Below are 72,089 nucleotides of genomic sequence, written 5' to 3'. Positions count from 1 at the left end.
ACTGTGAAAAGAACCAAGATGCCCTTCAATGGATGAATGGATAAAGGAGATATAGTCCATATATACAATGGAGTATTATGCCTCCATCAGAAGGGATGAATACCCAACTCGTCAATGTGGATGAGACTGGAAGAGATTATGCTGAGTGAAGTAAGTCAAGCAGAGAGAGTCAGTTATATGGTTTCACTTACTTGTGGAGCATAAGGAATAACACGGAGGACATTGGGAGACGGAGAGGAGAAGTGAGTTGGGGGAAATGGGAGGGGAAGATACTGAAAAACAAACTGAGGGTTTTGGAGGGGAGAGGGTGGGGGGTTGGGTGAGCCTGGTGGTGGGTTTTTGGAGGGCATGTATTGCATGGAGCACTGGGTGTGGTAAATAAACAATGAATTCTGGAACACTGAAAAGAAAATAAAATGGAAAAAAAAAGTATGAGGTGTCCGTTCTTGTCCTCAAAGGATAGCATGCATGGATAATATATAATAAGCATTTATCAGTGTGCTAATAGTGTTTGAAATTCTATTAGGTGACATGATGAGGAAGCTCAAGATGGATGGAGTTGTTACATATTTGGTGTCTTGACTGTGCCTGCCAGAGCCTTTAAAGTCAGTTTAGTGGTCTATTAATGTGTCCATTATGAACCCAGTTTCTTACCTTAGTCATTTAAAATCTCATCTGTCTAATAACTTAGTATATGTTATTAGCCCAAATTCAAACATTTTATACCAACTATAATTCTTAGTTGTTAAACCGGTTTTGACTTATTGGTGCCACATTAAAACCTTAATAGGTAGAATAATTGGCTCTCATAACAATTTGGAGTACAAGAAGTTCTGAGCGAGCACTGTTTCCAGATACCCAAAAAGCTATGAATGAGTCCCCTTTGCCCTCTGAAAAGCTATGAACGAGTCCCCTCTGCCCTCTATTGCATCTCCCCACCCCTGCTGATTCCGGTTTCTCCCAGTTTCCCAAGCCAGTCCTAATTGGATCCAAACAGGAGCCATTAATCCTGGCATGGCTGAGGGGAAACACCTTCCAGGATTTCACTGGGGAATCTTTCCCCAGGAACAGCCAGTCAGTGGTGCAAAATGTTGGGCTTTAGATGTTTTTCCTTCAGAGGGATAAGCCTGAGGCCATCCTCAGGGAGAAAATTGATTCACCAAGCCTCCTTACTACTCAGCCCCATAGCATTCCAAACTCTTCTTCACGTCTTAACAATGTGCATGAAAATCTATCCCCCTACCAATCTGTGTACCTTTCTCATTTCTTAGTAACACCTAAGTCCACCCCCCATATAGCAAAGTCAGCTTTCCCCCCCACAAAATGGTCTTGTAGACACAGGTCTTCATGAATTGTAATCCTGCTGACAAGAGTCAGCCAGTCCAGTGTGTGTCCAAGTGCTCCAGAATCAGATACCTACATTTCTGGACTCTTGAGTCTGTTTATCCTCATTGCCTACCTGCAAAATCTCTGGTGCAACCTGTACGTCTTTGAGTGCCTCTCCCCTCTCTAATTGAGAGAAAGCCTTCTGGGGTGCAATAAAGCTGCTTTAGGAAGGCAAGAAACAGATGGAAAATAAATGGGTTCAGGTGCTTCAGGGACCCAAGTGCTGCTGCAGAAGGCAGAAACAGAACATCTGAACACAAGAGTATTTGATTTTTGTCTTTTAAATTTTGCAGTGGGACAGAGAAAGTATCAAGGTGAAGAATCAGAGGTTCTCTCCTTGGTGCACATGACGCATGGACCGGACCCCGGTTAAAGCCAGTTGCTCTTTAGAATTTGGAGAAAATTTACTAGTGGCTCTAACCTGTGTGCAATATGGAAGGTGGGCCCTAAATCTAATTCCTGGTGAAGTAGTCTTTCTACTTTGAGAACTGGCTCATGGAGAGAAGGGTGCCTTTGAAAGACTGATGAGTTTGGAATCAGAATTGGGTTCCCAATCTGAGTTCAACACGTGCTGTCTGCTGTTCCTAGATAAGTCACTTAACATCCCAGAGCCTGGGTTTTCGAAACTCTAAAACTGGGATAATAAAACTTGCAGTGGAGAGGTTTTGGTAGTCTATAGATGTGTGTGTAAAATCTGGGTAACTGTTACTGTTACGAGATGAACACACAGGGAAGGTGTGTGGTTCCCGGCTCCACACTCTCAGTCCCATGATTGACATCCTCTACAATCTCACCCCTTCACCATCCCCTTTTCAGAATTCTTACCATATTTCTATGTAAGAATTGCTTTAGATACCACCCCTTGCCCTTGCTGCCTTATTCTCCTTTATGTCCTTGCAACTGTGATCCACAAGGCCAGTGTAATTTAGAGCACAAGGAAAATCCAACCAGCGGTAAGGTGTAAGGTGAGCTCATAAATTTGGGGATGAATTTTGCCAAGGAGTCGAGAGAGCCTTCATGAATGGTGTTCTTGCCAAAACATGCTGCTTTCCAGGAAATGATTAATGATCAGTGGTGCTTACTGAGTGCTCACTTTGGGCCAGGTACTATTCCAAGTGCTTGTCTTGAATTTACTAATTTCCTCCGCCTCCCCAAATGTTGTGAGGAAGATCCCATTTTTACTCTCATTTTACAGTTGAGGAAATTGAGACCCAAAGAGATTGAGTGACATGTCCAGGGTGACAAGAGACACACTGGCCCGCTGCTCAAGGCCGACCATCTCTAGAGCTCACGTACTTAGCCACTAGGAAGCGCTGTCTCTTGAAACAAAGAGAGGACATTTGTCCTGGTTGGCTGAACTTTCTGGCTAAATATAAATCTAGCCTCATGCAGAGCAACAGGTCCAATACAGTTTTACTGATATGCTTTCTGCACTATAACTTATATACAATGGCTTGGGGCAAACGGGAACATATCCGCTGAGGTTTATTGCCTGGCAGTCTAAGATTTATAACCTACATATGGTGGTGGTGTGTTTTTAACATCCCCCTCATGGATATTTTCTTAGTGAGATAGTAAGTTTCTCAAAGGTTTGTGTACAGCTTTTTTATTTCTCTTGCGTAGCCTTCATTCACAATGCGTTGGGACTCAGTAAGTGGTTTTGATTGACTGCCTGCATTTCAGCAACTCTGCATGGTGATCACAGTGATTACATTTGCAAAATGTAAAAGGGCTAGTGCTGTGGTTCAGCTAGTTAAGGATTTTATTCCAGGTCCTGGGACTTACCTCCTTAGCCTGTGTTTTAAGACAGCAAACCATTAGACATTCAATGTACATTGCTTAAGAGTTCACCATCAGAGAAGACCAGTGCTAGGTACTGTGGGGTACAAAAGCAAGCAGGGCACGGTTGCTACCCTCCAGGAACCCATAGTGTAGTGCAGATTAAGTTAAACAATATGCCACTAGAGGAATGATATCTTCCTGGAAGAATCTGGAATAGCTTTTTGGAAAAAGTAGGATGTAACTGAACTTTGCAAAAAACAATAGGATTGAGAGGAATATATGGAACAAAGAAGTTCAGGGAATGTTCCTTTACAGATGAATAAGGATAGAAATTTCAGCCTGAGAGGAAGCACTCATCTTAAGAGAAATTTTGTCCTCCGGAACTTAAAGGAGGTTAGTGAGATCTTCTGGAAAAGTTCTGTAGGATTTCAGAAAGGAAGAACTGAGCATCTCATGATTTGCTTGGAATGGGGTTTGGGAAAACTGTATTCTTAAATGCTCTCTGTGTAAAACAGAATGTTGAATTTTTTTTTAAGATTTTATTTATTTATTTGACAGAAATCACAAGTAGGCAGAGAGGCAGGCAGAATGAGAGGAGGAAGCAGACTCCCCACTGAGCAGAGAGCTCCATGTGGGGCTCGATGTGGGGCTCAATGTGGGGCTCGATCCCAGTACCCTGGGATCATGACCTGAGCTGAAGGCAGAGGCTTTAACCCACTGAGCCACCCAGGCACCCCTGTTGAATGCTTTTAAAAATGGATTGTTTGATCCTCACATCAGCTACAGTTGGGGAAACTGAATCTTAGCAAAAAGGAACTTCATCATGCAGGTTTTCAATGGCGGAGCTGACTTTCAAACAAACCCAGCTCTGTCTCCCTCCCAATCTATACACATTATAAAATATACCTCATTCTGTCATATTATCTGAGCCTTTTGGTGGGGCTCTTATTTTTTCTTCTCTGTAGACACTGCATTTAGAGGAAAATATTAAAACATGCCTAAGAAGCCCAAGTTTACTTTTATTCAATGTGCATCAAAGTTTCACACTTACTGCCTGTTTTTCTTTTCTTTTTCACCCCGAAGTTTTTTTTCTTTTTTTTTTAAACTAGAACTTTTCAACCTTCTGTGATCTCTTTATAATTCCCTTTAGAATGCATAATTGTGCTCGATCAATTTGTTAGAGGCTTTTGAAGTGTTAAAAAAAACTACATTAAAATTATTTTCTTTCAGGTTTTATGTTAATGAACATAGGTGCTATTCAGAGCAAAGTCAGGGTGTCAGGGGAACTTTAGTTAAAGTTATTCATACATAAACTAAAAAAGGAAACATCTTTAGTGGAGGAAAAATACATTTAATGAGTAAGTACGGCACACAATTCCTCCTTTCAAAAATGTCAGCTCGTGTTGAACCTCCATTCTAGATATCTTACAATTACTTTGTCAACAGAAGGTAGAGTAGTGATGGATGACGCATTGGTTCTTGAAACCAAACTTTCTGCGAGTTACTTAGGCTGAAACTAAGTGCTTTTACATTCCAGTCTTATTGATGATAGTGGTTTTATATTTATCACCCTGTCATTTCAGTTGACTGTATCAGCCTCTTCCCTGTAAGAATATGGACACTAATGGAGGTGTGTCCTTAGTGCTCTGAAGGGTCACAGACTCATCCTGCTAACACAGTCAGGGCACAAGCTGCTTCCTGTGGAAACTTGGAGGCAGCTTTACTCATTTCAAAAAGGGATCTGCAAAGAGTGCCTTAAAAGGCCTTTGGAAATTATGTTCTCCCCGGCTCTCTTTGGACCATGACCCACCCTCGTGGTGCTGTACACAGAGGCTCCCGGCTCTCGCTAATGGAGCGTTACTGTTTTGCAGCTTCCCCTATAATAGGAAGAATTCTACCAGGACCTTGGCAAGTCCAGGACCTGATTGCAACACTTTATTTATAAGAAATTCTGTCAAGAATCAATAATAGTCTTGGGTCTCAACTTCTTTCTTTAATAATACTTTGATATGATTTGTCACAAGCGAGCCCAGAGTATCCACCAGATTTTATTACTTCGCTTGCAGCACAGTGTCTTATCTTTGAGTCATGAGATCAGCCATGGGGAGACCTTTAAAAAGCTATATTCTTTACTGTTTGGTTATTACAGAAAGTCTATATTACTCAATAATACCTTTTATAGGGTGTGCTGTCACATCTTCACACAGATGTTTAACCCCAATGTAGATATACTGGATGCCTGGAGGCCATTTTAGTGACATGGACATTGTTTTTCATGATTGGATGCCTGATGTATCAGTAGCAGCGAAAACAGAAAACAAACAGAACTACACACACACACACACACACACACACACATCCCACACAAAACCCCCACAAAACAAGAACGCAACCACTGTACCAACAACAAAATGTTGACTTCTTTTTCTAGCCTGACATTTCTGATGGCGTCTCCAACTAAATGTCCATTTTGACAGAGATTTTGTTTAGAGTCCAGAGTGTTAGGTTTTTATGACCTGAAAGCAGCAGAAATTTGGAGAAGTCAATTTAGATTCCTTTCTTACGTGTGATCAGCTTCTTGGGTTTCGCTGTACATCTCAATAAACACGATCCTTCGACATCAGTAGCATACTGTACAGCAGGGGCTCTAAATACGTTTTCTACTGCTCAGCCATGGAATTCATATTGTTCCAGCTAATGCCTGTTGGTAAATGCTCGTATCGTTACATGCTGTATTTACAAAACTGTATATTGTCAGCCGAGGATTTCATTTCTCCAATCTGTTTTTCTTCTTTGGAGGAAAATAGCAGAAAATGTTCTAATACCCACTGTAGACAAAACACACGCAGACGCACACACTCAAATGCACTCACCCACAGACACACACACAAACCAAGATTTCAAAATTGTAATCATTTTGAATTTTGAAATTAGAGGAAATGAGGGGGAAACACTCCTTGGAAAGTTATCATTGTAGATCCTTCATGTGTCTGCAAATTGGTACTAATTTTCAATGTAGATTTAAGAAAATTGGTGGTATGTGAGCAAACATTTTATTTAAAAAAGTTTTCTATTTTGTTCCTGCGGCTGCCACAGTTGTTGCTGTGGGGGATTGGCCCCAGGAGGTCCCTGGCTTCCCTGGCAGCTGGGATTCTGGCTGACACTCTGCCTGGGCTCAGCATGACCACTGCCTGGAAGGCATCCTCTCTTTGTCTCCTTGCTTTGTCCTAGAGTAAGCAGAGGCAGCAAAGCCAGGAGGCCACCGTGATTTGGGCTGTGGGCTGTGACAGGCTGCTCTGAAAACCTCGTCCTTCCTCTCTCTAGACAAGGCAGTGCCTTTCAGTGCACTCAGGATGCCTCCCGCCTCCTGCTCCTATTTTCTCCTCCAACTCTTCTTACACTGTAGCTGAGGGTTGAGAGGTGATGGGTCTCTGTTTCTGGCACTGCCTTCTTCCTCAGCTTCCCCAATATGGATCATGGCTAAGAATGTGCAGTAACCTACCTCGAACTTGACTCAGGAACCCCTGGTATATGTGGGGTCCAAGGGCAAGGGAAAGGAATTTATATTTGCCAAATATCTACAGTGTGCCCAAATCTAAGCTACGCCCTCCACATATGTGAGCTCATTTGGCTCATTATCACTACAAAGAAGGTTTCTTGCCTTCTGTGATGCAGACGAGGAGCTCTGCATTCAAAGATTAGGGGGCTGGCTGTCCTTATACAAACGAGTGTGGAAACTGGCCTACAGAATGAGGGAGGGCTGACTCCGGAATTCATACTTGCCCTACTGAAAGCCATGCCACCAAGTTGCCAAACCATGCTGCTAGTTTCTTCTGTTTTACCATGACCCCCGTTCCCTTGGAGATTCTCACAAGCCTACTTTTCAGCCCATTCGCCCCGTCATCCATGCTCTCACTCTCCTCTCTTCCTATCCAAAAAGCCTACCCTGGCCCTCCTTCTCTTTGAACCCTTCTCCAATGAGCCTGTTCGGGTTTTTTGGATATTTTTTCTAAACGTTTCATTTTGTGATAATGATAGTTTCACATACCACTTTAAGAAATAAAATGGAGACAGACCCAGTTTTGCTCAGTTGTAACATTTTACATCACCATAATATCACAAACAGGATATTGATCTTGATGCATTCCACCAACCTCATTGAGATCTTACCAGTTTTCTGTGCACTCCTTTGTATATGTGTGCTGAATTCTATGCAGTTGTATCCCATGTGCAGATTTGTGGGATTATCAGCACAATTGAGATATGGGACAGCTCTGTCAGGATCCCTTGTACTACCTGTACAGGGTCACAGCCACCTCCCTGCCTATTCTTACCAACCCTTGGCCATCGCTAATGTGTTTTCTGCTCTGATTCTGTCACTTCAAGAATGTTCTACAAATGAAAGCATATGGTGTGTTAACATTTTGAGAGTAAACCTGTTTGGTTTTGAAACGTCCAGTCTGGACTAGAGTCCATTTTGTGTGAAATGATTCACTCATTTGTTTATTCAGAAATCTTTGTAGGCTGCCTACAGCATACTGGGAACTGTCTGGTACAATGATGAACCAAACGGACACACATCTCTGTGCCATATATTTGGGTCCTTAGTCATAGTGACATATATTGTTCATGAGGTATTTCCTGTCTAAACTCTTATCCTATCAAGTCACAAGCTCCTGTGAGCTGAGAACTCATCACACAGCTTTGCCGTTTTCACACATAAGGACTTAGAGAAGCAAACCGTTACTGAGCATACAGAATATACACTTAATGGGGAAGGCAGGCTGCAGAGATCATCTGGTGCATTCTCCTGTGAAAAGACCTTTCAGAGAAGTGGCATCATCGTTCTCTGAACACATGAGAAGGGCCTTGCACTTAATAGTGACATAGCAAACAGCATCAACGTATCAGTCCCTTTCCTGATCCCTTCAGTCTTCAATACCTTTCACGTAGGGACCTCACACTGCCCACCTACATGCTCCCACTCAGGTAGAGCTTGGTCTCTCCTCTTCAATTTGTTGTTGGCCTGTTCCTCAGGTGCTCACCATGTTGGGTCACATCTATATATCAGAAAAAAAAAAAAAAACATGCAACTCATGCAAATGGTATATGCAAATTGTATATTTCACGTATATGTCACCTTTTTTTTTTTTAAAGATTTTATTTATTTATTTCACAGAGAGAGATCACAAGTAGGCAGAGAGGCAGGCAGAGAGAGAGATAGAGGAGGAAGCGGGTTCTCTGCGGAGCAGAGAGCCCGATGCGGGACTCGATCCCAGGACCCTGAGATCATGACCTGAGCCGAAGGCAGAGGCTTAACCCACTGAGCCACCCAGGCGCCCCTATATGTCACCTTTGACTATGGCCTGGTCACCACACCTTCCTTATGGACCACTTTGCAGTTACTCTCTGCTTGTGCAGAGGGCAAAGAACAAGTCTCCCCTTCTTCTGAACCATGAACAGACTGTGATGACCTTCAGGAACTTGTGATCATCTCAATCCAGTACAGAGGAGAGAATAATAAACTCAAAACATTTGGTAAATGTTGAGTGGCCTCCACAAATAGCTCACTGGCAAATTTAGGCCTATGGAAAAACAAACTCCCAATATGGAATGTGATTGTTATTGTAGTCCCATAGATTCCTATTGAGTAGTCCCATAGATTCCAATTGAGTAATAAACCAAGAGGAGTGGATTCTGTTGTGGGGCTTCCCAGCCAAAATTCAGAATTGAATTGAAAGTGAATACAGAATTGAATTTCCCAGATGAACTGCTTAAATTGAGCTATTTTCCTTCTGCCCAATTACAAGTCTATTGTCAATTTTATTAGCAATTGTTGACAAAGAATGGAAAGTTAAAACCTCATTGGAGAATGTGGTATTCAGTGTCTTGTAAGAGAACTCCTAGAAACCCCAGGATACACAGTGAATCGGTTCCAAAAAATTACCATTGTCCTCATGGGATATATAAGAGGAGAATGCATTTTTTACTTCAGCACCTCCAAGAATATTGACTTGACACTATAATCCATGTGCTGATGCTCAAATGATAGAATGAATCCTTGTAGCAAATGATACATTGGAAAGATGAGACCTGAAGTACTCCATGAATTTGAAAAGATTCCTTTATTCCATACATCATCTGTTGGGAGGATTGAGTTGTTGGCACTGGATGAAGCAGACAAGCTTACTGGCAAAGTAAAACATGTGGACTTTTATGCCTGGCTCTTGATGAATTAGCTGACCTTGCTGGTGCTGCCCAGTGTGCATCTTTCTTAGATTTTGTGTTTTAAGAATCACAGTTTCATTGGGGGTGAAGTGATCTAGATTTGGCAATAAAACATTTTCATGACCACTAGTGCACAAAGGAAATTTTAGGATAACAAAATGGACTTACCCCATGATTCATTTTGGCATAATTTCAGAGGAAGCCCAATCCTGAAGTAGCCACCATCTTCTGTGTAACACTTTTCACTACCTGTCCATCATTCAGGGAAGAGAGTACAGAACCATCAGCAACTAAGACTGCTCCATAGTGGAAATCCACTTGGACTCCTCAGGTTGTTTGGATCTGCTGTCTTTGGTTGAGGCTGGGAAGGAACAAGCCCTTTCTCTCATGATGGGAGGTGGGGAGATATGCTGTTTTGTTTATCAACACAATTAATGATTTGGGTAGAAATTCTTGCTTTTTGCAATTTACATGGAGTGCAAAGAAGAATTGGTGCACAATTAACAAATTATTTGGCTCCCAAAGGTTCTGGAAAGATTTAGAGAAATAAAAATTTCCAGAACAATAAGCGAAAGTAAAAAATAGTTTTTTTTTAAGAAAATTCTTTCTTTTACTATTTAGAAGACAATAATTGTAGCATTCCAGATCATTATTAGAGAAGATTTAGTGGGGAAGGTAAAACATTTTTATTCATCAAGCTATCATAATTTTGTCTTAGAAGGAATTTAATATTTCTGCCAGGCCCTAGAGGGAGGATACTGAAAGAACAATGGAATGCTTATAAAAGTTAGATCTAGAATTTACTGAGGTTTTTACCAACTTAACAGAAACTGTCTTTTAAGAATGGAGCAAAGCTAATGTAACATATTAATGTGACAAGATGAATGGAATTGTCTGAACAGATGACCTTATGTAGATTATGTGGAAAGATGATGATGACGATGGTGGTGGTGGTGGTGGCTACAATCACAATCATTGTCCTACTAATAGAGAATATGTGCCATGAGGGGGAAAATTAACCTAGGAGAGTGGTATTGCATGCCCTAAAATGGAATAGCAGCAGATTTGTTACTAGAGGTATGATTTGAATTGCCTATTTGCTGGTTTTCACTCTAAACAGTTGTAGGTGAGTCAGAATTTACTGTCAGATTTCTGGTGGCCACACTGTTCATGTTTTGTGATACACCGTAGACACGTCTAGATTCTTTGTCAAGTAATTTGTTACAACTAACCTTATTGAATTTTCTCTCTTTTTAAAGTTATTGTGCATTTTTGTATACAAGTACTGTGCTAAGCACTTCATACATATTTCATTCTTCTAATATCCATATGATGGCAGTGTTATTACCATTCCTGTTTTTTTAAGTGTTGAAACAGAATAATAATAAGAGCTTAAGTTCCTACCATAAATAGGACTGGCCACCTACATCTCACTTAAGCCACAGTTGTGGTAGGTTTTTCTTAATATACAGCTAAGCTTAATCCTATCTGATATACGGACCTATTAGGATTCTAAGGAAAGAGAGAATTAAGGCAAGTTTATGTGCTAGGCAAATGACATATAATAACTCCTGTAATTCTTAGACCTGGAGAAGGTATTATACACCCATGTCACAGTTACAATAAAAAGAGTCTCAAAGAAGTTGGCTTACTTTAATGATGAGGACTTGGGAATCCAGAAAGGTTGTCTAGCATCATGTGGGTAGCAAATATAGTTCAAGCACAGGTCTTTCTGGTCCCAAATCCCCTGTTTGTAATTATATCATATTGCCTAGAATATAAAAACAAAATTCAAAAGCTTCCTGTATTCAATATCACATGCTAACTCAAGTTGGTTAGGAAAGGAATAGAGAGCAAACAAATAAATCTGTAGCTGCCTAGAGAAAGTGATGTGCCATGCACTATGGGTTAAATGAAGAATAAAGGAATGAGAATTTCCTTTATACTAGCTCTGCTGCTGGCAGCTATTTCTGACCTGAAACAATAGCTACAATGATAACAGAATTCTCTCTCTCTCTCTCTCTCTCTCTCTCTGTCTTAATCAAAACCACCCAAACAAAAAATACCCATTGAGAAGATTTGGAGATGCTAGGCACAAAATAAATTGGGATATGGTAGGAACTGCCAATTTGGGGATTAAGGGAAATCTCATAATGAATATTGAGATCACCCCTATACTAGCTCTCCTCCCATGCCCAACTCCAAAATGTTGGCAGTAGAGGGGGCGGGAGGTTGGGGGATCCTTCTCGAGCAAAATCAAACCAGTGCAGACCTATGGATAACAATAGTTGGATGGCCCAGTGAAAAAGCTAGCTGGTCATTCTTCTGTGCTACGAAGGTGTTCATTAGTTCACAGATGCACTAATATATGGTTTTGTATGAGGTCTTTAATGCCTAACTATGAACAGTGAGCTAAGAATTATTAGACGCTTTAATAAAGAGAAACAAACAAAGGACAGACCTGACAGGAAATCTGAACCATGGAAAGAATGAATATCTTTAGAGAGATAGAGAAGATATTTCACCAATAAATCAACAACAGAATGCTATGAAAAAATGAAACAATCTGAAAAAATAAAGTGTTTTTAAAATTAATATATGACAGCCAAAATTTTAATCGAAGTATTAGAAGATGCAGGCAAAAAATACCCCCAGAAAGAACAAAAATAGTAAGAGATGAGCAGATAAGATGTTTTGGAACACTTCAGGAACCAGAAATGGGGCCTCACGTATAATTAATAGGCATTCTAGAAGGAGAGAACAGAGAATATAATGGCAAAAAAGTTATTTTTTAAAGAATGCAAGAAAATGTCAAAAAATTGAAGATTATTTCAAAATGAAAAGGCCCTCTGCATAAGTAGCAAACTGATTAAACAAAAGACCGTGCCAAAGTGAACTGTAATGAAATTTTGGAATTTGAGCCACAAAGAGATGGCATTGAACTTCTGGCCTGCAGTATTTCAAGACAGAAGAATAGAGCGATAGCTTTAGAGTTCTGAGGGGAGAAAGAGTCTAAATTCACCTTCTCTCTGGCAGCTACTGGAGGATGTGGTGTCCTAAGACATTGTTGTAAAAACCCAGACCTAACTGTGGAGAAAGGATAAAGTAATTCTTAGAATGACTTGATAGGAAGTACAGGAAGTGACCACTATGTAGCAGGCTGGCAAGTTGCCAGTCCAGACTGAAACCAGAAGATATAGAACTTTAGGAGGCTTGATGAGAAAACAGATATATTATTTGTTATATTTGACTGGGTGAGAAACTGTATTAGGAGGCGCACTTTGGGGGCTGGAGTCCATAATTAGATTAAAAAGAAGCCAAGCATTATAAGCAAACAATGAATCATGGAAGACTACATCAAAAACTAATGATGTACTGTATGGTGACTAACATAACATAATCAAATAAAAAAAAAGGTGAGCAAAAGAAGAAATGATGAAAGTATTAATTTTAGAAAATGAGAAGTCATACAACAAAATATATTAAGCAGAATCCACCACTTGGCCCACAGAAGAAATACAAATACATAATAACAACAGTAAAAATTATAGATATGGTTTTAACTCCAAATCGGTAAAACTCTATTACAAGGATCAGGGAAAGGGAGAAAGAGGGCGTGTGTGTGTATGCATGTGTGTGTGTGTGTGTGTGTGTGTGTGTGCCCGTGCGTGCGTGTGTGTGTAAAAGAGCTGAAATCTTCACCTACTATTTTAAGTGGCCAAAAGATTATGTTTTAAGTTGATAAATCACAATATAGCTACATAGCAGTAGACATAGTTCAAAGCATTGACAAAGTAGTTGTCCTTGGATGGTATATGAGTGGGGAAGTGAACAGAGAGACTTATATATATATTTTTAATATATAGTGTTTTTAGTAGTGGTTAAATTCTCTATGAACGTTACACTCATATTGCTTTGATTTTTAAAAAGTTTGTAAAAGTTTCCCATCATTGCTCCTTGACCACTACTCAATTCATTAGTTTCCCTCTTCAGCTTGTGATGCTTCCCCCTCTCTGTAGCAAAGTGATCCCTTCAATAATGTGGAATTGGGCTAAAATCAGTATTGTGCTCCCTCAGAGTTCTTAGAAAGTTAAGGATTTATTCCCCCTGTGATTCTGCTTTTTCACTTCTGAGCACAGCAAAGACATGTTACATAACTTGGAGTTTCAACAAACACCTGGAAATCAGTCTGTATGTATTGCTCAGATGAGACCAGACTTGAAGAGATTGGTAGTGACAAGTGTTGTCACTTCTCTGTCTGGCGGCAGGCAAGTGGTGCGCTGTATATACAAGGTCTGATACCATGCTTTCAAGATGAAAAAAAAAGAAATGAAAAGGCAGGTGAAAAATAACATTTCTGGAAGAGCTATCTGGGAAAATAATGGCAAATTACACATGATTTAGCTTTGCTCTTAGCTTTTATAAAGACCGAAGAACTATGAACTGAGCACTTGAGCCCTAATTAAGTCTCCTCTTGATCTCTGTACTGCACACCCAATTCTCAGGCTGCGTTTTAAAAAGGCATCATAACATCGTCTAGTTCATCTGCTCTTTTCCCTGCCTTGCTTTTTTTTTTTTTTTTAATTTCTCCCTTTTTTGTTCCCCTTAAGAAAAAGGAGGTCAATATGGGTCATTAAGAATTAAAAAATAATTATACAATGAAAAAAATAGTTCAGGTGAATTTTAATTAGAGCCTTATTTGATGGGATTTGAACCCAGCACACTAGAAATACATAGCAGTAACTTTAGCCATTAAATTGTGTGGCCTTTGTTTAAACTCAGTGGGAATTTAGAGGGATTATTTTGGCTGCTTGAAGACACCATGTTTTTTCCATTAATGCCAGGGAAATATATTGAGCGACTAAAATATTACTAATAAAAATAAATGTGAAAGTTGTAAATTTCAAACAATGTAAGACTCATAGTTCATACCTGAATTTCCAAATGTGTAAGTGACATTTCATTAAGCTTAAAGCTGAAGACTCACTGTATTATGTCTGACCTCTTTAAAAAAAAAAAAAAGGAACCTAAATATTTCCACAATTTGTCATCCTTTGGAATCTAACAATAATAAGGCAGAGAATGTGGAAGGGTCTCTTCTAAGCCAAGAGAAAGCCCTTCTCTGGTCCTGTGCTCAGATGTGAGGCATTGCCTTGCCCTCCCAGTATTACTTAATCATTCCACTGCTTTCCAGTGGGTTATTTTTCATCCATAAAATGGGAACAGTAGAACAGACCAATTTGGATGGGAGATTATGAGGTAGATTAATTAAAACCAACATCTACCTTAAACCTTTCTGGGCAGGATAATACATGTTGAGGTGAGTCAGAATTCCCAAAGGGATCTGAGCTCTTTTTTTGTCAGAAGGAATTGATTCCTCATTGAACCACCAGGATGCAGGGCCTTGAGATGTACCCCTGTGGTTTCCTCAGAGCTAAGCCAGCCACTGGAGGGAGCCAATATGACTCTCACCGGTTAGTTCAATATGCCAAACTGGGAGGGAAAGATAATTTGAAAATGGCATGTAAGGATGACAGAATTTGAACAAAATCCCTTTTATTTATTTATGCCAAAATCTGTGTGAATGTAAAATGCCATCTCGATCATGCTTTATTTATGGTGTGGCTTTTTCTTTGGGGGAAAAAAAAGAAAGAAGAAGCACATTGGCTTGATGTTCTCCTCAGACTGTACCTTGTGGCCTCTGACGAGTGAGTGGTGTGGGGAGCTTGGACCATGGAGCAAGCTGTGGTCCACGCCAGGCCTGGTGTGGGCACACGCTCCCTGACTCTGCTGGCCTGGTCTGATCTGGGCACGTCTGAAAAGGCACTGCTTGTCATTGAGTGCAGCTAGAAATCATTGCCTGGGCCTCTCCATGAATAGAGGGATGTGCAGTATGTAAAATTCCTAAAGACAATCTTATTTATAGCTGTTGCAAACAATGTTTATACAAAGTTTATTAAATATGTCACCCACATTGATTTATCCCAACCAATCTCTTCAATCACTAATATTTATGTGATGGGTTCAGTTGCAACAATTATTTTATGTGCTGTAGAGTATGTTATAACTAGGGATTCACCCTGGCAATTATATGAAAGATAAAATGCTTCCTGAAGACCTCAGGGCAGACCAGGAAGTATATTATTGGACACAAGGTGGTTTTAACTGAATGCCACAGCACTAAATTTAGAGTAAGAAATGTGGAACATCTTAGGCTTAAAAATTAAAGCTAGTTGTGTGTCCTTCCTGAAGTTTCCTTATTACTGGGAAGGTAGCAAAGCTCCTTTGCACATTTCCTTTCCTGCATCCAGATGTTGGGCCTAGAGACGCTTTCTTGCTCATCATTTTGAATTTCTGTCAGCTCTTGCTCCTCAGCAGCATTTATTTAGTGCCCAGAGTGGGCAGAAGAGTCTACTTGGCATTTGTAAACACCTACAAAGGAAACTAGGCACATGTTACTTGCTTGGAAGGAATTGGCATCTGATGTGAGGGGCCGAGGCAGTGTTAACAAAAAAAACCAGAATTTTCTAAAGAGCCCAAGGTAACTATTGAAACTATAAGATGACAAACTCAACAAAACAAACCAAAGCAAAACAAAAGTTGTTTCAAACCACAACTGAACGCAACTTTTGTTTCCTAAGAAAAACGAAAAAATCCTTTGTTTGGCAAAATGACAGATCCTTTGGTTCAGAGTGTAGGGCCTCAGGGCATAGCATGAAAGTAGACAGTAAAACAAAGAGGTAGCTAAACTGTTCTGCAAAAGAAGTGAGCAGTAATTTCGGGCTGAAGTTCACTGTAGAAGGGAGAGGGAAAAAGTTTGGGCTGCAGGAAGAGAAAGGGGGTGAACACAAGGGGGGAGAAAGGAATTTGGAGAAATTCAGTGTGCTGGTGAGGCTGGGAAATGATCTCTGAGTGCAGGCACGTGTCGTATTCAGGTTAGAAAATGTTGCTGTGTTATAATGTCAGCCTAGTACCTGTTCCCGAGTAAGTGTTTGGAGAAGTGGGGAGTCCAAACTGAAGAAAGCTGTTTCATAAAAGCACATGGTGATAATCAGTAAACTGAAATAATTTGGTCAAAGCAGGAGTGCAGAGCCAGAGGGAACTAAAAGTATTTTACTGACACCCTATCTTCAGGAATCTCTGGGGAAACTGGGAGGAATCCTCACTGAGAGATGAGGGATCACATTAGGATAATTTCATCCCTGGGACAGGGTGAACCCCAGCCTAAGCTCATGCAGCATTTTTCAGCCAGAGGAGTAAATTCTTCTAGCACTTCAGTGGTAGTCTGGCTTTATTCTTTCCTCCACCACCTGCTATTATTATTACTTTTTTTCCCCAAAAAACATTTATTTCTCTGCCAGGAGAGTTTTTTTTTTTTTTTTTTTTTCCCAATGACTAAATCTTCCTTTTTAGTTGTCATTGGATTTGATTTTCAGTCTGCTTCATCTCATAGCCTTTTCTAGCGATGAGCAGTATAGGTAATGAAAATGTTTGAGACCATGGTTTGAGAATACTGGTCTTGTAAAATCAGTTGCCCTCAGATAGAACCTATTGAACTTACAGAAGTTTTGTGGTTACCTCTTTTTAGGAAAGCAATTACCCATGAGCTACGTGAATCAATCAATTAATTAACTATTCACTGAGTGATTCTGGCACCTGTCTACAAGCTGGACAAATGGCCAGAGAGATACTTTCCTCAGTAGGGAGTTTGCATCTTCATGAGGAGATACAATCAAATGACTGTCTAAGGAGCCAGTCAAAACACTATGAAGTGATTCTGGTCTTTTCTGTCTAATGTATCATTTGATGCAAGGAGGGAAGACTTGACTCCAATTTGATTAGAGGAATTTGGGCTTTGCCTTCTATGTTTGTAAAACAGGAAAATTTCACAGAACCTCGGAAATTAGGACTCCCACTGTGGCTGCTAACGGAAAGGTTGTAACCTTAATATTAAGCTGGTATCCAGAAAAAAAAAAAAAAATATATATATATATATAACCAATTAAACGACTTAACAGTTTTACATGTTATGATGCTCTAGTATCCTTTTATCCTCTTCTTATGGGGATCTTGGTTTACAACTCTTGACAAAGAATGCTCAGTAGAGCCCCTCAGGGCTAAATATAAGATAATGTTGCTGACAGAACAAGATTCTGCAAATATCTCTGTCTCGTGAGACCATGATGACAGAGGGTTTAAAGCCCACTTTATATATTTCCTCCAAATCCCAAGCTCCTTTGACTTGCCAACCCACATTGCTATCTGATTGCCACGATTCCCTGATATATGAAATCATGGTGGAATTTCCTTGGAATTATATATCTTAAGCCATGATAGCACTCAATGATTTCCAGATGTGTTAACAATGATGGTCCACTGCGTAAGGAATTACCACAGATTATCTCCCCTTTGATTTGTCACAGTTTTGTATGGAGTTTATTACCAGTAGAAATATTAACCTCGCCTTCTACAGCAGCCTATTTCTGAGAACTTTAGACAATATTACCCAAAAAGGGTCTGTTATTTTTTTACTAACATAGGAATGGCCAGTGACATCTGCCAAGCTCCCAGAAAAAGGAAGAGCCATAGCCCTGCTGACGTGCCTTCTGTCCTATGGATACGGAACGAATGCCCAGTATTCCAGAGACTGCGTATTCTTCACCGGAACACAATGGAAAAGGTAAGAGAGGTGGTCACATACTGTCAACAATGCAGCAAGCGGGGCAGAGAGGAATTCTGTCTGCCATCTCTACGTTGGCCTTCTTGCTGCTGCCATGCATATGATCTCGGATTCTGCACCACAGACCTATACAAAACTAATTGTTCATGTGATTTCCTTTCTGTGCCACTGCAGATGTCCCTTTCTGTAACAATTTAATTAACACTTTAAAATAATGATGCATTAATTAATGCCAAATTACAATGAAAATCCTGGAGAATTACACTTTATATCAACATTAATGCAAAATGAGTTCCTCCTGGATAATTTTTCTTACAATGAATACAAAAAGAGATAATACTAATTAGGCCATCAATTTAAATTTACCATAATTTCAATCCATGTCATTTATCTGTTCCCCAGCACAAAACAATACCCGTCTACCATACGTTTGTATGGCAATAGGGATGTCTGCATAGCAACCAGCCCTGGGTCATTTTTAGGGGATTGTGAAATAGGCTTGAATTTTGAATTTGCCCATCAGTTGTTGAAAGCAGGGTGTGTTTGTGTGTGTGTGTGCACGTGGTGCATGTATGTGTGAATGTGAGAGAGAGAAGGAAGAGTCCAACAATTTAGTAAAATAAAATGCTCTGACTTAAATAAAGTCACGTGCTCAGTCTTAAAATATGCGCGGCATAAGTCATCAGGCTTAGTCTATCCAGTTGCATATAATTCAGTTTATTTTCCACTCTCAAGGTCATGACCCAAGAGTTAGAAGACTCTACTATCTCCAAGGTCATTTGTTCATGAGCAAACCTAAATCACATCTTCCCATATTCAAAAGTGACATGATGTGCACGTGTTACATTTCATTTTCATTGCTTCTAATAAGGAGATGCTCCTTTCAGTATCAGGAAGAGAGAGGGCTCAGAAGGTTGATTTTACAGTGCTTACTGAAGAAAGAAATGTGACCGTGTTTCCTCAATTGCAACTACTTTCTTAAGTGACCCTTCATATGTGCCTTTCATGTTGAGACGTACTTGGTATCTAGATCATGCAAGATCTGTCAAACATTTTGTTTCCTAGTTTGAACACCCCTGACTAAATGTTTTCATAAAATCCTAAGTATTTTATTCTTACAGAAGTCTTTCGATGGTAAGAGAGTATATTCATCTTAAATTTACTCTCTTTTTGGCAAGGAATTTCCACCCATCCCATTTTGACATGGGATTCTCACCTTTCATATTTAGGAATCCTGAAATGTACCTTTGCTAAAGTGCCATGAAAAACATATTTAATAAAAGGCCAATTACAGTGTAGCGGTGGATATGGAAATTTACTAACAAAACAAATCCTCTCCAAACATTAAGAATCTCTAATTTCAGAAGGGATGGCATCAGAATGTGGTGAAATTTCTTGCACCTCTGGGGCATTTTTCTGGATATGTTCCTTACTCCTCTTAGCAATTTGTGTCCTCACTATTCCCCTCTTAAAGGTCCTTTCCCCCCTGTGTTGAATGACAAGAAAAAATTGGCTCTTTATAGTTTAGTTTTCCCATGTTCTAAATCAGCAGTGGAAATTTCTGCTTGCCCAGGTGTTCTCAAAGGAAGTAGGCAATGGGCCTAAATGAAGTCTGGCAGAAAGAAATTAATTTTTAAAAATCAATAAGCTCTGCCTTTGTTTTTATTCAGCTTTAGGGGAATACATATCAGTGACATTTACCTTGGACCATGTCTCTGTGCCCAAATAACCAGAGCATGTCAAAGCAGACTGGGGCATGGGTGATCCATTCTACTTCATAAGCCTGGTTGACTGCCAGGTAGTTGATGATGAAGACAGTTGAAAACTTGACCTCTCAGGACTACTTGGCATCATATAGTCATTCTTCAACTATGTGTATCTGCCAGAGGCATAAAATTATATAATTCAACATGGGTTCCTAGGCTGCACCTGTCGAGTTTTTCATAAAGATAGGAGAATCAGTAAGCTTTTCATCATATGTCATTAATTATATGCTTGAAATTTCTTAAGATAAGTTTAGAAATTAAATGGCATGTATTCATACCTTAGCCCAGTATTTCAAGTCACGTTTGTGTGTTTACTTACCTCTTTTGGCACTACCTTCCTGCGCTCTCTCTACACCATTCCATTATCAGGAAGTACTGTTAAAAGTCAATACAAGCTTAGGAACTCCTGAGATGGAACTATTTTACAAAGGTATGGGGGTTGTGTCATGTTTCATGGCTGTTCTTTGATTTTTACTTGTTTTAAAGATTCTGTTTATTTATATTGAGAGAGAGAGAGAGACCAAGAACATGAACAGAAGCAAAGGGAGAGAGAGAATCTCAAGCACAGTTCCCACTGAGTGTGGAGCCTAAAGTTGGTCTCAATCTCAGGCCCCCGAGATCATGACCCGAGCTGAAGTCAGCAGCTTAACTGACTGAGCCACCTAGGCACTCCCGTGGCTGTTCATTTAGTAGTGTCTCAGCAAGGCTATTAGAAAAGGAAGGTATTTGGGTTATTTCTCACAGTTGACATAATTTAATCCTTCTAGTTTCAGGTTTATTTTGAAATAACTGAATGGTGAATGAGATGCCTCTCAAATATGGGATTACATTAGGTTAGAAATAGTGACTTCACAAAGAAACAAATGAGCCTCTTTATTGAATAATCTTTCTGATTTTCTCCATGCATATTCATCAAAACAGAGAATTCACAGGAACCATGATATCCTAGTGATTAAGTCTCAACCTAACCTAATGAGTAGTGAACCTGTTTGCCCTTTGCTATGGTACTTTGATCCTCAACTCTGGAATTAGGAAGGGATTCAAATCCCTGCTCTCTCTTGGACCAGCTACTCACCCTCCCATAGCTGTAGTTTTCTTATCTATAAATTGGAGATGATAATACAAATAGTTTTGAATACTGGAAGAATGTACTTAAAGTATTTTGTACAACTAGTTCAGGTTCTGGTAATTTGAAGACTCATTCATTGGTCCTGCAAATATTGACTGATTACCTAACACAGTGCCATTCACAAGCCTCTGGCGGTAAAGATATAATTAAAGTAGAATGTCTATCCAAAAGAATGTTACAATTTAGAGGTACATACAGGCACAAAAGTCAATAATTAAGATACACTCTGCTGTAATAGAGCTATAAATAAAAAAAAAAAAAAAGAGGGACTAAGCCTCGGGATTTGGGGGAGGGATCCGCACAAGAGGTGATATTTGAGTTGGAGTTAGCAAAGAATAAAGGCAACTTCATTCTAAGAAACAGAGGCAGATACAGGGAAGAGTTGGGTTCATCATGTGACAAGCTATCCCATGTGGTTGGATATGATATACACATGTTCATAACAGCCTATTTGTGAGGAAAAAAAAAGGTTGTTCAAACAAGCTTAGATGTAAATTAACAAAACTGTATGTTTCTCTGTTTGTAACTCTGGGCAGTTTGGCAAGCGTATCAAGGTCTTAAATTTTTAGGTATGCTATACCACAGTGTTCGTTCCTATTTCTAGGGACTTACCTGAAGGGAATTGGAATGAATATGAATAAATATTTTTATATGAAACTTTGGTTCATACCAAGATGGCAAACCAGAACATCTGTAGATCTCTGTGTCTCAACTCAATCCTAGAGACATTACAGATAAATAGGAAACAGACATTAGGAACACACAATCCCACAAAACTCTGAGAAATCAATGAAACCATGGAAGACTGTTGACTTTTCAGTGTGTGGTAGTGCCTGGACACAGTGAAGGGTAAGCAACTCTAACTGGAAACACAGCATATAACTGAATATGGCAGTAAACAGATATATGCACAAATAGAAGATTTAATTTTTGTTCTTAATCTTTTCTCCCACTGTCTTGCTCAGATTTCTCCACAGCAACATTGCATGAAAGAAAGCAATAATGTTTTAAAGTATTTAAAAGAAAAGATTTAGTTGTAATGATTAAATGATATAAATGACTAAATGACTAAGACACTGTATTGTTCAACTTCTTAGGAGGACAAAGACCAACATACATCTTCTGAAAGTAAATTTTTAGAATATATGGATTAATAATTTGAAATAAGTGTTATTAAAAATGATTATGTAATTGAGAAATAGAACCAAGAATGAGTTAAAAGATCAGATTAAGAAACTCTTCTGGAAGGCCACAGAAAAGAATGAAGAGTTAGCACATAGAAAAACTAAGAATTATATGGGGTACAGCTAGAAGTGCCATTGTCTGGGTACAAAATATCTTAGAAGAGAAAAAGAAAACTAGGATGAAATATTTGAAGAAATAATAGAGAAAATGTCTCGGGATTTTTGAAAAAATGAAAGACTTTAGAATGGGAAGGGCTTATAGAGAAAAAACCAAGAGGAATAAGGAAAACCCCATACAGGGAATACCAAAAACAAAAAGGAAATTCTGCTACCTTCCAGAAATAAACAGCAGTTCACCTAAAAGGAAGGAAGAATGAAATCTATATCAAATTTCTCCACAGCAACATTGCATCGAAGAAAACAGAAACGTGATGTTTTTAAGTATTAAAAGAAAAGAAGAAATTACAACGATGTTTACTGTGGTGTTGCTTGTAATAATAAAATATTAAGTGACCTGAATGTCCATATAATGGCACACCATGCAGCCACTTAAAAATTATTTTGCAGAAAAATGTTTAAGAACATAAAAAGGTATTTTTTATAAAAACATGGCTCCATGAATAAAATAGACCATACACATATACACAGTGATTCAATTTTTGTTTAAGTGGAAAGACTGAGAGACTATATGCAAAAATTTTAGGTATTTAAAATTCTGGCATAATTGATATACAGTGTTATATTAGTTTCAGGTGTACTATATAATGATTCAACAATTCCATACATCACTCGGTGCTCATCATGACAAATTCACTCCTTAATCCCCATCACCTATTGAATCCATTCCCTCACCCCGCCCCTCTCCCGGTAACCATCAGTTTGTTCTGTATAGTTAAGAGTCTGGTATTTTTGGTTTGACTTTTTTTTCTTTGTTCATTTGTTTTGTTAAATTCCAACTATGAGTGAAGTCATATGGTATTTGTCTTTCTCTGACTGACTTATTTTATTTAACATTATACTCTCTAGATCCATCCACGTTGTTCCAAATGGCAAGATTTCATTCTTTTTAATGGCTAAGTAATAATCCAATGTTTGTGTGTGTGTGTGTGTGTGTGTGTGTGTGTGTGTGTGTGTGTTTCCCACAAATTCTTTGTCCATTCATCTATCAGTGGACACTTGGGCTGCTTCCATAATTTAGCTATTATAAAATAATATTGCAGTAAACATAGGTGTGCATATGCTTTTTGAATTAGTGTTCTCATATTCTTTGGGTAAATACCCACTTATGCAATTGCTGGATCATGCAATAATTCTATTTTTAAATTTTTGAGAACCTTCATACTGTTTTCCACTGAGGCTGCACCAGTTTGCATTCCTACCTACAGTCTTGAGGGTTCTTTCCTCTCTACATCCGCACCAGCACTTGTTGTTTTCTTGTATTTTTGCTTTTACCCATTCGGACAAGTATGGGGTGATAGCTCATTGTGGTTTTGATTTTCATTTCATTTCCTTGATGATTAGTGATCATGAGCATCTTTATATGTGTCTGTTGGCCATCTGTATGTCTTATTTGAAGAGATAAGACGTACATGTCCTCTTCCCATTTTAAACTGGATTATTTGAGGGGTATTTTTGGTGTTGATTTGTATAAGTTCTTTATATATAATAGATATTAACCCTCTATTGGATATGTCATTTGCAAATATCTCCTCCCATTCAGTAGGCTGTCTTTTTTGGTTTTATTGATTGTTTCCTTTGCAGTGCAGAAGCTTATTGTTTTAGCATAGTCTCAATGGTTTACCTGTGCTTTTATTTCCATTGCTTCAGGAGCTATATGTAGAAAAAGGTTGCTATGGCCAATGTCAGAGAAATTACTGCCTGTGCTTTCTTCTAGGATTTTTATGACTTTAGGTTTCACAGAGAGGGCCTTAATCAATTTTCAGTTTATTTTTGTGTATGGTGTAAGAAAGTGATCCAGTTTCATTCTTTTGCATGTTGTTTTCCATTTTCCCCAACGCCATTTGCTGAAGAGACTGTCTTTTTCCCATTGCATTTTCTTGCCTCCTTTGTTGTAAATTAACTGACCGTATAATTGTGGATTTACTACTGGGCAGTCCATTCTGTTACATTGATCTGCAGGTCCGTTTTTCCGCCAGTATCATACTGTTTTGATTACTGCAGCTTTAGAGTGTATTTAAAAACCTGAGATTGTGATACCTCCAGTTTTGTTCTTCTTTTCTAAGATTGCCTTGGCTAGTTGGGTCTTTTGTGGTTCCATACAATTTTCAGGATTATTTGTTCTAGCTCTGTGAAAAAAACACTGTTGGTATTTTGATAGAGTTTGCATTCAGTGTGTAGATTGCATGGACTATCTTTCCATTTGTGTCATGTTCAGTTTCTTTCATTAGTGTTTTATACTTTTCAGAGTATACATCCTTCACCTCTTTGGTTAAGTTTATTACTAGGTATTTTATTATTTTTGGTGTGATTGTAAGTGGGATTATTTTTGTAATATCTCTTTCTGCTATTTTATTATTAGTATATAGAAATACAGTGGATTTCTGTATACATACGTTGTATCATGCAACCTTACTGAATTCATTTATCAGTATTGGTAGTATTTTGGTAGAGTCTTTAGGATTTTCTATATATAGTGTTGTGTCATCTGCAAATAGTGAGAGTTTTGCTTCTTTACAATTTGGATGCCTTTTGTTTCTTTTTCTTGTCTGATTGTTGTGGCTAGGACATCCAGTACTACATTGAATAAAAATGCTGAAAGTGAACCTCCTTATCTTGCTCCTGACCTTAGGGGAAAAACTCTTGGTTTACCCCCATTTAATATGATGTTAGCTATGGGTTTTTTATATATGATCATTATTATGTTGAGGTTCCCTCTAAACCTCCTTTGTTTAGGATTTTTTATTATGAATGGATATTGTACTTTGTCAAATACTTTTTCTGCATCTACCAAAATGATCATATGGTTTTATCCTTTCTCTTGTTGATATGATATATCATGATGATTGATTTGTGAATATTGAAACACCATTGCATCCCAGGAATAAATCTCACTTGATTGTAGTGAATGATTTTTTTAATGTGTTGTTGTATGCAGTTTGCTAATATTTTGTTGAAGATTTTTTCCTCTATGTTCATCAGAGAGATTGGCCTGTAGTTTTCTTTTGGTGGTATCTTTATCTGTTGTTAGGATATTGTTGGCCTCAGAATGAATTTGAATACTTTTTCTTCCTCTTTTGTTTTTTGGAATGATTTGAGAAGGGTAGGTATTAACTCTTCTTTGAATGTTTGATAGAATTTACCTGTGAAGCCATCTGGTCCCGTACTTCTGTTTCTCAGGAGTTTTTTTAATTACTATTTCAATTTCATTACTAATAATCAGTCTGTTCAAATCTTCTATTTCTCTCTGTTTCAGTTTTAATAGGTTGTGTTTCTAGGAATTTATCCATTTCTTCTAGGTCATTCAATTTGTTGGCATGTAATTTTTCTTAATATTCTCTTATAATCTTTTGAATTTCTGTGTTGTTGGTTGTTACTTTTCCTCTTTCATTTCTCTTTTTGTTTGTTTGAGCTCTCTCTGTCTCTCTCTCTCTTTAGCCAGAGTCTGCCTAATATTTTTCAATTTTGTTGATCTTTTCAAAGAATCAGCTCCTGGTTTCATTGATCTGTTCTATTGTTTTCTTAGTTTCTATTTTGTTTATTTCTGTTGTAATATTTACTATTTCCTTCCTTGTACTGGCTTTAGGTTTTGTTTTTTCTTCTTTTTCTAACTCCTTTAGTTGTAGGGTTAGATTGAGATTTTTCTTGCTTCTTGAGGGAGGCCTGTATTACTATAAATATCCCTTTAGAACAGCTTTTGTTGCATCCCAAAGGTTTTGAACTATTGCATTTTCATTTTCATTTGTACCCATATATATTTTTTTATTTCTTGGTTGAATCATTCTTTGTTTAGTAGCATGTTACTTAACTTTTGTGTATTTGTGTTCTTTCCAGATTTCTCTGTGGATGATTTCTAGCTTCAGAGTGTTGTGGTCAGTAAAGGTGCATGGTGTGACTTCAGTTCTTTTAATTTGTTGAGACTTGTTTTGTGGCCTAACATGTGATCTCTTTCCTGGAGAATGTTCCAGGTGCTTGAAAAGAATGTGTATTCTCCTGTTTTAGGATGGAATGTTCTAACTATATCTGTTAGATTCAGCTTGTCCAATGTGTCATTCAAAGCCACTGTTTCCTTGTTGAGTTTCTGTTTGGATACAAGTGGGGTTTTACAACAATTATTGTATTACTATCATTTATTTCCTTTATATTTGTTATCTGGGTTTTTTTATTTTCCTAGATTCATGAAGTTTTCAGCTATTATTTATTCAAATAAGTTTTTCTGGCAACTTTTCTGTCTCTTTTCCATCTGGAATCCTTATAATGCAAATGTTATTATGTTTGATGATATCATTGAGTTCCCTGTGTTTATTATCATTTTTTATTATTATTTTTTTCTGGTGTTCAGCTTGATTGCTTTCCATTACTCTGTTCCTGGTGTGCTTGATATGAGGGTCTGTTTTTTCATCTCTTTAAGCCTGCAAAATCCCTCCTTCCCATGGACAGTCACAAGGGTCCATTTAGTTCCTGACTGTGTCTCTGCCCTTCCTACCCTCTTCAATATGGCCACTTCTCTACATTTAGCTATGAAGAATCTGTCCTGCCAGTCATCAGTCATTTTCTGGGTTATTTACACTAGTGTAGGTGTTATCTAGTTGTATCTGTGGGAGAAAGTGAGCTTAGGGTCTTCTTACCCTACCATCTCCCCTGGAAGTCAGAAATTTTAGTTTTTATCTCTGAGGGTTAGATAGGACAAAAGTTAGTATTATTTCCTTTTTCCTTCTTTTATCATATATATATATTTTTCTGATGTGTTTTTACTACTTTAAGAGGAAAAAATGGTACTTAACTATTGATTTAACTTTGATAGAATTCTAAGACCAGGTATTAATTGAGAGCAAGTTTAGACAGACTTTAGACACTTAGAAGGTGCTGCAACGGTCCTGGTAAGATGTGACAAGACTTGAGTGAAGTAAGACAGTGGCAAAGTGGTTGGATTCAGCAGACTCTACTGGATTGACACTCAGGAAAAATGAACAGGAATTGGTTAGCAATTAGATAGGGGACATGTCAAGGATGACTCTGAAGTTTCTACCTTCTCTGATATTTTACTTATCAGCTCCTAAATTTAGGTCTGAAAGAACTATTATGTATGCCCTTCTAAAGAAATGTTGTGATACAAAAGGCAGATATTTATACTACGTTTCCAGCAGCTCCTCTATGAAAGCACTTTTGAAGCTGATTTGTATGTACACGTATATTGTGAGCCACAGATATCTTATTTTCAAGAAAAACATGTTCTACAAACTCTTTCCCCACCTGTGTCATTAAGCAGAAGCAATTGCTTTATTCACCACTAACCTCTGTCTGAGTTCTTTTGAATGCAGGTTCAAAGGCACATTCCATGAATATATCTTTTTCCCCATGTGTGTTGAAACCTGCTGGCAAATATTTCATACCCCTATGGAAAAATGGGCCAAGTACGTGAATAGACAATTTATAATAGAAGCAAAGCAAATGACAAGTATCCATAAGAAAAAATGTGTCCAATTACCCAAGTAATGAAAATTAAACCTAAGTACAAAATGGCAAAGATAATCTCTTAGAAAAAATCTCTTTAAAAAATAATGCACAGTGGTGGCAAGATGTTGGTGTGATAAACATTTCCTTATATGGTTAGTACAATATGTGGAAGAATTCATCACTAGTTGAGAGAATTAGGGATATAGTTAAAATTAATTAATGTTTAAAATGAACAACAATAAGGTAATGGCTAAATAAATTGTGTATCTCCTAAGAGTACATTTTCAAAAAAAAATGTTTCATGACATAGGAGAATACTCATACTATGTAAGTGACAAACTTTATATGCCATAGAATTTTTTTTTAAAGAATTTATTTGTGTATTAAAAAAGGGAGATGGAAAAAATATCAGCATTGATTATCTCTGAATCATGGTATTATTGGTAATTTTAATATCACTATTCTTTTTTAAGTTTCTAAAATGAAGCATGAGGATTTTAAAATTAGAGGTAATTATTAAAAATAATCATTTCTAATATAATTTCAGTGATGTTGAACATTCTTTTAAAGTCACCTGCTATTTTTTCTTTGTATAGGTAGTATATACATAAATAGATAACAGGCACAGATATCAAAAGCAGTTCAGTAATTTAGGAAAATTACCACATGGCTATAGACATGTTTATTTAAGTATAATGTCTAGGAATTGCTTATCATTTAGTCAGCATTTACTGAAAAGCATAAATTCATAGCATATCAGAGCTGGAAGGGACTGAGAAATAATATAGTCTAAACCCTCATTTTGCAAGTGGGCTTTGTGCAAATTTACTTTCATTGTGAGACACTGGGAAGCCATTGAAGGCTTTCAAATGTAATACTGAGATAATTAGATAATTTTGGTAATAATGTGGATAGTTGACTAGAAAGGTAATAGTTGAGGGACAGGATATCCAGATAGAAGGGTACTTTAATAATGCAGGGAGGAAATAATAAACCCTGAATTGGGGAAGTAAATGTGGGGCTGGAGAGCAGATGAATTTTGGAATCTATTTGGGAATAGAATTAACATGCTAGAGTCAGATTAATTATGGTGAAAAGAAGAGAAAAGAGTTAAATATAACTGAGTTTTCTAGGTTAGGTAACTAAAAAGGTGATGCCATAGCCAGAGATAAGCAATCAAATGCTTATCCACAATGTCATCACACACTGGGCTTTTAATAAAGAACTCATTGACTAATTAGGCTGCATATATGTCTTCTTTAAAGGAATCTGAGTATGAATTAATAGGTCTTTACTTTTAGCTTCAAATAGTTTTGAGAAATATAAGAGGAGACCTATAAATCAGGCATGGGACATGTGCACTGAACTTTAAAGATGTGTTGATAAAATTTATGCCAATATGTTCTGTGCCACTTTCGCCTACCCCATCACTTTCATAGTGACAACACCAAAAGCAGCTCCTAGAGAAATAAAACTATTTTTAAGTTTTCTACTTTATATCAATTAGAAACTAATTTGAAATGTTTTAGTGTAAAAGTTGGAAGATATTTCTGGTCCAGTCACCAGTTTTTAATTAGTTGTTTTTAAAACAATATATTTTCTTCCTTTCTTTGGGCTCCATATGTTCTTCTCCACTGAGGTGTGGATTTATACCCTCAACAGAGACACAGTAAACAGGCATATTCATTGAGTGTGCTTTCTTGCAGGCATGTCCTGTTGACAGCACCATGCATGTTAGAATGATCTTAGGAAAAGAAAATTAAAAAGTTGGAGATAATAAGAGTGCATTATTCTGTTTTACTGAAGTTCGTGTAGATTCAACTAACTCAGCATTAGAGCAATCTCAGAAGTTTTAGACTCCAGCCATCCACCAAGGGCTTCTACCACATCCTTGCCAGGTGGTCAAGTCCTTGTTCAAATATGTCACAAAAGGGCAATTTGTTCTGTAAATATATTATAAATGCTTATCTTTTAACAAGTTGAAAATTATCTCCTTGTAGCTTAATATTGATTAATCCTACTACAATGAAGCCAAGTCCCCATTTTGTGCACCCGTTCTTTACTCGGGTCCTTCTCAGTATATTTTCTTCATTCGATTCACTTGCTCATAATGTGCTTTCATGTCTTCATTATCCTGATTGCTCTATTCTGAACATGCACTTGTTTTGTCCATATCCCTATTTTTTTTAAAGAAATTTGCTTTTAGAATTCTGAAAATAAAAGCCTTACCAACAATTTCTAAATTTGATAAATGACTATTTAGAACACATTTTTAAGAAAAGACTTCTTGTTGGTCTCCCTGACTCCAATGTGTTTCTGTTAAATTCAGTTTCCAATAAGCCACTGGATTGACTGAACTGCATTTCCTGCTGCATGTGTTAAGGTCCTTAGATAAGCAATGGAAAATAGAATTACAAGTGCAAGAGAATTATTAGGGGTGTTTTCTGTGTGCCAGTAAAGATGAAGTGGAGGGTGCTGGAGAAGGCAGTGAGAGCCTTCAGACTGAGAAGCAGGTCTGACACCAGTGAAAGGAGAGGGGGAACACGAGGGGAGTAAACAGGAGATGTCTTAGGCTGCATGCTGCATAAAAGCAAACATAATAAGCAGAATAAGCAGCACTGCAGTAAAAGTCATGCTATTCTTGGGTTTCTGTTTCCATAAAACAAGATGACGAAATATTCTAGAATAATATCTACAGTGTTCTAAAGCAAAACAAGAACAAAAACAAAACAAAAAACAAAAAAACAACCACATTTGAACTAAGCATTAGTCAAAGATCTATGTATTATTCAGGATCCACTTAGGAAAACAAAAATTCACTATAGATACATAAAACAAAGAGAATATTATATAAAAACTGTTGATGAGTATTAGAAGGTCTGGAATAGCAAACAGGAGAAAGAAAAAGGGTAGAGGAACAAAGATATAAAAGGGATGAGACTGAGAGATTGGTAGCTGGAGTCAACAAGCCTGTCCCTCCTGCTGCCTGTTGGAGCTGCTGTTGCACTTGGCCTAAAAAGGGCTGCCAAAGGAGTGCTACCTGGACCAAGGCTGAAACCAAGGAAAAGAGGCTACCTGTGCTCAGTCTGCTTGAGTCTAGAATGAACCCATACCTGCTGTTACTATAGCTACTGACTACAGTTGCCAACAACTGCCAGTTTGGAGCCAAAGAAGTAAACTTGGCTTTCCTGCTGTCTTATCTCCTACTAGTATCTCCTATTAGTAGAACTCATCAGGAAGACAGCTGGCATTAGACTGAGAAATATAGCTAGCGGACTTCTAGCCTTCTTTAATACACAGAAAAGCACAGAAGGGTGGGAAGAGGGGCTGAGGGCAAATAGGCAAAGGATTGGCATTGTAGTATCCCAGCATACATTGAATCAATAATGAACTCAATAATATGGAAATTCAAGTATAAGAGAAGTGACACTTTGAACTATATGAAAATTTCTACTTTTCTTGTATTATAATAAGGTTTCTTCCTATAATTTCTTTTTTTAAAATAATGGGATTGTTTTGAGCTTCAGCGTGTGAATTCCTATATATTTTTAAAAAGAATTGGTATCTTTTAAAAGAATTTTGCCTGTGGTGTACAAAAGATGCAAATCACACACACACACACACACACACACACACACACACACACACATTTTTTATCCTTAATACCCTTATTGCCCTCATCAATAATTGCTTTGCTTTGTCTAAACTGTCCTTCCATATAAGCAGAAACATAAATCACATAAATATTTCCAAAGGAGGTCCTAGTCACTGGGGCTAGGTAGGAGGATGGAAGGGCATTAATCAAGGGCTGCAAAGCTTGTAGATCTTAGAAGATCTATCAAAGGAATAGCAGGTTCCTCCATGTCCTGAGTAACATCCACTCAGTCTTACCTACCTCTGATTGCAGCCATGGTTGTGACAGACAGTTCCTTGAGCCTTCCACCCACTTCTTGCTGACAGTGACTTGCTCAGATAAAGATGTGGCATCTCCATGTCTTTCACTTTCTGCTTGGGCTTCTCTCACTTTACAGAAGCTCATAGGAGCAACCAGCCTATGAAACCAAGAGATGTCAAGGAGTTAATGCCAAGGACATCTCCTGATTAGTGGGAAACAGGGCTGATACATAGATAATTTTGGTCTATCCTCCATAATACTATTGTGAGTTATTTTCTATGTTCCTCTGAAAGTTGTTCAGAACTGAGCTCCATCTGTCCTTCATGGGCTGGAGGGTAGTGGTGGGGAGGGGAGGTGGGCAGGAGCAAACATGCACTCTTTTATTTTATTTTATTTTTTTCTTTTTCCTCCCTCATCTCTCATTCCTACTCTCTCAGATTACCTCATAAATAAACTATGTACACAGAACTCATTATTTCAGATTTGGCTTTCCAAGGAAACCCCAGATAAGTTACAGGGTAATTCATAATCAATATCTAGGTAAGCACCATTTTGAGGAATCTTGGCAACAAAGAAATGCCTAATTAGACATTAAATATAAAACAAAAGGCACTGGTAGATTTGGAATAGGATAGAAAAAATGGGACATGACAGAACCTTTCCAGGTTGCCTGACACATTTCATATCACAAGCAAGACAGCTGCTAATGGGCTTCAGAAAACTGCTTTCTTCCTTCTGCTTCCTTACTGCTCCTTCTCCACCTATAAAAGTCCTTAGTATTCTGTAACTAAAAGCAATAACTATATCTATAAACATATATATGTACACTATATATAACACCTATTATAGTGTATACATGCATATATGTATGTATATTCCTTATTCTAGGCTGCTTTCACATTTAATATTTCACCTAGTAGTAAGGACTATTTTGACTTCTTAGCCTCACTTCTTTTTCTCCATGGTGGTTGTCTTTTGATTCATGTAATTCTGTGATTTTTAAATTGATTTTAAGTTGATTTTTAAATTGCTGTTTCTTTTTTTTTAACTGCCTTTTTTCTTTCCTGAACTCTAAATTTGAGAAAATGTTTAAGTTATCAAAAGCATTCCTTTAAACAATTTTTATGAGCTATAATTTCTTAGACTTCGCAAAAACTTGAGATTTGTTTACTTTTGTGTATAAAAGGTATCTTATTAGTGCAATCTTAGGATCATTAAACATTTTTTAAGCTATATTGCTTTTTAAAGAAAAATGATAGTATTGTTGCAGAGGAGAAACTGAGATCAACTTGGTTTTAATTGCTTTGTTGAGTATATACTTCACTCCCTCCTGATCTACACACTACCTCTATTATCTCTCAATCCTAGGTTGGATGCTTTTCTGAACATTAACTAAAAATTATATAATTCATTCCACAAACAAATATTGTATATGTACTATCTATCAAACAGGATTTTGGGTGGTGGGGCATATAGCAGTGAATAAAATATTTAAAAATTCCAGTTTCCTGGAGTTTACCTTCTAATAAAGTGAAAAAAATATATATATTTATATATATAACACAATGTAATATAAATGTTGAGGATTCACTTATTAAATATCTTACCAGGATATTTCTAAACATAAGTCTCCTCTCATTGATCTACCTTTAATGCCACTTTTCATTTTAACTCTAATGTCTTTTATAAACTCTAGAAATTATAATCCATTATATTCTCTCTCTAATTTTAAATTTCAGTTCACTTTTTCTTCATGTTACAAATAGTTTTTAAGAATGTCCTTTGAGTTATTTATTTTATTTTCTGCAGTATCAATTAGTGACTTCCAGATTCAAATGGTGATTTAATTTGTTAATAATCCTTCTAATATAATCTTAAATTCATCTTTATAAATAAGAGAATTTCATTTATTCATCCAACCATCCATCCATTTATCCATGCAAAAGATATTTAAATTTATTTTGTGCCAGCTGCAAGAGAATGCTAAGATGAAAATACTCAGAGCAGTATGCTCTTATAGTGACAATAGAAAGCAAAAATAAATAAATAAATAAACAAATAAATAAATAAAGCAATTTTCCTTTTCTGTGATGGTCTAAATCTAGTCACGGGAAGAATTTAAACTTCTATACTGCATATTTCCTTTTCATGGGTTACCTGTTGACATTGTATATTTACATTATTTTGAACAAAAAGATTTCTGTTTAGTCTATGGGTTTGAGGAGAGCCAGGTTATAAGGATTAGACTCAGTTCATAATAGACTGAGATCCAGGCAAGCCAACTGACTGCTCATTGACACTGGAGGGCAGCTGAGTTTGTAAAGGGATGAGTTGCTGGTTTGGGCTAAATTGTATTTATTTATTCATTTGTCCATTTCTTTTGGTTTGTATTTGTTCATCCAACCAATTTTGGTAGTGAGATCCAATTTGAAGTACTAGAGAATGAGTTGCTAAACATTTATTAAGTTGTTTGTGGGACTTTGAAGCCTCTGGAACATTGGGAACTGGGAGAAAGTGAGGCAGAAATTTTGCTTGTGTGTTTATCTTTAAAAATAGACATTTGTGGGGGTGCCTGAATGGCTCAGTTGGTTAAGCGTCTGACTCTTGATTTCACCTTAGGTCATGATCTCAGGGTGTGAGAGAGAGCCCTGCATTGGACTCCCCCAGAGTGTGGAATCTGCTTGAGATTCTCTCCCTCTCCCTCTGCCCCTCCCCTGCTGGCACTGTCTTTCTCTAAAACAAAACAAAACACTAAAAATGGACATTTGCTTAAGGAATTTTATGATGCTGGCACAGAAGGCACACCCTGGATTTGTGGCTCAGTCTAAGTGAGGAAATAGTCTAAGGGAGGAAGCCGGTTAAGTGAGAAAAATAGAGAAGGCTCTGAATAGGAATCAGTTCTTAGTCCTAACCATTAGAAAGGAAGTTTTAAAACATTTCTTCCAGAACCAGATTACTGGTTTCTCATTTCATATTGGAATTACATTGAATATAATTTTTCTAGTAGTTTCATAATTATATTAAGATTCTATTGCTTATTGTTTTTCAAATCTTTACATGAGAAATGTCCCATAGTCTAATAGTTTGGAACTCCAAAATATTTTCCATCACTTTATTATGAAAAAATGACAGATAAAAATAAGATTGAAAGACTTTTGTAGTAAACAATGAACTTTCCTGTGCTCAAAATTAACATTTTACTATTGTTTTATCACATATTTAGTCATTTGTCATCCCTTGAACTACTCATCAACTCCTCTTACTTTTTAAAAATGACATATTTCCCTTTCTCCCTAAATACTTTAGCATTCATAACATTAACTAGGATTTGATATTTTTGCAGTTATTAGTGTGAAACTTACATAAAATGAAATGTACAAATTTAGGTGTATATTCAGTGAATTTTGACAAATGTTGTATAACTCAAGCCTCTGTCAGGATATGAAGCATTATCACCACAAAGTTCTTTCACGGACTTCTCAGTCAGTTTCTCCCCTGGGCCTGGAGTTTTGTTTTGTTTTATGTTTTTTGTTTGTTTGTTTGTTTTTGGGTTTTTTTGGAAAAGCTTTTGATGGTTGATTTAATTATTAATTAAACACAGGCTATTTCATATTTTCAACTTCATTTAATACCAGTTTTGTTAAACTGTCCTTCTCTCCCCACCAGGACTTATCTATTTCATTTATGTCATCAATAATTATTTTGGCATAGAGTTGATCATAATATTGTTTTATAATCCTTTTTAATGTCTCTATGATCTGTAGTGATAATAATGCTTTCATTCCACTTATTAGTACTTTGTGTTTTTTATATTTTTTCTTGATCAGTCTAGTTAGAAGCTTATTATTTTATTGAGCTTCTCAAAAAACAACTTTTGGCTTTATTAACTTCTCTATTTTTTTAATTTCATATCTCTGTTATCTTGATTATTTCCTTCATTTTACTTACTTTGCATTTTCCCCCCTTTTTTCCCTAGCTTCTTAAATAGGACTTTTGTGCTAGACTTTAGACCTTTTTTTTTCACTTTTTTTTTTTAAAGATTTTATTTATTTATTTGACAGAGAGAGAGAGAGATCACAAGTAGGCAGAGAGGCAGGCAGAGAAAGGGGGAAGCAGGCTCACTGCCAAGCAGAGAGCCTGATGCGGGGGCTCGATCCCAGGACCCTGAGACCATGACCTGAGCCGAAGGCAGAGGCTTAACCCACTGAGCCACCCAGGAGCCCCTTTTTTTTCACTTTTTTAAGATTTTATTTATTCATTTATTTGACAGAGAGAGAGAGAGCACAAGCAAGGGGAGCAGCAGAGAGAAAGGGAGAAGCAGACTCCCTGTTGAGCAGGGAGCCTGATGCAGGGCTGGATTCCAGGACCCTGGGATCATGACCTGAGCTGAAGGCAGACACTTAACCAAGCCACTCAGTTCAGGTGCCCAGTAGACCTCTTTCTTTTCTAATACAAGCATTTAAAGCTATATGTTTTCCCTCAAGTGTTGCTTTAGCTGTATCACACATGTTCATATGTTGAATTTTCATCATTATTCACTTGACATATTGCCTTATTTCCCCTCTTATTTCTTCTTTGATTCATGGATTGTTTAAAAGTTTATTGTTTAAATTTCAAATATTTGGTTTTTTTCCCCTTAGTATCTTATTTTTATGGCTTTCTAATTGAATTTTATTGTGATCTGAGAACATCCTTTGTGCAATTTCTATCATGTTATGTATATTTTGTGGCCTGTTTCATGGTGCGTTATACGATCTACCATATTTAATGTTTAATTTGTGCTTGAAAAAAAAATGTTTATTCTCTTGTTGTTAGATTGATGTTCTATGCCTATTCACTAGACCAAGATGTTGAACACATTGTTTAGATCATCTCTAGCTTTACTGAACTTTTGTCTGATTATTTTATCAATTACTAAGAGATCTCCCACATTGTTTTTGGAATTGCTTATTTCTCCCCTTAAATGTGTTTATTTCTGGGTCATGTACTTTAAAGTCCTATTACTGGGATTGCACATATTAATGATTGTTATTTCTTCAGGATAACTTGATCTTTTTATCATTATGCAGTTTATTTATTTTTGATAGTACTTTTTATCTTCAAATTATTTCATCTAATGTTAGTTTAACTACTCCAGTCCTATTATGATTACTGTTTATATGCTGTATCTTTTCCATTTATTTACTTTCAACCTATCTGTATCTTTATATTTAAAGTTAATTTCTTGAAGATAACAAATAGCTGGGTTTTGAATTTTTTATTCATTTTGATAATCTCTGTCTTTTAAGAGTTTGGTCTCTTTATTGTATTTAAAATAATTATTGATAGGGTTGGTTTTAGTTTTCCTATTTTAATATGTTTTCAATTTATCTCCTCTGTGTTTTGTTCTTCTGTTTCTACATTTCTGTCCTCTTTTTGGTTCTTGAATGTTTTCCAAATTCTGCTTTATCTACTTTTTTTTAGGTATACCTCTTTGTATTTTTTAAGTAGTTGCTCTAGGGATTAAAAGATATATCTTTAACTTTTCATAGTGAACTTAGAGTTAACATTGTGCCATTTCACATAAAATGCAGAATCTTGCAATTGTGTTAATCTATAAAATATCCATTACTTTATGTTGTCATGAACATGTTTTATTTCTATAGTCCTTATAAACCCCATAAGAGACTATTATAATTTTTACTTCAATTTTTTTCAAGATTTATTTATTTCAAAGAGAGACAGAGGGAGAGAATGCCTGCAAGTGGAAGGAGGGGCAGAGGGAGAGAATCTTCAATCAGACTTCCCTCTAAGCACAGAGCCCAACACGGGGCTCAGCCTTATGACCCATGAACCTATAACCTGAGAAAAAACCAAGAGTCAGACATTTATCCAACTGAGCCATCCAGGCACCTCTATAAATTTTACTTTCGATAGTCATATGAAATTTAAGGACATTTAAAGGAAAAGAGAATAGTCATTTATCTTTATTTTGTATTTCTTGAATTTCCAATTGGAATAATTTTTCTTCAGCCTCAGAACTTCCTTTGGCATTTCTTTTAATTTATGCCAGCTGAAAACAAATTCTCTAATATTCTTTCTGTCTGAAAATGTATGTTCCCTAAACTCTAGAAGGATATTATCGCTGGATATAAAATTCTCAGTCAACAGTTTTTATTTGATATTTTTCTTTCAAACCCTTAGTATTATTTTCCCTTGTCTTCTGGAATTCATATTTTCTGAAAAATAAATGATATAGTGATTTTTCTCTCTTTATGTAATGTCTCCTTTTTCTTTGATTTCTTTTGAAATTTTTCTTTTTCCCTTTGATTTTGTGCCCTATCTAGGTATGGTTCTCTTCTTATTTGTTTCCTGCTTGGAAATTGCTAAGGTTCTTAAATCTTTAAATTTATGTCTTTCACCAAATTTCGAAAAAAGAAATCCAGCCATTATTTATTCTAAATATATTTTGTTGTATTCTTTTTCTTTTCTTCGGAGACTCCCAATTACACAAATAAATAAATCTTTTGATATCATTTCATAAACCAATAAAGCTCTATTGATTTATTTTTAAATATTCTTTTCCATAAGTTGGATAATTACTTTCAATCTCTCTTCGTTTACTGAATTTTTCCCTGTCTTCTCCATTCTCCTGTTAAACTTGTACAATACATTTTATATATCAGATATTTATAAATCAGATATTTTCAACTGTAGAATTGCCCTTTTTTGAATGATCATTTTGCTGGATATAGAATTCTTGATTTATAGTCTTTTTCTTTCAGCACTTTGAGTACATTATCCCACAGCCTCTGCCCTCTTGCTTTCTGATAAATCAGTTGTACTTCTTATTAAAGACTTTTCATACATGATGGTTTATTTATTTGTTTCTCTTTCTCTTACTGCTTCCAAGAGTCTCTCTTTGTCTTTTGACAGTTTGACTATGATGTGTCTAGGTGTGGATCTCTTTTAGTTTATCCTATTTTGAGATTCTTGGACATGTAAATTAATGTTTTTCTTCAAATTTGGGAATTTTCAGCCATTCTTCAAATATTCATTCTGCCTTTTTCTCTTTCTCCTCTTCTGGGACTCCAATTATACATATGTTGATATACTCATTGGTATCCCACTGTCTCTGAATCTCTGGTAATTTTTCTTAATTTTTTTTCCTTTGTTCTTCAGACTGGATAATTTCAACCTATATTTCTTCAAGTCACTTATTTTTCTTCTATCAGTAATTATGTTATTCTCCTTTAAGGATTTATTTATTTGTGAGAGAGAGTGAGCACGAGAGGGGGAAGAGGTAGAAGGAGAGGGAGAAGCAGACTCCCCTCTGAGTAGGGAGCCCAATGCAGGGCTCAGCCCCAGGACGCTGAGATCATGTGCTGATCTGAAGGCAGATGCTTAATTGACTGACCCACCCAGGTGCCCTGTTATTCAACTTTAGTGAATATTCCATTTTAATTATCATATTTTCCATCTCCGGTTTTTGGTTTCATTTTATATTTTAATCCTTTATGTTCATATTTTCTATTCGGTGTGACATCATCATACTTCCCTTTAGTTTTTCAAATGTAATTTTATTTCATTATTTGAACTTATGTATGATAATGAATTTAAAATTTTTGTCTTATAAGTACGATATCTGGGCTCCTCAGGAATGGTTTCTATTGGCTGTTTACTTTCTTACGTATTCAATACATTTCTGTTTCTTCTTGTGTCTTTTTTTCTTTTTTAAAGATTTTATTCATTCATTTGAGATGGAGAGAGAGCACAAGTAGGGGGAGAGGGAGAAGCAGACTCCCCAGTGAGCTTGGAGCCTGACATAGGGCTTGATCCCAGGACCTGGAGATCATGACCTGAGCCAAAGGCAGACACCCAATTGTCTGAGCCACCCAGGCAACCCTCCTTCTTGTGTCTTATAATTTTTTTGTTGAAACTTGGATGTTTTAAATAACATAGCATGGTAACTCTGAGAATATATCTCTGCTTCTTTCCCCAGACTTTGTTATTGTTGTTGCTCTTTATGTGTTCAGTTATTTTCTTGGAAAAATTCCATATTTGTATTCTACATTTTGTGCAGCCACTAAAATCTTCTCTCTGCTTAATTATCTTAGTGGTCAGATAATGATGGGACAGAGATTTCCTTAAAGGCCTTGAACCAGTAAGTCTCTCATTCTGTGCTGAAGGACGTAATGTGTGGGTTGGAGTAGGTTTTCAATGCTTCACTAGTTTACAATGATGCTTTAGTCTTTATTTATTGCTTGCACAGAGCCTCATGATCAGCTATGGATAAAGATTAGAGCCTTTTCAAGTCTTTTTGTAGTATAAGCACAGCACTACACATGCAGTTGGCCTTCTAGATTCTCAGAAATGTATTAGATCTTTTCAAAACCACCTATGGAGAGCTAATTCCCCTTATTTGTCTTTATTTTTTCTCTTTTTTTGCCACTTAATTACCCCAACTGGCACTGATGCCTTCAATAGCTATGATGTTAAGCCACTGCCTCTGACTTTTTTTGGCAAATGCCCTATAGATTCTGCTTTCCTTAACCAATGAGCTCTGAGTCAGTTGAAATAACGATAAACTGAGAATGGAACTTTTCCAGGGAGTTCCAAGATGGGTCAGATAATGACAATATTTTTAGAGGAGCTCCAAACCCACTCTATCCATTCCTGTGGCTGCTGAACTTCTGTTTCAGTTACTGTCATTCCAAAGTGGCTGCTGAACTTCTGTTTCAGTTACTGTCATTCCAAAGTGGCTGCTTTTTAAGGCTTCTATAGAGATGGAAGGAATGAGATGGGAGTAAGGCAACTTAAAATGCCACAAAGCTTAATATTCTCAACAAATTCAACTATTTGAATAAACTCTATTGAATAACCAATCCTTTGGTTAGTTTTAGGAGCTCTTAAAATGGTGACTTGACTATTATTTACCAGTGTTCTCATTGCTTTTATGGAAAAGTGGATTTTTGGAGGTCTTTACTTTGCCAATGCTGCTTTCTAAAAACTGAATAATTTATTTAAATCATAAATATTTACATGTACTACAGTACTGATTTTTAAGTACATCATAAATTACTTGAAAGTAGAAATTTAAAACAAATGTAATGAAAAGTAAATATAAATAAAATTTCTGATATTCCCTATTTTACCTCAATAATTTATCTTCCTGGGATTTGAGCTGTTTTTGGAGACTTTTGTAAAAATTTTATTTCTAGTGTGATTAAGGGTGTAAAACAATTTATCAAGGCTTATAAGTTCTATTGATCATGAATACTGATAATAAATATAATTACAGTATAATTTAAAATTTTTAATTTAAGTTTTAGAAGAAGTATATGTTTAAACCTTCAAACATCAGAGGGTATTCAGGAGTTCTCTTTTTTTTAAGCAAGGGCTTTAAAGAGCATAATATCCCATGGGTTATTTGGCTCTCACAGAGTAGATCAAGAATGAACAAACTACAGTGTGTTGGCCAAATCCAGCCTGCTGAAGGCCAAGTTTAGCCAAACCCATTTGTTTAAGCTGCTTTAATACTACAAAGGCAAAGTTGAGTAGTTGTACAGACTGTATGTCCCTGAAAGCCTAAAATGTTTAATATCCCTTCACATAAAAAGTTTTCTGATTTTTAAAGTTGTTTTCATTGGATGTTCTTGGGATGTATTCAAGTCATTAACCATATTTATGAATAAGTACATATTTCTGGGTTCTATCTTAGGTATCATAACATCAAACAGTTACTTGTTCTCTGATTTTCAGTTGAGTTTGGTAGATGCGGAACGCTGCTGGTAGACTCTTAGGAGAGAGGGAGAAAAGTGAGGTCAAAGTGTTTCTTGTGCTTGTTTCTTTCCTCCAAGTTCCTCTCATTTAGATGGCTCTCTTCATCTATCCTTCTGTGTTTCAGTGGCTTCATAATCAGCCCTTTCTTCACACCTTCAGGTTGTAGGGAGAGTATTTGAAAACTTACTATTGGGGGGGGTTATTAAAAATTCTTAGTAGTTTCCTTAATCTGTATCCACACTTTTATAAATAATTCTCTTTTTTAGACTCCCATAAATTATATTCATTTTCATTTGCCTTCCCTTTCAAGCTGGAAATCTCATACTGCAAATCTTTCTACTCTTCTTTTTTAATTTTTATTTATTTATTTATTATTTATTTATTTATTTTAAAGATTTTATTTATTTGTTTGACAGACAGAGATCACGTGTGGGCAGAGGGGCAGGCAGAGAGAGAGGGAGAAGTAGGCTCCCTGCTGAGCAGAGAGCCCGAATGCGAGGCTCAATCCCAGGACCTCAGAATCATTACCTGAGCCCAAAGCAGAGGCCTTAACCCACTGAGCCACCCAGGCACCCCTACTCTTCTTTTTTTAGATCAAAACTTCAGCCCGTCATTTCTCCATATTGAACTTCTGTCTTCAAAAAATACTGTCTTTCTCTGTTGGTTTTGTGCTATTTTAAATTTAAAAAATTATACCTTCTATTTCTTTAATCAAGTTGTTAATAAAGTTATAAAGCATTTAGGGCTAAGAGTAGTATCTGAGGACAGTTATTAGAATGATCCTTCCTGATTGGTTCAATCCATTTATAACATTCTTTGTTGTTATTCCACCAGTTACTAATCTATTTTAAAAGCCTCTGGCCTGGGACACCTGGGTAGCTCAGTGGGTGGCTCAGTGGGTTAAGCCTCTGCCTTCGGCTCAGGTCATGATCCCAGGGTCCTGGAATCGAGCCCTGCATCGGGCTCTGTGCTCAGCGGGGAGCCTGCTTCCCCCTCTCTCTCTGCCTGCCTCTCTGCCTACTTGTGATCTCTATCTATCAAATAAATAAATAAAAATCTTAAAAAAAAAAAAAAGCCTCTGATCCTCATGCCTTCATTTTGGCCACTCGTTGATTTCCATGCCTTCTTATTCCTCCAAAATCTCATATGCATAAGAAGCACACGATTTCAGTGATTATGCATATCTATTCTCTATCCAGTCTCTGATCTTCAGTTTCAGACAGGTACAGACAGAAATTCAGATACACTTGACAAATGGCAGTCTAATGAAGTATTTCGTTTTTTCAAACTTGGTTTTCCTTTGAGGAATCCTATAGGAGGCTTTTGCTCTATGACACTGTTGATGTTCTTTTGACATTTGCCTCTTTATACTTGAATCACACCTACTGACATGGAGGTTCATCAGCATTTTAACAACAGATGTTTCTTGAATTTCACCATTTGGCCAGACTATATCACACTGAGTACCCTAAGCTAGAGAATTTAGATCAGTTTGAGGTGCCTGATGAAACAGGTCCATTTGACATGACAGTATGCTATATGGTATTTGAATTATATAATACATGAGTATCTTCTATTTGGGAAGTTCTCTAATCTTTACTGGTGATGAGTATAAGCAAAGACAGGTTTTTCAAAATTTCTCCATATATAATTTGCTCATAATTTCTCTTATAGAATTTCTTATCAGAAATCTGTCATTAAATCTTCTCCAGAAAGTACACACAAGTGATCAGAAATAAATTACTATCATTATTTTTTTAATATTTTATTTATTTGACACAGAGAGAGAGAGAGATCACAAGTAGGCAGAGGAGCAGGTAGAGAGTAAGGCGGAAGCAGGCTCCCTGCGGAGCAGAGAGCCTGATGTGGGGCTCGATCCTAGGACCCCGAGACCATGACCTGAGCCGAAGGCAGCGGCTTAACCCACTGAGCAACCCAGGCGCCCCAATTACTATCATTATTGTGTGTGTACAAAGTTATTGTTCTTATTTGTATAATTATTTCGGTTTCTGAATAAAATATTTTCATGAATCAAAATCAGCTTTAAGACTAATATCCCTTGGGACTCCTGGGTGTCTCAGTCAGTTAAGCAGCTGCCTTCTGCACCGGTCATGATCCCAAGGTCCTGGGATTGAGTCCTGCATCCCGCTCCTTGCTTAGCAGAGAACCTTCTCCCTCTGCCTGCTCTGCCTGCCACTCCCCCTACTTGTGCTCTCTCTCTGTCTCTGACAAATAAATAAATAAAATCGGGGCGGGGGGAAGCTTGTCTTAAAAAAAGAAAAAGAAGACTAACATCTCTATGTGAGAAGGACCCTGACAGCAGGATGTAGAGAAAAAAATATAGATTCTTTGAAAGAAGGACCAGGAACCACATGCAGTCTCATTTCACTGCTTATATCTTCTTAAAGATTTGAGGTAAGTTGGTAAGCTAATAACAAAAAGAGAGCAATAAGGGACCATATCTGAATAGAAGAAACTCATTAATTCTAGCTAGTGTTTCCTCTGCCCTTACTTGCTGGTGCCAAAAGGCGACCATATAAAAAATGATATCATAGTGGATTATGAAACATCTTTTTAAATTTTTTCCTTAGGTCATAAGTAATAGTAGCAGTAGTAATAATAATAACAACAATTATTTAATAAGCACCTACTATAGGTGACCAAAAGCTTGGAAATATAGACAAAAATGCACAATAAACAGTTACTAATATTACAATGTATGATTTGTTCAATGGGCTTTCTGATATATTCAGTGTATTGTCTTTCATCACGTGGTCATCATCCTGATAAGCTTTGTAGAACTTACATTTTACAGTTAAAAGACATGTGCTTTGGAAATCCTTTGAACAATTTAAGGCATTGCCAATACCTTGGACGCTTGGCAAGTTGGCCAGTTTGGACTGGTTACAACTATGGCTATGACTATTTCCTTCACCTTATTGGACATCTTGTGGTATTTGTGTTTCCAGTTTTTATGGATACCCTACATATGTTGAGGAATCTTCTTTTTTTTCATGTAATCCTCATAACAAATCTATGGTTGGCTTCTATTATTACTTACATTTTACAGAGGAAGAAGTGGAGGTAGAGGGAGATTAAGTAACTTGTCCAAAATCACAGAACTGGTAAATGGAAAATTATGGGTCTTGGGTTAAGGGAAGGAGAAAAAATTAAAGGGAGAAAAATTGGTGAAGAATTAGTATGTTAGCTGGCAAAACACAAATATTTTGCTGTATGTTCATATAATCCAATTAGCTGTTAATATAACCTGCTCTCTGGCTTGCATATTAGATATCAGACTTTTAAGGAACACCAAAATTGTTTCCATAGAGCTTTTCTGATAACCATACTTCACAGTGGAAATGCTAGGTGGTTTTGATGAAATTTTTAGCATCTCTGTACCTTCAAAAATGGAGACGATTTTAGCTATCTACCTACCAGGTGAGTTGCTATTTGGGAATTCGAATACAAATTGTTTTTTTACTTCCTTGGAAGAAAGTCATTCTATAAAAACAAATTTGGGCTATTATAATGACAAGTGTGTGAGTGTACATTAATTTCCCCCTTATGTTGTTATTGCCAGCAGATGGAGGTCGAAATTGAATTGCTGCTGACTGTTGTCCCTTGTTATGGCCTGTGGAGATATGACAATTGAGGAAGAACTTAGAGGAATGCCAAGTAGCAGAGCATGAAGCAGTGGGTGTGACCCACTGCCTTGGACATTTTATGGCGGATAGCATTTGGCAAGAAAAAACCTGCATCCTCTATAGTGGTCTTACAAATAGATCTCAACATTAACCATGCCCTCACCCATATTTGATTTGCCCTGTAATATATCCATTTGCCAAAATCCACTCTTCTAATTGTCAGCTAACTCACTAGTCCCCTCACAAAATACCTAAAATAACTAAATAAATCATGCTGGAAGACATTTCTTTGTTTCATTGTAAATTTAGGCACAGAAAGTTGAGGCAATGCATATGGAACTTCTTGTCCATTCTACTTTGATTCCCTTTGGGTTTGTCCTGGTTTTTTGGTCTGTTTATTTGTCCAGAGATTATTACCTAGAGAGTCCTTGGGTGATCTTCCAGTGGTGCCTGACCCAGGGGAATTAGAAGCACAGTTTCTGTGCATGCTATCCTGTACATTTTTTTTTTCCCCATTAGGAGAGAGTCTGTGGCTTTCACAAGATTCTCAAAGGGGTGTAGGACTTCAAAAGCTTATGAATTCCTGCTTTGGATCTTTGGTTTATGGGGCAGTGAAACTTTGTATGTTTGCTTTAACGATCGAGACACAGCATTTTATGTGAATGAGAACAAGGGAGTGGTGGAGAAAAACAGCTTGGAGGGCATTATTATCTTTCCCAATCTTCATTTCTTGTCATGAATTATTAATCATGAGGTAACACTTCATCTGATGCTTTGAAAACTCTCCCCCTGGTAAGAACAGCCTAATTGAATTGGAGGAAGTGGAGCAGGAAGAGCTAAACGTGGACATTGATGGTTTCACCAAAAGCAATTATACACCCTACAGCCTTCTCCACCTGTTTGAAAACCCAAGGCCCACTAATTCTCATGCCACAAGGGAACGGATGGGAAAGTAGAGGAAAAATTAAAATTGTGGAGCTTCAAACATATCCTCCTTGAGACTACTTCATTATAGCTAAGGGGTGTATGGGGGGATAAGGGAGGATAAGTGGTGTGGGCAGGGGTCTGATATACGGGAGATGAGGGCGTAAACCAGTTCAGTCTCTCTCGAGGGCATTTTGGCAGAGTAACAAAAACTTTAACACAAGCATACTTCTACCCAGTAATTCCAATTGCAGCAATGCATATATCTTAAACTTTAAAATAATTCATATGCATAATAGAATATGGAAGAGTCATTAGAAATCATGATGAAATACATTTTGATATGAAACTATGGTTTTGATATTTTGTGTAAAAAAGGCAATAAACCAGTATGTATGTACACAGAGTATAGTATAATACACATTGATGAGAAATGTAATACTACGGAACTGAGGAATATGTGCCTTAAGGCACATTTTGATGTAATATAAACATGGAAAATGTCTGGTAGGATATGCACTAAATGATAAAAATGGTCCCCAGTGGCTACTGTGATTGCAGTTAATTTATTTTTGCTTATCTTTATTTTCATTTCATTTTCTGCAATAAGCATATACTTTTTTGTCATTAAATGTACAGATACAAATTTAGACAATATCTTCTTTTGAAAATATAGACTCCAGGTCAAAAATAGTTGTATTAGCAGAGGACCAACTCTCGCCAACTCCCAAAGGTTGGGTCCCACACACAGAAACTGAAACAGACAGAGGTGATGGAGAATGCCCTTCCTCCTTGCAGATGACCAGGAGAGGCCAGCCTGGGCTTTTTTCCTGGGACTGAACCACTCCTTTCTTTTCACAGCCAGGTCACACCAAGGGAGTTTCAGCTATGTCAAATGGTGCATAGAAGGCTTTTAAAGACATTTGGAAATAAAAGGAAAAAATTCAAAAACAAACCAACAAAAACCCCCAAATAAAACATCTTGACTCTACCAGAATTTCCTACTTTGTGCTGCTTACATGCTGACTTCCCTCAGCTGCCTGTGCTTACTCTGATCATGGCATCTTCTGAACTGGGCTGGAATTACCCTGTCTGTCCTCCTTGCAGAATGCACACTCTCTGTGTCTTAGTTTCCACTCTACCCCAGTGCCTAGCCCAACACTCCCAACATCAGTGAATGCTGAGTGAATACACTATAAAAGCAATGGATGGATGAAGGGCAGCAAGAAACTACCAACTTTGCTACGCTGGATTCCCAAAAAGCAAATGCAATGAAATCCAAGGGCGGGAAACAGATATTTCTGCAAAGAGTAGAGTAGAACGGGCAGGTGTCTCCAAGGGATAGGAAAGGAGGACTCAAGATGGTGCCTGTGGGGACTGGGAAGGGCTAGCAAGGAGAGAAGGGGTGCTGCAGAAACCAAGCTAAAGTGAAAAGGCAAAGATGGGTTGTTGCAGTTACATTCTATGATTGTAAATGACATTACTGCAGGCATGGGGGAACAAAGGTTGTTTAGTTTGCAGAGAAGTGGATTCTTGAATGGGTGAAAATTAAATCTGCGGGATGATTTGATGTGGAGACAGCACACAAGACGATTTTAGCCACGTAAACAAGAATGGCCGTGTGCGATGATTTCTATTCAACCCCCCTGGCTTCCTGGCCTAAGCTGATTATTATTAAGCATTTATGTGGCATTTCATATGTACAAGTGCTTTACAATCATTTATTATTTATTCCTCACAACGTGAGAAAGCCACAAATCAAGGGCAGGGATAAAGTTAATACAATTTTATTAAACAAGAGGGGTGTGCCTAGCAGCAGGCTCAGCTACAACCAGGGAGTGTGACCTCACAGGAGAGAAGAAACATGACAATTACTTTTTCTTTTTTTGTGTTGCAATTTACACTTTTAATCAGTATTAAGTCAGGTGACCTTGCACACCTGGGAGAGCTCCTGGGAGCCTGGAAACCTGGTGTGCCAACTCGAGGGAAAGCCTGCCTCAGAATCTGTCATTTCCATCACCAGTTTCCTCCCTCCCTCCCCTTTCCTGCTGTCTCCATTTTATTTCTTCTATTTCATTTCTCTTTTTCTGTTTTTTCCATCATGCCCCATCTCTCCTTTTGTTTGTTCCTATTTCTTCCTCTCTTCATCCCTGTCTTCTTCCCCTTCCCTTTCATCTCTCTTTCTGACTCTCTTTCTCTTCTCTGCTTCTTTCCCTGCTTGCTGTCTCTCCTTCTCTCTCCTCCCACAGACACACAGAGATACACACAGACATTACACACAGAGAAAGCAGCAGAATCTAATTGTAGGAGGTACAAAAGGTCATTTCCTCTTTAAGACAGCAGTCCTTCACTGCCTTCTTCTGAGACCTGACACATGGAAAATTTTAACTCGATTTGTACAGAGAGAATAATGCCAGTGTTAATCCAAGTTGCTTGGAAGGTCATTTAAAAACCATTCCAGGTTGTTTTACTCCCACTGCTAGTGTTCTTCAGGCACTTCTCATAAATGCTAATGAATAATTCACCTTGGTAGTATAGACAAACACAGGCTGGTGGTGTTATTTGGAAATCATTCAAATTGACTAATTAGTCATTTCCCTTAGATTTTATTTAACAAAGGAAAAAGGATCTTGAGATATTTGGTAAATCATACATTACGTTACTAAAATCTTAATAACTCATATTAATTTGGGGAAGGGCTGAACACATTTAGTGAAAAAGCCTGAATGGTTGCAATTTTTTAAAATTATATATAAATTTATTACATTCTAGGTAGAATCTTATTAGACACTGAACAAAAATATCTTAGCTAGAGGTCCTAATTTTGAGAAATAGATAAGAATCATTTGTTATTAATACATATATTGAAACAAAGAATAATAAATGAACACTCTCCCTAAAATCACTTTAAATACTATTATTCATTCATGACCACCTACTATGTGTAGGATACACTGTTCTGCATTCAAGCAATAGAACAGGCAACTGACACAAAAAGTCCTTACTTTCATGCAGTTTACATTCTAGTGGGGATATTTTATAAATATAGAGAAAGGTAATTGTTAGATGATTAGATAGATAAAAATGAATGGATGTCACATAATGACAAGTGGTAGGCAGAAAATAGAAAGTGATTGGGTATGTTTTGGGGTATGTTGGATGCTATTTTTGGAGAGGTGAGGAAAAGCCTGTGGGGAAGGTGACAGTAGAGCAGAGACCAAATATTGAGAAGGAATCACTGTTAGGATCTGAGCATTTCAGGGAGGTGGATAAGCAATGTGTAAGAGCCCTGAGGTGGGAACAAGCTCTCTGTGTTAAAATCTCATGTGTTTATAGCCTAGTGAAAAACAAAAGAGTGGTAGGAGAAAAGGGCTAAGTCTGGCCAGAGACCAAATCACATTGTTTCTTTCTTTTGCTTATTGAACTTTTCCTAGTTATTATTTCATCCTAGTGACTAAATCACTGCAATTTTCCATAACTGGTAGGAGCAGGATGAGTTTGTTCAGTTGTGACCAATATATCTCCCCTCTGCACACATTTACTTTTAAACCTACAACCATTCCCTATTCAGGCCAGTAGATGTAAGTCTTCAATGTACCAATAAAGAGAAACCTCAGAGAACCTTGGTTTTTCAACTCAGTGAAAAGCAGAACATAATTAAAATAATATGTAATAAAGCACATTCATGGATTTTATTCTCAGGATTATATTAAGATCCTCTTAGTTGGATAGATGAAGATTTCTGCATTCTATTTGCCCTTTTCCAACCCAGACAAAATCCATGAAAGAGGAGATAGATGCCTGACCTGACAGCTACCATCTTTGGAGCTGTAGGCACTCTGCCAAAACTCTTCTCCATGCTTTACTCCTTCACCAGGAAGTGAGAGTCTTCCCAGTTCACATTGGATCCCATTGCTGCTAGTCCAGTGGTCTCCAGCCAATAGCCTGAATTTTAACACATACTTAGAGAGAGATGTGGTGAGTCAGATAGGGATGGACCTTGAAAATAATGTTGGATGATGTTGTCAATCTAAATAAAGAAGTAAACTAAGGCAAGTTCAAAATTGCCAAAAATATGAGCTTATTCAGAAATAGCAGAGGAGTTGAAATTCAGGGCATATAAACTGTAGCAAGCTATAGACAAGTCTGTTAAGGGTTTGGGGCAGACCATATTTATGGGCAGGGAATGTAAAGAGAGGAAAGTTTAGTTAGAGTCTATTAAGAAAAAATTATGACTAGTTTTGAAAATTCCCCAAGCAGACAAAATCATTCCAGTCATACAAAGCTCAATTCAGCTTATTTTGTGAGACCCACCCAATCTGGATCATTTCTTATTCATGTCTCTAACAACCAAAAGCAAAAATTTCCCAGGGTTGATATGAGGCAACCTCTTGACCATCTTCCTATTATTTAAGAAAATTCCAATACTGTGACATTTTCCATAAATCAGGCATTTATGGGAAATCACTTTCTCAGTCTTTAAATTTTGTTTTCCTGAGATCACGTTTGTGAGATTTTACATTTTATATCCTCTGGTTCCATTTTAGATTGAGATTCTTTCACATTTCCTCCTATTGATCAAGATCCTCCACAGAATGCATTGCTGATCAGTATGGTATTCAGTTGTTGTTCATTAATTTTTGTCAAAGATACAGTTCCTTATAGGTGGAATGTGTTGTATGTTCTGTGAGGTTGAGGAGGATCATCATGTATCTTTTTCCATGAAGCAGAAGAAGGTCATCCTCAGGAGTCTTGTGTCTGAGGGGAGGGAGGAAAATGATATAGAATTTCATTGACCTCATTTGGGCCACAGGAGGAGTGAAAATGAAAAATTTGTTATGTCCCTTTAAAGTGGACCATTTAGTTTCCATGGTCAGTTGAGTTTCAGGAAATGCCTTTGAAAGGAAGATAATTTTATTTGCACATACATTTGGGAAGAAGACATTTGTTTACTAATATAAAACAGTATAAATTTAATTAAAATGATTAAAATAAAGAACGAAAGCCCAATGATAACTATTGATTGAAGTATGCCTCTCAACCAGTTTCCCCAATTGCTTATGTTAAATAGGTAGAAAATGTCCCAAGTTCCGGGAGCTTGGCCAATTTCTTCTAGCAGCTTGATATTGTCCTTCATTATTTTTAGTTCTTCTGTTATTTTCCCTGACTTATTGACATAAAGACAACATTCTTCTCCAAGTAAGGTGCAGGTTTCCCCCTGCAGAATAGTGAGGAGTTTTAGGGCTCTCTGGTTTTCTAGGATTACTTCTGTGAGGCTGTTCATTTGGGTTTGTTGATATCCAAAAACTCTGACAGAAGTATTGTAAGTGGTAGACATGACTATAGAAAGATTGTGAATTGCTTTTTCAAGGTCTGCTACTCCAAACAAGGGAAAAACGCTCTGACAAAAGCATGCCCCAAACCCTTTCTATCTACTATAGGGTTATGTATAGTTAACCACCCCAAATTATAACATTCCCAGTTCCAACACATCCTTTTAAGTTGATAGGAAGAAGGCCACAGAGTAGGTATATACACAATGGAAGGAAGAGTTTTTCTAATTTTGTTGTCAGGGGGGAGGACAATGATCCCACAACATTCCTTCCAATTAAGGGGAAGTATAGAATATATGTTTTCTCTACTTAAAAAGAAACACCTAGTACTGTCTTCTTAAACACAATTTGCTCAGATTCTTTTCCCTGGAATGAAAGAGGGGATCTCATAATTGGAAATACAATCTTTCATAAAGAGCACATGATAACCTGGTTTGCTAGCATTGTGGAGATGGTTTTGTGAGCACTTAAATTTCTGAGTAGAAATACTTATAGATCTCTCTTATACAAGTGAGCTGATCTAGTATAAGCAAGGTTTTGGTGGAGGCTTAGAAAATCTCTGGAGAAAACGAAAGTTAAGTTTTTCCATCATTCACCATATTTTTGGTACCATGGAGTATGAGCACACAAGATTTTCATTTCCTGGTATTATGGTTTTCATTGCTCCCATGTGGAGATGTATTAATGGATGAGGTGATATAGTCTTCTGGATTTCAATGGGAAGTAAATTCATGTTCATCTCGGTCATATAAAATAGTATGGCTACAAATATTGAGTGGGAGATAGCCTAGAGTTTTGACATTCCCATCATTGATTTTGAAACATAAAGAAAAATTTGGGGTAAGATTCCAGATCTGAGTGAGGGATATCCATTTATGAGTGGGGGGCACCCAAAGGAAAGCCATAATATTTGGTACCAATCTTCCAGAAGGAAGGACATGTTCAAAGTTACCAGAGGAAAATCTTACATCTTTACCAGATAGGTTTTGTCATCCTTCTAAAGATAGTGGCCAGACCACCGATTCAGGTTCATTGTGAGTAATATTTGCTCTGACACAAATCTGGCAATCAGTATGTTTAGCACAATGAGAGGTTTTGTAAGGTGAGAATAAAAGGATGTGTTAAAATTAAGTAAAAAACAGTAGGAAAACTAGAAAACTAGAAAAAGAAAAAAGAAGGCCTAAATGACCTAATTTAACTAAAGATCGAGTAATTAAAAAAAAAAAAAAGTTATGTAGGCCTGGTTCAGATCTCTTGGGTAAGCTGTTTACTCCACATGCTCTCTGCTTCAGTTCCTAGAAATTTTTAATTTCAGGTGACCAGTTGGTGTATAGGTTCATTCAGATTTGGGGGACTTCTTTAGATGTGACACATGAATCCAGGAGTTTATGTCTTGAAGTTTGGCTGAACAGGGGTTAATTAACAACACCTAGTAAAGGCCTTTCCCCCAATGTTGAAAAGAGTCATTTTGGTGATGTCTTTTCCAAAAAAAGGAACTCTCTGGGTTGTAAGGTATGATGTTTGATGCCTCTGTCTCCAGGGAATGCTCTATATAAATATTGTTCTACCAGATGGTAATTATTTTCTGTGGACTTGAATAGGCCTTTGCAAAATTGGAGTATATCCCCCCTTTCTTAGTTGTGGGTCAAAAGAAGTGGAAACTAAGTGTTATCAGCCATTGTATAATTATTTCCAAAGGTGAAAGTTTATAGATTCTAAAGAAAGTAGATCTAAGATTTAGAAGAACCAATAGTAATTATTTTGGCTAGGTATTTAAAGTATTTTGACTAATTTAGCTAACTGAGTCTTAATAATTCCATTTGTATATTAGGTCAGTCCTTAGGATAATAAGCACCATGCAGGTGCTGTAAAACTAGTCAGACAGGACAGACTTGTCTATGTATTTGGCTAGTAAAGTGAGTTCCTATTCACTATGAAGTTTAAGGCAGAATAATCTTTCCTAATAGGATTTTAGCTACAGACGAGTTAGTTCCCTGTTTACACAGGAAATTCAGTCCAATGTGAAAACAGGCAGACTATTACTTAGAACATATTTATATCCATGAGACGGAGAAAATTGTATGAAATCCATTTGCCAAACCTCAAACAGTCCCTTGGGTAAACTAAAATGCCCAGGGCCAGTATGTATAATCTTCCTTGTGTTAAATTTAGGGTGGTGAAACTAGTTAAGGTATGTGCCTTTCATGGCCTTGCGTATGTTTTCCACCAATGTTGATTCATAAACATTATCATTTTATCAGTTGACCAATGATTTAATTTATGAATGGTAGTTAATAGTAGAAATTTTAGATTTTCTGGTAGGACCAATTCGTTATTGGGCCAGAACCAAAGCTTTGTATCTGCATGACACCAACAGTGTTTAGACTACCAATTTTCTTTTTTTATTTTTTTCAGGGACCAATTGTTGTATTTTCCTGGATAATTCTCTTAGGTCATCACCAGGGGAAGTAGTTTTCTGGACCATGACAGAGGTTTGTCTATGGATCCAACAGAAGCAGGATTTTATTTATTTATTTGTTTGTTTGTTTGTTTATTTTTGTGGAGACATCAGTGAGTGGTTTCCTTTGGCTCCCAGAGAGTCAGACTTAGAATGTCCAGGGACTTTAACAAGTTTTAAGAGCTGTTGATGGGAGGAGTATAGCATCTAATAAACTTTGGACATATGGACCATTTTAAATTTTGTTTCCACTGCAAGGAGGGAAACCTCATTGCTTCCATAACATCCCAAAATCATGAGTTATTTCAAAGACAGATTAACTATTAGTTATTAACTATTAATATAGATGTTTTTGGCTTTACCTTTAGGGAGAATATATGCTTGAATAAGAGCATATAATTGGCTTGTTGGGCTGAAATGGCCAAAAGTCATCATGAGAGGTTAATAGGTGATTCATCAAAATCAACAATTATGGGCATTTCATCCATGAAAGAGGAGCAGGGCTGAGATTATTACAATAAAGAGAGTGATCTGAGGGGCTGCACACAGAGAATTTCATAAGAAATAAGATGGCTTCCTGAAAGGTATTAGGTGTGGTGTGAGTTCAAGAGAGGTATGACAGCATGAGGTACAAAGATGGTCAAGGATGATCTCATAACTATTTCTTCAGTGGGCTTTACCAGAAGAGTAGTAGCAGGGATAACCTTAAGGCATGGAGGATATCCTCAGTCCATGGGATCTAATTTTTCTCTGTCATAACCTAGAGGTTGGAAGTAACTCCCATGTTTTTAGATAAGTACTTTGAGGGAATTTCCCTTTTTCATACACAAAAAGGAAAAGAGGTAGCTGATATGTTGGATGTCCAAGGGTATGTGAATTTAATAAGCTTCCTTCAAGGTTTTAATGTCAAGTTATCTTGGTTTTACCCAGATAATAGGACTAGGTTTAGTGGTTTTGTTGTTGTTGCTGTTGTTGTTGTGTTGTTTTGTTTTGTTTACTTAATTTAACCTATAGTGTATTATTAGTTTCAGAAATAGAATTTAATAATTCATCCAGTGCTCATTATATCAAGTGCCCTCCTTAATGCCCATCACCCAGTGGTTTTTAAAAAGTCATATAAGGGTTGTGCTGCTGAGAAGTTTGGAATTCAATTGTGTCAATAATTCAGCTAGCTCAAGAAAAGTCCATAATTGACATTTAGTTTTAGATTTAGGTAAGATTTAGATTCAAGATGCCATCTAGCTTGTCAGGATCTAGGTATAACTCTTGTTCTGAGATTAACTGTACAAAAGATCCAGCTTCACTTTGAACAAATTGCAACTTTTCTTTTGAGATCTTGTATTCCTTAGTGGCTAAGGGTTTTAACAGGTAAATAGTGTCTTCTTATTGAGGAGGTTTTGGAAGGTGAGCAGAGAAGAAAATCATCTACATATTGTAGTAAGATGGAGTCTCCAACATCATCTAGATCAGGTTTTGAAATTTGTGAGAACTTTTAGTAAAACCCTGGGGCATTACTCTCCATGTATATTGTTCCCCTTCCCAGGTAAAAGCAAAAACATTTATCAACATTAACAAGTTCAGTCGTATCACCTGAATGTACTGCCTAAATTGATCACTGTGAAAAATTTATGTGTGGTAGGGATAGATGCTCATATTGTATGGGGATTAGAAACAATAGTAGAGTGAGGAATAACAATGTTTTTTATTGCTTGAAGATCTTGGACAGTCTCCATCTGCAACCATTAGGTTTTTCTTATGGGTAAAATAGGGGTATTACAAGGATTGGTACAAGGGATAATAACTCTGTACTGTATGGTCTTCTATGATAGGTTGTATGTCCTGTTAAGCTTTTTTTATTTATAGGGTATTTAATTCTGGGGAGATTTTTTGAGGCATCTATTTGGATCTTAATGGGGGGTGGGGTGCACAATGAATTTGCCTATGTCATTGGAGGATTTTAACCATAAAGTAGGTAACATTAAATCTAATAATGAGAAAGAATCTGAAGTTTAATCTTCCCTGGTTTGTAAAGTACGTGTAAAAGAAAAAGAGTTTGGATTTTCCTGGTGGTTAGATTCCAAGGGATTTAAGTTCAGGGTATTAAAACTCAATAGTTATTCTCTTTTGAGAAAAAAAAAAATGGTAGCTTGTTTTTTTAGGAACTCTTATCTTAGTGAGTGAATAGGAGCTGATTCACTAAAGAGAAATGGATTTTTTTTGCTTGTTTGTTTTGTTTGTTTTTTTGAAAAGGTCACAAGCAAAAGTGTATAGGTTTAGAAATATGACCACACTGTGGTTTATTTGTGACCCTCAGTATTTGAATAAATGCATTACTTTGAGGAAGGGACTATTTAATTATAGTGGAATTGACGAGTGATAGAGTGGTTCCTGTGTCAATATTTTAAGGGATTGGTCCCTAATCTGGAGAGTAGTTTCCCTCAGCCCATTTAATGGTAGAATTGGAAACAGACCTTGTGTTTCCTCAGAGCCCTGCAATTGGGATGAGTCTGACCCTTGGTTCTTGGAAAGCTATAATGGTCTAGACCTTTTTATTTGCAGCGACCCTTTCTCCAAAGGCCAGGTTTTTTACAATTATGACAGAGTCCAATGGGGAGAGTTTGCTTAAAAGATTCTATCTGTTAAAATTGAAGATGTAAAATTTTAGTTGCCTTTATTTTGGATTCATCTTCTAGAGTGCAGGCTAACTGAATAGTTACAATGACAAGACCAGGAGTGGACAGTCTTCTCCATTCTATGCAGATTCTCTTGACTAACAGAGACCAATCTCTGTTTAAACCATTTATAAACACTGAATTAAAGCCCACCCTGGTGAATTCAACATTTATAGAGAGCCCAGAATTTTCCCTAAAAACAGCATGGAGTCTGCTATAGTAATCATGAACAGATTTGGCAGACTTTTGGGTGCATGCCTGAATTTTGTTCCAGTCTACTGATTTAGGGAAAGCCCTTGGGATGGCAAGATGTGGCCTTTTTGCTATAGCACAAGCTTGGTCATAAAAAAGAGCTGGTGGTTGAGTTACTTGGAATTCTAAAGATTTTTCTCAAGGCTTTCCCAATTAGCAGTTTTCATCCAATGCTGGGCTTGACCTTCTCCAGCAAGCATGCAAATTAATTGATAAAGATCAGAGAATCCAGGTTGATAAGTTTGAATTAAAATATTGAATTCTTTAGCAAATCTATGAAGATTTACTTTGGGAAAATCTTTTATTATAGCACTAAGTTCAGCTTCAACCAATGGGATATAGGAAATTAATGATTTATCAGGATCTTCAGAAGGCCTGATTTTATTTTATTTTATTTTATTTTTTAATTTTTTAAAAAAGATTTATTTATTAGAGAGAGCATGGGCATGTGTGGGAAGGGGGCAGAGGGGAAAGAGAGTCTCAAGCAGACTTTCAGCTGAGTGTGGAGCCTAGCTTGGGGCTCAATCTCATGACCCTGAGATCAGCATCCTGAGATCAGGACTGGAGCTGAAATCAAAAGTCAGATTCTGAACCAACTGTGTTACCCAGGTACCCCCAGAAGACCTAATTTTAAAAGGGAGAGTTTTAACAGATTCAGTTGGTAAGGTTTCAGCATTAGAAAAGGACAGTTCAGATAAATGAAAGAGTTAGAAGAGGACTGAGTTGGCTCTAGAGGAGGTGAAGCAGTAGGGTTAGGGCAGACCTTGGCTGGTGCTGAGTTTTGTGTAAATTATGCATTTATGGAAAATCAGTCTCAATCCTTAGGTTTTGTTTTCCTGAGGAAAAAGTTTGTGAATTTCGTGTGAAATTTTTCATTTTATATTGTCCAGTTCCATTTTAAATTGAAATTCTTTCACAATATATTGAGCCTTTGATTTTAGAGAAATTACCAAAATACAAACTTTTGAACGTCTGCACGTTCCCAGTTTGCAAGGCACCCTATCTTTGTCCCACTGGTAATGGGACACTTAGTTTCTCTCTCTTTCAACACCCTTGAAGAATCTTTGGTTTATCATTTCCCTAGATATTGCTGCTGCTTCTTAATTCTCAATGTAATCACCTGTATATACTGTTTCGTTTTCATGTCATATCTATCATACTGCTGGACACTGATATAATCTCTTTACTTTGAAAAATACCACTTACTGAAGGCTAAGTATATGGTAGATTTTATAGAGGATTTGGAATTAATGGATGAGAAATGGGATAATGGAGTGATTGGAAGGTAGATAAACCACAATGTGGTACAGCCAAGCTATGAAAGAAAATTAGATGACTTTCTTCTTAAAAGTCTTGGTTATTACCAACTCTGGAAAATTTCCATTTGTTTTCTCATCCAGTTTCATCCCTTCACTACATTGAAGGTACCCTTCCTTTCTGCTTTCACACCCTTCCCCCAAAGTTGCTTATCCTTTCTTCCAAAAGCTGAGTAGTTTATCTACTTGACTTACTCTTAATCCAAACAGGACAAATTCTAAGAACTGTCCCAAGTCAGGATTCTTCAGAGAAACAGGATCAATGGGATGTGTATACCAATAGAAAGAGATTGTTTTTAAGGAATTGGGTCATGTAATTGTGGAGATTTGGTGATTCCAAAAGCTAATGGGGAGGCCAGCAGTTGGAGACTCAGGAAGGAATTACAGTTCAAGTCCAAAGGCAGTCTGAAGGAGAATAAGGAAAAGCCAATATTTGAAATGAAATCTGAAGCAGTCTGCTGGAAAATTCCCTCTTGTTTGGGGGAGGTCAGATTTTTGTTTTACTTAGCTTTCAGCTTACTGGATGAAGTCCATCTTTATAGGACAGTCGGAATAATGTCTGACCAAATATCTGGGCACTGTGGTCCAATCAAATTGACACGTAAAATGAATTAACTCACTATACAAAACCAAAGGCATGGGAATATTTTACCAAATAGAGTTCTCCCCTCTGTGAGTTTCTGCAGCCAGTTCTTAAACTTATTTCCTTCTCCTCAGTAGAGAAAATTCCTTATCACCACTTCTTTGTTGTCCCTCTCATTTGTCAAGACAAATCAGGAGCATGGCTATAAAGGTGTGTGTGTGTGTGTGTGTGTGTGTGTGTGTGTGTGTGTGTTTCTGTGCAATAGTGAAAATATTCAATTTGGAAGGGTCAGTCAGTAGGGAAGCACTGGTATGTCAATCTATACAAACAATTTTCTCAAGTTTTGATTATACATAATCCACTGAGCACTCTATATCTTGATGTGAAGATCTTGCAGTCAAAGGATAAAGGAATCTGGTCTCCTTCTTTATCCTTGCACCTCATTCCCCCAAAGAGAATTTGTATGTGGTCGATCCAAAGGAACTCTGTTACTCTTTTTGTCTTATGCTAAGAACAAGATTTTCATGGCAAGTAATAATGATTGAGCACTGGTAGATTTCAAAGTTTAAAAATGTATTCTAAAGGCTAGCTTAGGTCTAGGAATTTGTTTTTTAAAATGTGCTATGCTGAAGAATTCATAAAAAAATAAAAAGTTGCTCGATCTAAGACTGAAATTTTACAGAATAACTCCCACTGTGAAATGCTGCCATCTTAGCAAGTCTCTCTCTTAGTAAGTGTGAAGGGTGATATGCACTCTACTTCTACCTGACCTTACTGTTTTCACTCTGTGCAAATTCTCTTACTGAAGTTGGGTTAATAATACAAAAGTGTTTGTCAGAGATTCTTCTATTCTTATTTTCAAGACCTAAACTTTTTTTCTATGTATATCTGAATATCTATTATACAGGTGGGCTTGATATTTAAAATATATGTATATACACAAAAGCCTAAATTTATAAAACATAAATTGAGAAAGCAATTTCTTTTTGTAGCACAATCATGTAAACATTAATTTATCTAAAAGGAGAGCTTTTCTTGCTGAAAAGGGAGCAGGTGTTGATGAGAAGATTGAGGAGAAAAGTAGAAACTGTCTTGGCTTACATTTCCCTATTGTGGCAACCTCCTGTAAATTCAGCTTGCCAGGGGTGCCTAGGTGGCTCGGTGGGTTAGGCCTCTGCCTTTGGCTTGGGTCATGATCTCAGAGTCCTGGGATCGAGCTCCGCATTGGGCTCTCTGCTCGGCAGGGAGCCTGCTTCTCCCTCTCTCTCTCTATCTGCCTCTCTGCCTACTTGTGATCTCTCTCTGTCAAATAAATAAATAAAATCTTTAAAAAATTTTTTTAAAAATTAAAAAAAAATTCAGCTTGCTATTTACTTAAGTAGAGGGAATAGTAGATATACCTATCCAGGAAAAACAATCCTCAGAGTGGTTTTTAACACTTGGATATTGAGTTCACTTAAAATATATTTCAATATCTGCGCATTCTGATTTCTCCTCATTCTAATAAACCATCACCCCTGTGAAGCCCTTCCCAGTGATTTCTTTGAAGGGAAGGAATCACTGCTACCAATAATGTTCCATCAGCATCTAATTCCTACATCTGTGAGTGCTATACATGCTATATTTTATTAAATTGTGAACTTCCTAAGCCAGAGTCCTCTTTATCATTGTGTCCAAGAATTTATACAGTGCCTCGATTAGAGCTGTATATGAGCAGTGAACATATCTCTCTCAGTTTGTATAATAAAGGTGTTTTGAGTGAAAACATCAGGTTGATCCATACAGCATAAAGAAGGCAATCTTGAATTTAAGTTTTCAACAGTATACTATTTCTCCCCTTCAAATTCACTTTGAATAGACAGATATGTTATCAAATTAAATGTAATGTTCTTCATTTATGGAATAAATTAAAATTAAGGTTTTTTCCTTTAGTGCTTAAAATTGTATGTGCTTCATTGAAATAAGTAAGATGTTTTGAGAGTAGGATCTTAGACCTGTCAAATAATTAGTGTTAGAATCATTGAAATTTTTAAAATTATTTTAATATGTTTCAAATTAGAAATTAAAGAGAAAAAGTGGATATGTAGAAGTAATGAGATTAAAACAATCCTGTAATCAAAATTGCAGCTTCTTTATTCTGGTATCTATGTAAAGTAATGGAGAAAATGTGAAGATAATTATAAGAACAAGAGGTTTAATAGATTCTAAAATCATAGGGTTGGAAATTGCTTCCCAAGATCCCTCTGCCATGAGCACTTTGAATGAAATATGGCTTTGATTTGCTTATGGATCACAAAGGTACAAAACAATTATGTTTCTGAGTGATTGGGGAAAGGGAAATGGAAAATAGGATTGACCCATAGTCCTCTCTCTTGGCTGCCATCAGTTAACCAGTTTTCAAAATCCTCATATAACTTACTTTAATTTTTTTTCTTCTAATAGCATGTAAGTGTTGGCAAGCGATCATGTATAGTAGTCGGCATCATCACTGGGAAGGAAATGATACTCTGAGATGTATTGTATTACTTTGCTAGGTGCTTCCATTTGGGGATGAGAATATGCTTTACGGACTGCAACATGCCATGCTATTCCCATTTTCTGTTATTCTAAAAGAAAAACTATGGAATAGATATGCTTCATTCTTGTTTAATAATTAAACAGAAAAGAACAACTTTCGGATTCTTTTGAAGTAATCACAAGGAGTTTTTGAAATCTCAGCAAAGGGAATACCCCATGTGTTTCTTTCCCTTCTTTTTTGATTCTATGTCATGGAAAGGATGAAAGAAACACCTTTAGAAGAAGACTACTGAAACTTTTGACATTTTTTAAGCAAATATGAAAGCTGAGCAGTCACAAGATTAGTTCCTTAAGAATGTATAGTTACAATTTAAAAAGCTAGAGGAGGTTTTGTGGGGAACTGACCTGAAGCACTAGAAGCATATAAAATTCTAGAAAGGGTCAAAACTAAAAATGTGAATTATTAAGAAAGAAATACCTGATCAAACTTTTTATGTAACATTAGGACGGGAATGAGTAAAAAATAGTTAATATTTACTGAGAAAGATACCAACCCATTTTTAGGTATTACATCCTTTAAAAACCATCCTTTAAAGATATGTTCTTTACTGTATTTACTTAGATACTCAATGGATATGTAACATCTTTTAAAAGGAATAATTAGTATTTATTTTCGTATCAGCTGTAATGAACCATAGCAAGTACATGTACACAAACATACACACGTACACACACACAAGCACACGCACACACAGTCTTTGGCTTATACTTTTTGGCCATGGGTGAGCACCGCTGCTAGCATGGATAGCCACATATGATCACAAGAAAATATGTAAGAGGGTAAAAATGTTTCTTGAAAGGCAACACTAAAAACCCAAATTCTAGTGTAGGCATTTGGGCAGAAGGAGCAAATATAGCATACTGAGTGCTTCCTGTTGGCATCTTCCTGGATCCTTTGTGCATTCTTTCTGATTGGTCAATGCCTGTGTTATTCTGATTTTTGACATTTGGATGTAATTCATGATAATATGTACAATTACAAAGTGACAGACAACACTTCAGAAGTTTTCACAAGCTTACTTTGATTTTTGAGAGCTAGCAGAAACCTACTAGCATAATCACAAGAACATTCATTGCAGCACTCTTTGTAATAGGGAAAAAAAATGGGAACAACCTTAATGCCCCCCAGTAGGGGAATTAGTAAATTCTGCTATATCCTCACTTTGGTATAATGTACAACAACAAAAACAGATGAGGTAGATCTACTGGTATTCTCATGTAAAATCTATAAGATATAGTCTTCATTGAAAAACAAGTTACAAAAAATATCTATAGAAAAATATTTTTGTGTTAAAAACAAAAACAAAAACAAAACCAGAAAAATTGGTACCCTCATGTATATCTATAAATTCAGAGGAAAATAAAAACCTGGAGAAAGCATATTAAATTGATGATGGTGATTATCTCTATTGATGGTATCTGCTACAGGGATATAGGACTGGTTGTCCCAAGTGATTTTAATCTTATATGCAGTGTCTTCATTTTTATAAGAAGTATGCATGCTATTGTTTGATTAACTTAAAAAATGTCTTATAAACCTGCTAGGGGTATTGAAAAGAATCAGGCAGGGAGAGACATATGCCATTGTGCTATTTGGCTTTTCTCCTTCATGCCCAGGTTAATAACCTTCAAAAATGGCCCAATGTCTGGGAATGTGACAAGGCAACTGACCTAATGCCAAACCAGCCACATACGGCTGGATCAGAGTGTGCTGGGCAAGGAACAATATGCTTCTTTCCCAAATATAAACCTGTCTAAAAGTGTTTCCCTCTGGATATGTAACAGCCCATTTGGGAGTATCTCTTCTTTTTTCCTGCCCAGCAGTTACATGTGTTTCTTTCTGACTAATGAAGGCAAAACATATATTTTCAGAAGACATACAGGGTTTAATAAAACAAGGTATAAATTGATACATTAGAGAGCTAATTTGGGAGATTGGAACAAAGGATCATTGAATATAAATGTCCTTATTCTAGTGAATCAGCATTCTGCATGTTAGAAAGATGGATCCTTTGATTCATGAATCATGGGCATGGCAGAGAATACATGTTATTAAAACCCTTCACTGTAATGGTTCTTCTCTGAAAATCCTGGCCTACCTGCCCTTGTCAACAGGAGGTAGACTTCTTGGTTATATGCTTACATGTACTTATGGAACTGCTTTTTTTTTTTTTTAACCCAGGTTGGATAATAATTGTTTCCTAGTAGACAATAAGCTTTACAAGGTCAGTGACCATGGGTTTTAATTCACCTTTATAAATGTACATTGCCTGCTAAGTAACTGACAAATGAATGAAATAAGTGAATACAATAGCCGAGTTTACACCATAAGGGAGAGCAAAGACTTTTTAATGAAATTTTGCTAATTCTGTTATCTCACAAAATAGAGAGGAAGCCACTTTGTACACTACAGGCCAATTTAATATCATTATTACTGTTTTTGTGAAAATAATGAAAGTATCAGTAAATGCCACTCATTAGTCTACAAATAAGGGGTATGATGATGATGAATAAGCTGTACCACAAAGAACTAAAACCCACAAGACATGTCACCTTGGGACCTTCCATAAATGTGACCAACTACACATTAAAGCTAAGGATTCTGTGTGATTCTGATACTATCACTGTGTTTTGGTTTTGATATATCACTTTGATAGCATTGGCATAGCCCTAGTAACTATTTATGCTCTGAACAAACCCTTAAGTAGAGCTTAGTCTGTGCCAGGCACTCTTCTGAGGTCTTATTGTTATATTATTTTTCCCCTAATTAAAGAGGTAACATCTACTTACTATAGAAAACCTGAAATTATAAAGAACCGAATTTCTGGTTATCCTTAGTTAATCTTTCATTTTATACTTATAAAGTTATTTTGTCCTTGGAGGATTATGTCAAGTTTTTTTAAAAAACGATATCAATCTGAGAGGCCTTGTTTTTTTTAAGAAGATGCATAATGTATTTATTTTGTATATTTTCATAACTGATAGATTTGGTCTTGCTTTTGCTGTGTCTTAAGAATTTTGCTTTTCTTATCTGGTTTTATTTTTCTTACTCTGCTATTTCCTTAGTTTTCTGTTTCAGTGTATAGACTATACTTTGATTTTTTTAAGCTTCTATACTAACTTTTTATACTTATCTAGAAGACAGAAATTTCATTTTTAATTCTACTAAGGTTGCTTTTTAGTTTATGACATATAAAATTCAATTTTTATTTCTTTAATTTTCAGAGATAAGCACAAAGGGATAACACTCATTGTCCTTGATGCCTACTAGAGAATTTAATAGGTTGGCCAGTGTCATGCCATATCCTAGTCTTCGTTAATTATCTATGGTTATAGATTCAACACATCATTTTCCAATCACTATTTTTACCCTGTAAACTTATTTCATTTATTGTTTTTGGATTTGCCACTGAAATTCATAATCACTACTACAAATACAATTCATAGCCAGATCTGTAAGCACATTTTATCATTTATTAATAATATTGTTTAGTAACAACAAGAAATATATGTATATATATATTTGAATACTTTTATGTACAGTGCTATATGACCTATTTCATTGTTATATTTGCTATAACTCTGAGGAAGTATCTATTTTTATCTCCATTTTCAATAGAGAAGGACCTAAAATTCAAATAGACTAGGCAGTTTAACCAAGGTCAACAAATTAAGCTGGTGGTTCCCAAGCTGAGATTGGAATGTGACACTCTTGGCCCAAGGAAGCCTAAACTCCTAAAAACCACACAGTACCACCATGAGAATATCTTATCTATCTACTTTCTGTAATGTAGTACTTCATTTTTTTTCAACTCATGAAGTACCTAACATGTGCTAGGCATGTTTTTGATAGAATGGTGAATCCTTGCCCTTATTGCCCAAGATCTAATGTTGGAGAGATTCAAAGAAGCCACGATGCTAAAGTACAATAAATATTATGGTAGGAGAATTATAGTGTGCTAGGAAATCTCCTGACAAGACTGCATGTTCTCTGGGCATATGAGAAGGCACTACAGACTGGAGATTTGGTGAGGGAGCTGATCTGAAAGGCAAGGAGGAATAAGAAACTGAAAGGAGGTGAATATGGCTGGAGAATCAGAGTATCATTTCTGATGGGAAAAATGAAAATGACAGATTTAAAAAGAAGGAGGGTTGAGAAATAAGGCCAAAGAGATCTCCCTAGATTACTTAATAGAACTTGCCTCTCTTCTGAACTTTTGCCTTTAGCTCACAGAATTTCCATTTTTAGTTTACAGAGCTTTTTCTGGTTTGTGTCATTTTGTGTCTGTCCATGTATATTATCATGTGATGTTGAAAGGCGTATAGAGCACTGGAAATTTGCTGTCATGTTATTGTGAAATTTAAAATAAAAATTTAGCTTCTTAAAGTATATGCTGTTGTTGAAAAGGAAATGTTAAGAAGGCAACTCTGGATTTATGTTTGTTGAGCTGTTGGAAATGAAGAGAAGCTCAGTGGAGCTCAAACCCCTATTGAGTTATTAACATGTTCCTGTTAGTTTTTGAGGGATGGCCTCTGAAGAAATCATTGCAATATTATTGAAAGTTTTATGATGAGATAAAAATTCAACAGCTAAAACAAAAACCATGCATTCGTCAGAAATAATGGTAGGATACAATTTCTAGGGCTACTAAAATACTATTTTGGTTTTCATTAAGCTGAGAAGTAAAATGGAGACCTTGAAAAGAAGTAAATTGAGTTTAGCCCAGACACATTGGTTGAGAAGAAGCACAAATCTCACTTTTTTACTTTCTACAATCAAAAATGGTAAACCTTTTGAATTTCAAACCTATGAGATTAAAAAATCTATAAGAAAATCTATGAGTAGAAAACTCTAATAAAGAGTTTTTGCCTTATAAATGTGATATAGGAAAAGGAAACGTGATTGATAAAATCCAAATAGAACACAATATGCATAAATATTCTATAAATACAATAATTTAATAAGGATAGAAATGATGGACCCTAACATCTTGGGATTCAATATGAGGAAATTATCAACTTATCCCTTTCATATATTTTAAAAATAAATATATTTCAGCATAAAAGCAAGTCCATACACATAAGCAATTGAAGGCCTGACTACAGGAAAGTAGCATAAACAAAGTAATGTATGTTACTTATGTAATGAAAAGCAGAGATATACCCTCTCATATACCCACCCTCCACCAAAAAACAAAACAAAACAAAAAAATAGCAACAAAAACCTCATACCTTAAGGAAATTCTTGGAGTGGGGGTGATGCCATGTAAAGTATGTTGACATCTAAAGAGAGCATTTACAAATTTTAGAATTAGACAGAATATTGTTCTGAGAGATGGATGGGATAAAGGTTTGTGGAAGATTTGCAAATACGTTTCCTCAGAATTTTGGTAAGATCCTGGTACTTATTTTTCTGTATTTGAAATATTTTTTTTCCTAAGAGTAAACTGGGCACCTGGTGGGCACTAAATCAGGAGCAGAGATGGTAGTTAACAGCATGGACTCTGAATTTAGACAGCCTGAGGTCCTAGCTCTATCATTTACAAGCAAGCAATTTCCCCATGTGTCTCAGTTTTCTCAGGTGTTAAGATAGAAAAAAAAGTATTTAACGCTCAGATTTGATGGGTCAGGGTGGATACAGAATGTATGTAAAGATGTCCTTGCTCAGTGGTACATGTGGACCCTACAAAAATGATTAGATAATGGAGACACCAGCTATGACTCTGTAATAGCACTGATGATGTAGGGAGGAAACCTCAATCAAGTGGATTTGTATAATCACCCTTCTTTTTAAATAGTTGCTTGGTATTCTTCTTGAGTGGTAAATAATTAGAAGCTAGAAGGTGTCCACCTTGAGATGGCAGCAAGATGATTGCCACACTTAGTAAGAGCAAGGGTGAAGCTAGGATAAGCCTCCAACATTAAGTGGTTTTTGGCTACAGCCCTGTTAGGCAGTCAGACTCCAGAGCAAGTAACTGCATTATGGGCAGTCAAATCTGGGATGTTTCCTCTTCATATCTGCTCTTGGAGTCACCATTAGTGTTTGCCTGCTTCTGAATCTTCCTTCTCCCAGAAATAATATATCCACTTGTCTCCAGGACACTTTTCTCTCTTGGTTTTCCTCCTATCTCACTGAATGCCATTTCTCAATCTCTTTTGCCATTATTACCATTATTATTATTATTATTATTATTTTAAATATTCCCAGCCTCTAAGTGATGGCATGGCTTACTTGGAATTCTCCCTTTCTTTTTTCTGCAGATACTCCCTAGGTGAGCTTCTACAGGCAGGTATTCCAAAATAAACTGTCATGCCAAACTTGACTTATCCCTGGAACTCTTATTTCCTGTATTTCATCTATTCCACATTTCCAGTTGTATATCTAGTCAACATCTCAATCCTAACACAAGAAAAGAGTTCCAGCTTCCCGCCTTCTTCAGCTCACCAAATTTCAACTATGCTTCTTAATTACTCAGGTCCTAAAACTTGAATTCATCCTTGATTTGTATTTTTTCCCCAATACTCTAAATCCAATCTACTAAAACATTCTCTATCAGTTCTGTGTTCAAATATATCTACAACATGAAATTTTTCACCACTTCTATCCACTCTAATAGCCCTCCTTCAGGTCCGGGCTATCATCTTTTCTCTCCTTTTCTGTCCCTTACTGCAGAGCCTCCTAAGTAGTTTGCCTCCTACAACCCTTGTACCTCTACCGTCTATTCTCGAAATAGCAACTAGAACTACCTTTGAAAAATAAGTTATTTTGTTGCCATACAGTAACATAACGTAATAAAAAGATAAATAAAATTTGGAAAACAAGTTATATAATATCACTTCTCTGTTCAAAGCACTCTAAGATGTTCAACATTATCTGGAGTAAAATGGACATATTTGGTTCTCCATTTGCTAGCTGACTCAATTTTGTCTTTCTGTTCAGATACTGTTTGCTAGCCACATTGCCTCCCTTCTTGTTCTTCAAATACTCCAAGCATCTTCCTTTCTCAGGCCCTTTGAACTTATTCATAGCTCTGCCTAAAATGGCATTACCCCAGATAGGCAGAGGACTTGCCTGTTAACTTCATTCAAGTTACTTCTGCTCAAATTTCACAGTATTCGGGAGGATTCCCCTCTCCAGTCCATTCTAAGAAGTACTCCCTCCATGCTTTTACCTCCTGTTCTTGAATTATTCTGTTTCCCAGAATGTAACATATTTTAGATTGCTTATTACTTTGCCCTTTTTGGTTTACTATTATAGTACTGATACCTAGAAAAGTGCCTACCCCATGGTTAGAGAGAAATAAATATTTGTTAGATGAGTGAATGCCTGGGGTTAGAATAGAATAGGGCAGTTCTGTCCTACCAGGGGGAAAGAGTCTCTTCCAATTCTTTACTGGGATCATTGAAACCAAAGCTGAGTTGGACAGTAAGTACTCAAGATAGTACCTATGCTTAGTAAGGCTCTAATAAACAACTGATTTAAACTAAGCTGTCTTATGATTTAAAAATGCCAGTACTTTATGAGACATTTCCTCCTAGAGCCATGCTATTTTCAGTCAAGAGTAGTTTTTAGAATCACTTTTGTAAAGAAAAAGTATCCCTATATACTACCCCCGAAAGACTGACAAAGTTTTCTTTAAAATGTATTCATGCCATTTCTGGGACAGGAGACAGTTTGACCACACATTAAAATAAGACTTTTGGAGCCAGGGAACTCTCTTCTTCCCTTCTCCCTGAGGTCTCTACTCTCCCTTCCTGTTAGATCTCTTGGTCTAAGCCTGGCTAAACAAAGTAAACTGCACATATATTAATAGGAAAACAGCTGTTGAGCTGTTGGAAGAGCAATATCACCAACTAATATTAGGGCAATATATTTTAGTCTCTGAAGACAAAGAGCTTTCAGTTCACCTTTGCATTATAACATTTGCACATTCATAAAAAAGGGGGAGGGGAAGGTATTTCAAACCAAGAATTGGAGCCCTTCAGAGAAGACTTTGTTAGGATTCAGATCATTCACCCTGGAAGGGAAAAATAACAGAGCCAAGACCTTGTTAACCCATATTTGTAAAGTGTTTTGTTGATTTTCTTGTTTTAACCAACATTTCTGGCTTTTTCCACATACCAGGGAACTTGAAAGCAATTCTGTTACTAGCCTCCCTGCCTCTGTTCTCCTATGGTGGAAATCTCTGTCTTCCTCCTGGGCCTCCCTGTCTCTTTCAATCCACCCATTCCATCTCCTCCTCAATCCAAGAAGCTTTCACTCCTATCTCCAGCACACTTTCAAATTTGCCCTTCTTCCACCACTTCACCTTACATGCTGCTTTTTATAGGTGTGTAGTTAGTGTGTGAAGGTGAGTGTATATGGTTTGTCTCCCCCAACTAATTTGGAAGGTTGTTGGGAGCAGAGAGTAGGTTTTTGTACATTGGGCTGTCTCTCAAAGAGTCTCCCAGTTCTGTGTACACAGTTGGCCTCCATGAAGTCTCACTGGGGAAGTGGGTGTATGTGAGAGTGGATGCTGCATGGTGTTACTAGTGAGGAGTCTACACTTTCTGTAGTCTGGATCTGCTGCCCACTCGCTGTGTGACTTGTGCCAAGTTGACACGTAGTGGGGAAGAGAAGTGTCTTCCTCATGGGTGGTTGAATTGCTTGAGGGATAATACACACTAATTTGTCTAGTTTGGAGCCCAGGAAATAGTAAGTTCTTACTACATGTTGATTTGAAAGTGAGTGACCAGACAGACAGGAGTTCAACTCCACCATTCACTGGCTGTCTGACTTGGAGATATTTTTACAGACTTTCAGACCTGTATTTTCCTTACAGAAACATTAATGCTTATCTCACGGAGGCATTATGAGGACCAAATGGGGGTGTTGCGAGAGATTTCCCAATGAGTTAGTAAATGTGACTTTGTTCATTTATTTCTGGAGCTGATCACTCCTTGAGCTACACAAATGGATTCCATTTCAGCTTATTACCTTGACTTCAGTTCTTGTGGCAGAGACTACCAGCCAGCTGCCCAGTTCTGCTCTCCTTCTTGGAACACACAGTTAGACCATATTTCCTTAAGCTCCCTTACATGCAGCGATGTCAGATGACTGCAATATCTCCACTGGAATGTGAACAGAAATGCTGCATGCTACTTTCAGGAATTCCTGCGAAGACCCTTCACTCATCCTTCATGCAGTTTCCTTTCCACTGTATGAAGATGATGACCCGGCACATGGGGATGGTGGAGCAAAAAAGATGACAGGGAAGAGTAGTTTCTTGGATGACCAGATAAAAGCTGCTTTACCAACCCAACCATCTGCCCAAGAGTCTTATATGAAATAAATAAGTAAATAAACTTCCTTTTCATCAGCCACCAGAAGTCTAGGATCTCTTTGTTATTACAGACTATGTTACTCTATTTTAATATACACCTCCTATCCTACCCTCCAAATTCTCATGCCTTAAAGTTGCTCTGTGATATTAAGCACTGAGTCGTGTTAGCACTTAGTGGTATTTCTATTAGCAGCAAATAAAAGTCTTTTATTTCTAGATCTGTTGATTCTCAAGGTGAAAAATGTCATGTCTTTTCTTTCAATAATAAGGATAAAAAATTTCATTGATTTTTTTTTTTTGTCTTTTGAGTATTCTTTGTCATAGAATTTTATCATTTCCTATTGGGTTATTTATCTTATTCTTTTGGGATTTGAAAACCTTTAGATGTAATCATTATTATCCCCTTGTTATGTTTGTTGATTTTAACAATAAATGCTTCATGATACATAGTCATTAAGTTGATCAGTCTCTTCTTTATGGATTCTTCTTTTGATCCCGTGTTTTAAAACTCATTTCTTACCCTAAGATTAGATATGTATTTTCCCTATTAATAAAATCATGAGGCTGAATGCACACTACACTACCCACACTTGCTTTCTGGGCTATTGTGTCACCTTGCATTCCAAAGTACTTAGCACTGATCTCTAGCTTCTTTTTAAAATCAGACAACTTTATCTTACTTAGTCACTTTCTTTTTTATTTCTAATTAAGCATTTGGGATCTAAGTGATCTGAGGAATATTTTCCTCTCTAATGTTCTAACTTTTATTCTGTCAGTATATCTCTCATATCTCTTTAAGTTCTTTGTTTAATTTATTAATGTTTTCACTATTGCTTTGAAGATTTCATTAACATGCTGTTTACCCCTTCAGATGCTATTAGTGATGATGGTCCAATAAAACAGAGTTAAACTGATTCCCCCATTATCTGATTAGCCAGTCTGCACAGTCTAACCTGACACCTTCCTATATTATATTCATCCCATGTTTGCCATATTCAGATATTTAAGATCTACATATTTAGCCAATTTAAATTAATTTAGCTATCAAGATTTCAAGAGATGCTGTTCCCAGCACTTTGCTATGTGCACTATCAAACTATAAGATCAAATAATCATCTACCACATTCCCTTTAGCTAATATAATCTTTGTGATTTCAGCCAAAAAGTTTCTAGTTAGTCTAATCTGTTTTATACTTTGTGAATCTAGGCTATTTATTGCCAGTGGCCCTGTTCTCTCAGAGTTGGATTATCTCTTAAGAGCAGTCTGGATAAATTTTCTTCATTATAGAGCTTGAAATATTGAGAAGACCAGCAGCTTAGCAGTTACCAACTAAGCAAAGAGTGATGTAATTCTAATATCAATTGATCAATCAACAAGCTTTTATTGACATAACCATGTGCACAGTCCTGAGTGCTAAAAGGGATATAGACTATAAAATGTAGATTGTTTTAGTCAGGGTTCTTCTGGTTGCAAGTCAGAGAAGCGTGACTCAAGCTAGTTAAAGCACCAAAGGAAACTTACTGGAAGATTCTGGCTTGGCTCACAGAATGAAAGGAA

The 72,089-nt window shown here is 36.8% G+C and overlaps 2 long non-coding RNA genes across 2 annotated transcripts; one reads left to right on the top strand and one right to left on the bottom strand.

The window, feature by feature from the left end:
• Positions 1-18,042: 18,042 nt before the first annotated feature.
• LOC116873323 lies at positions 18,043-45,377 on the top strand. Its single transcript, XR_004383786.1, has 2 exons — positions 18,043-18,076; positions 45,030-45,377. It is a non-coding gene; the product is annotated as an uncharacterized LOC116873323 (long non-coding RNA).
• On the bottom strand, positions 19,970-66,479 carry LOC116873324. The gene is made up of 3 exons (XR_004383787.1): positions 66,441-66,479; positions 22,488-22,512; positions 19,970-20,005 (listed from the first exon to the last, which is right to left on the bottom strand). It is a non-coding gene; the product is annotated as an uncharacterized LOC116873324 (long non-coding RNA).
• Positions 66,480-72,089: the final 5,610 nt, after the last annotated feature.

Source organism: Lontra canadensis, unplaced genomic scaffold, assembly GCF_010015895.1.
Source record: "Lontra canadensis isolate GAN:19392208 unplaced genomic scaffold, GSC_riverotter_1.0 scaffold33, whole genome shotgun sequence".
In the NCBI taxonomy this organism is placed as follows: Eukaryota; Metazoa; Chordata; class Mammalia; order Carnivora; family Mustelidae; genus Lontra; species Lontra canadensis.
Note: the sequence above shows the minus strand (reverse complement) of the source record. Positions and strands in the feature narration are given on the sequence as shown.